This window comes from Callospermophilus lateralis, chromosome 12 (genome assembly GCF_048772815.1).
Source record: "Callospermophilus lateralis isolate mCalLat2 chromosome 12, mCalLat2.hap1, whole genome shotgun sequence".
NCBI lineage: Eukaryota > Metazoa > Chordata > Mammalia > Rodentia > Sciuridae > Callospermophilus > Callospermophilus lateralis.
The window spans coordinates 32,430,525-32,502,613 of record NC_135316.1 but is presented as its reverse complement, the minus strand read 5'-3'; the positions used below and the strand labels follow the sequence as shown (position 1 = coordinate 32,502,613).

The window sequence follows — 72,089 nt, the reverse complement described above, 5'->3', positions numbered from 1 at the left end:
ACCTCTCCACCCAAGGTATCGGTGGGATTACCCACCACACCCCGGGTTGAGGGCACTCCCCCCTCGAGGGGCAAGACCCCTTCAACCGGTGTTTCAGGGGGAGCTCCCACTGCACCCCCGGTCGCAGGAACTCCCACCTCGAGGGGCAAGGCCCCCCCAACAGGGGTGTCGTGGGGGTTTCCCAATGCACTCCGGATCAAGAGGAAATCCCCCCTCGAGGGGCAAGATCTCTCCAATCTGGGTGTGGGGGGAGCTCCCACTGCACCCTGGGTTGAGGGGACACCCCCCTCGAGGGTTGAGACCCCTCCAACTGGGTTGTCATTGGATGCTCCCAACGTACCCTGGGTTGAGGTGACTCCCCACTCAAGTGGCGAGACCCCTCCAACCGGGGTGTCAATGGATGCTCCCAAGGCACCCCCAGTCAAGTGGACTCACCCCTCAAGCATCAAGACCCCTCCAACCTGAGTGTCATGGGGAGTTCCCACCGTAACCTGGGTAGAGGTGACTCCCCCCTCTACCAGGTAGACCTTCTCCAATTGGGCTGTCAGTGGGAGCTCGTACATCACTGCACCTCGAGTAGAGGAGACTCCCCCCTCGAGTTGGGAGACCCCTGCATCCGGCGTGTCTGGGGGAGGTCCTACCACACTCCAGGTTGAGGGGATTCCTCCTTCGAGGATGGAGAGACCTCCAAACAGTGTGTCAGGGGGAGCTCCCACTGCACCTTGGGTGGAGGGGACTCCCCACTTGAGAAAGGAGACCCTGCAACCGAGGTTTTGGAGGGAGCTCCCACGGCATCAGGGGTCCAGTGGACTCCCCACTTGAGGGGGGGAGATCCCTCCAACCGGGGTGTCGGGGGAAGCACATATACCATTGCACCCCAGGTCGAGGGACCCCCCCTCGAGGGTGGAGAGACCTCCAACCAGGGTGTGGGCGAGATCCACCTGTGTGTCGGGGGAAGGTCCCATGGCACCCTGGGTAGAGGGGATTCCCCCCAGAAGGGCGAGAGCCCTCCAACTGGGGTGTCGGGGAGAGCTCCCTATGCACCATGGGTCGAGGGAAATCCACCCTCGAGAGGCCAGACTCCTCCAACCGGGGTGTCGTGGGGAGCTCCCAACGCACTCCAGGTGGAGGGTACTACTCCCTCTAGCGGCTAGACCATTCCAACCAGGGTGTCGGGGGAGTTCCCAAAGAATCCCGGGTCGAGGGGACTCATCCCCAAGGGGCGAGACCCCTTCAATCGGGGTGTTGGGGGGAGCTCCCAATGCACTCAGGGTAGAGGGAACTCCCCCCGGCGAGGGGAGAGTCCTCAAACCTGGGTGTCGGGGGAGCTCCCAGCGCACGAAGGTTCTAGGGGACTCTGTCCTCGAGGGGGGAGACCCTTGCTACGGGGGTATAGGAGGGAGCTGCCACCGCACTCCGGGTCGAGGGGAATCCCCACTCGAGGGGGGAGACCCCCCCAACCAGGATGTCGGGGGGAGATCCCACCACACCCCCGGTCGAGGAAACTCCCCCCCTCTAGAAGGGAGACAACTCCCACTTGGGTGTTGGGGGGAGCTTCCACCGCACCCCTGGGCAAGGGGACTCCCCCAAGGAAGGGCAAGACCGCTCCAACCAGGTGTCGGAGGGAGATAACCCGGCACCCCGATTCAAGGGTACTGTCAGCCCGATGGGCGAGACCCCTCCACACTCCGAGTCAAGCCGAATCCCCCCACGAGGGGCAAGACCCCTCCAACCCTGGTGTCTGGGAAAGATCCCACCGCACCACGGGTCGACGAGACTCCCAGCCTAAGCGGCGAGAGCCCTCCAATCAAGGTGTTGGGGGGAGTTTCCACTGCATCCAGGGTCGAGGGGACTCCCCGCTGGAGGCAGAGACCCCTGCAACCTGCAACCGTGATGACAGAGGGAGCTGCCACCGCACTCCAGGTCGAGGGGACTCCCGCCTAGAGGGGGGAGGCACCTCCAATCGGGGGTGTCGGGGTGAGATCCCACTACAACCCATGTGGAGGTGACTCCCCCCTCTAGGGGGGAGACCCCTGCAACCGGGGTATCCGGGAGTGCTCCCACCACACCCTGGATGAAGGGGACTCCCCTATAGATGGAGGAGACCGCTCCGACCACGATTTTTGGGGGAAGTGCGTACACCACCGCAATCCAGGTCGAGGGGACTCCCCCCTCGAGGGGTGAGACGCCTCCAACCTGGGTCTTGGGTGATGCTCCCACTCCACCCCGGATCAAGGGGACTCCCCCCTCTACCGGGTAGACCCCTCCAACCAGGATGTCGGGGGAGCATGTACACCACCTCACCCCAGGTCGAGGCGACACCCCTCTCGAGGGGCGAGACACCTCCAACTGGAGTCTCAGGGGGAGTTCCCACTGCACTACGGGTGGAGAGGATACCCCCCCTCGAGGAGCGAGACCCCTCCAAGCGGGGTACCGGGGGAGCTCCCACGGAACCCCGGGCCGAGGGGAATCCCCTTCGAGGCGAGATCCTGCCAACAGGGGTATGGGGGGACCTCCCACCACACCCTGCGTCGAGGGGACACCCCTATCAAGGAGCAATACCTCTCAAATCGGGGTGTCGGGGGAAGCTCCAACGGCACCCTGGGTGGAGGAGACTCACCTCTAGAGGGACAATTCCGCTCCAACCATGGTGTAGGGTGGAGCGCATACGCCACCACACCCTAGATCAAGGGGACACCCCACTCAAGCAGCGAGATCCCTCCGACCGGTGTGTTGGGAGAAGCTCCAACACACCCCAGGTCAAGAAGTTTCCCCTCCTTGAAGGGCGAGACCCCTTCAACCAGGATATCGGTGGATGCTCCCAATGCACCCCAGGTTGAGGGGACTAACCTCTCAAGCAGCAAGACCCCTCCAACCAGGGTGTTGCAGGGAGCTCCCTCCTTAACCAGGGTTGAGGGGACTCCCCCCTCTACCAGGTAGACCCCTCCAATTGGGCTGTCAGTGGGAGCTTGTACACCACTGCACCCCGGGTAGAGGAGACTCCCCTCGAGGTGGGAGACCCTGCAACCGGCATGTTGGGGAGAGATTCCACCGCACCCCAGGAGGAGGGGACTCCTCCCACGAGGATGGAGAAACCTCCAAACATTGTGTCGGGGGGAGCACCCACCGCACCTCGGGTCGAGGGGACTCCCTCTAGAAAGGAGACCCCTGCAATCGAGGTTTCGTGGGGAGCTCCCACAGCACCAGGGGTCCAGTGGACTCCCCCCTTGAAGGGGGAGATCCCTCCAACCGGAGTGTCGATGGGAGCTCATATACCACTGCACCCAGAGTCAAGGGGACTCCCCCATTTTGGATGGAGAGCTCCATCGATTTTGCGGGAAGCTCCCAACATACCCCCAGCCGAGGTGTCTGGGGGAGATCCAACCGGTGTGGCGCGGGAAGCTCCCACCGCACCCCGGGGTAGAGGGGACTACCCCCCCCCCAGGTGCGAGAGCCCTTCCACCAGTGTTGGGGGGGAGCTCTCTATGCACCCAGGTTCGAGGGAACTCCACCCTCGAGGCATGAGACCGGTCCAACCCGGGTGTCGAGGGGAGCTCCCAACACACTCCAAGACAAGGGAACTTTTCCCTGGAGGGGCAAGACCCCTCCAGCTGGGGTGTCGAAGCGAGCTCCCAAAGCACACCAGGTCGAGGGCACTCAACCCCTCAAAGAGCGAGACCCCTCCAATGGGCGTGTCAGGGGGAGCTCCCAACGCACCCCGGGTGGGGGACTTCCCCCTCTAGCAGCGAGACCACTCCAACCAGGGTGTCAGGGGGAGCTCCCAATGCACCACGGGGCGAGAAGACTCCCAAATCCAGGGGTGAGACCCTTCCAACCTGGGTGTCGGGGGTGCTCCCACTGCACCCCAGGTCAAGGGGACTCCTCCCTGGAGTGGCAAGACCCCTCCAACCGGGGTGTTGGGGGGAGCTCCCAATGCACCCTGGGTGGAGAAGACTCCCAACTTGAGGGACGAGACCCCTCCAACTGTGGTGTGGGTGGATGCTCCCAACGTACCGGTGTCGAGGGGACTCCCCACTCAAGTGGCGAGACCCCTCCAACCCGGGTGTCAGGAGGTGCTCCCAATGCACCCCGGGTCAAGAAGACTCCCAACTCGAGAAGCAAGACCCCTCCAACTGGGGTGTTGGGGGGAGATCCCAACACACCCCAGGTCGAGATGACTCCCTATTCGAGGAGCAAGACCTCTTCAAATTGGTTGTCGGTGGATGCTCCCAAAGTACCACGGATCGAAGGGACTCCCCCATCAAGCGGTGAGACCCCTCCAACCAGGCTGTCCGGGAGCTCCCAACACACCACGGGTTGAAAAGATCCCCCCTCTGGGGCAATACCCCTTCAACTGGGGTGTCTGAGGGGGAGCTCCCACCGCATATCCGATCAAAGGGACTCCCCCTCGAGGCGTGAGACCCCTCAAAACCAGGGTGTCGGCTGGAGCTCTCATCAAACCCTGGTTTGAGGGGACTCCCTTCCGAAGAGTGAGTCCCTCCAACTGGGGTGTTGGGGGGGGACTCCCACCACACCCAGGTCGAGGGGATTCCACCCCCAAGGGGCAAGACCCCTTCAACCAGGGTGTCGAGGGGAGCTCCCAACGCACCCAAGCTCAAGGGGACCACCCCCGAGGGCTGAGAGCCCTACAACGGGGTGTCGGAGAGAGCTCCTACTGCACTCCGGTTAGAGGGGACTCCTCCCTTGGGCAGTGAAACCCCTCCAACCAGGGTGTCTGGGGGAGCTCCCAATGCAACCGGGATGAGAAGACTCCCCCTTCAAGTGGCGAGACCCCTCCAACAGGGGTTGCGGGAAGCTCCCAACACACCCCGAGTCGAGGGCACTCCCTCCTTGAGGGGCAAGAACCCTTCAACAAGTGTGTCCGGGGGATCTCCCACGGCACCCCAAGTTGAGGAGACTCCCCCCCAGGGATGAGACCCCACAAAACCAGGGTGTCGGGAGGAGCTTTCACCAAACCCCGGTTCAAGAGGACTCCTTCCCCCAAGGGCGAGTCCCTCCAACTGGGGTGTTGGGGGGAACTCCCACCGCACCCTGGTCAAGGGGACTCCACCCCCAAGGGGCTAGACCCCTCCAACCAGAGTGTCAGGGGGAGCTCCCAATGCACCCCAGGTCGAGGGGACTCCTCTCTAGAGGGGTGAGACCCCTCCAATCGGGGTGGCGGGGGGAGCTCCCAATGCACTCCGGGTGGAGGGAATTCACCCCCCAAGGGGATAGAGACCTCCAACCCGGGTGTCGGGGGAGCGCCCACCACACCCTTTGTCGAGGGGACTCTCCCACTGAGTGGTGAGACCCCTCCAACCGGGGTGTCATGGGGAGCTCTCACGGCACCCCTGGTCATAAAGTCTCCTCCCCGGAGAGGCGAGAGCCCTCCAACCCGGGTGTTTGGGGGGATCTCACACGGCACCCCGGGTGTACAGGGGACTCCTCCCCTTACGAGTGAGACCCCTACAACTGGGGTATCGTGGGGAGCTCCCACCGTACCCTTGGTCAAGAAGACTCCCTCCCCTGAGGGGCAAGAGCCCTCCAACTGGGGTGTCGGGGGGAGCTCCCACCACACCCCGGGTTGAGGGGTCTCCCCCACCGAGGGGGGAGAGCACTCCAACCTGGGTGTCCAGAGGGAGCTCCCAACGCACACCAGGTGGAGGGGACTCCCCCGCATTGGTTCAGACCCTCCAATCCGGGTGTGGATAGAAGCTGCCAACGCACCCGGTCCAGGGGACTCCCCCCGTGGGTTCAGACCCCTCCAACCCGGGTTTCGGGGGTAGCTGCCAACGCACTCCTGGTCGAGGGGACTCCCCCCCCAGGGGCGAGAGCCGTCTAACCGGGGTGTCAGGGGGAGCTCTCACCGCATCCTGGGTTGAGGGTACTCCCACTTCCAGGGGAAAGACCCATCTAATCGGGTGTCGGGGGAGCTCAAAGCGCACTCCGGGTCGAGGGACTCCCCACCCAGGGGGGAGAGCACTTCAACCTGGGTATCGGGGGGGAGCTTCCAATACACCCCAGGTCTAGGGGACGCCCCCCGTGGGTTCAGATCCCTCCAACTGGGGTATCTGTGGGAGCTCCCGACGCACACCTGGTCGAGTGGACTCCCCCCTCGAGGGGCAAGACCCATGCAACCTGGGTGTCGGGGGAGCTCCTAACATACCCTGGGTCGAGAGAATCCTCCCCCCCGAGGGGCAAGACCCCTCCAATCGGGGTGGCGGGGGGAGCTCAAAGTGCACCCCAGTTGGAGGGACTCCCCCCCCCAAGGGGCGAGACCCCTCCAACCGGGGTGTCGGGAGGAACATCCACCGCACCCCGTGTCAAGGGGACTCCCCCTCGAGGGGAGAGAACCCTCCAACCTGGGTTTCGGTGGGAGCTCTTATACCATTGCACGCTGGATCAAGGGGATTTCTCCCAGAGGGTAGAGAGCTCTCCAACAGGGTGTTGCGGGGAGCTCCACCTCACCCAGGTCAAGGGACTCCCCCCTTGAGGGTGGAGAGCCCTCTAAACCAGGTGTCAGAGGAAGCTCCCACCGCACCAGGGGACGAGGGAACTGCCCCCTTGAGGGTGGAGAGTCCTCCAAATGGGTTGTCAGGAGGAGCTCACAAAGCACCCCAGGTGGAGGGGACTCCCACCCCAAGGTGCAAGACCCCACCAACTGGGATGTGGAGGGAGCTCCCACTGCACCCTGGGTGGAGGGTACTCCAAGCAAGTGTGGCAAAACACCTCCAACCAGGCTGTCGGTGGGAGCTCTCCCCGACACCCCGGTTGGAGCGGTCTTGCCCCTAGATGGGGGTGTCCCCTAGACCCCCAATGCACCCCAGATAGAAGGGACTACCCACTCTCGGGGGGAGAACCCTCCAGCCTGAGTATCGGGGGAACCCTGAATGCACCCCAGGTAGAGGGGCCTCCCCTCTCCCGGAGGGAGACATTCTCCAGCCGGGTGTCCGGGGGAGCCCACATACCACCTCACCACGGGTAGAGGGAACTCCCCTCTACCTTTCACCAACTGCACTGGGCTCCCCAGGTTTGTTTGTCCATTCGTTTGCAGGAAAATTTGGAATTTTCAGGTTTCACTTGGTTTTGCCCTATTGGGATGAATGGAGTTCAGCCTGGATATCAAACACGGTTTGTGCTAGCTCCAGAAACTTCACAACGACAATGAATTCTCAGTGAAACCAGAAAATTTTAAATGTTCCTGCCAGCAACTGTTTGAAATAAAAGACCCAATCTTTTGGAATCGAGTAAGTTTATGTAAAGAATAAATCCTGCACAGAACCAAAAAAAAAAAAAAAAAGCAATATCTAACCCTACACCTAACCCTAACCCTAATCCTCCATTTCCATTCACCCCTGTAGAGCAAAATTCAAATATTTCCTGCCAGTGAACAGTTGAACATAGAAGAACTAAACATGGAAAGCTAAGTAAGAGTAGCTAGAGAAAAAACCCTGCCCAGTATCAAAGAAATATGAACAAACATAACCCTTACCATACTGCTAAATTTAAACCTAACCCTAACCCTATGCCAAACACTAACCTATTTCAGAATCATTGAACCTAAAAGACCCCAAATTAGGAAGCCTAGTGCGGCTTCCTAAATATTGAATCCTGCCCAGTGTCAAAGATATCAGACCAATCCTAACCTTAGCCCTTATCCAAAAGCTAACCCTAAGCCTAAACCTAACCCTCACCTATTCTACAGCCAATAAACCTAAAAGACCCAATCTCAGAAAGCCTAGTGGGGCTGGGTAAAGATGAATCCTGCTTAGTATCAAAGAAATCTTACCAAAAACATTTTGGAACTATGTCAGTGCATGCATATTCTACTGCTTGCTCTGAAATCTCTCAGATAACTCTGCGGGTTTTTTTGAACTAAAGCTGAGGGCTACATCAACAAAGAACAAACCAGAGTGTGCACACTGACAAATAATTCAGTGAGTGTAGTTTCAGGAAGCTACCAAAAACCCTCTTGGTGTCCACTTATATTTCCTTTCATTTCTAGAGAGCAACATGAACTATTCCTGCCAGTGAACCCTTGAACATAGATGAACCAAACATGAGGAACCTTGAAAGGCTAAATAAAGGATGAATCCTGCATGGTATCAAAGAAATCCAACCAAAACTTTTAGAGCTATTTCAGAATGTATATTCTCCTGTTTGCTCCTAAAAAACTCAGAGATAAAGCTGTTTGTTTCTACTTCAGCTTAGGGCTTGTTCAACAGAGAACAAAGGATTGTGTGTACACAGAGAAGTAGTTGAGTGAGTGAAGATTCAAGCAGCTAGCACAAACCCTATTTGGTTTACACTTCCATTTCCATTCATACCTATAGAAAAATATGAAGTGAAACCAGAAAATTTAAAATGTCTCTGCCAGCGAACTGTTAAACCTATAAGACCCAAACATTTGGACTTGAGTAAGTTTATGTAAAGAATAAATCCTACACAGAATCAAAAAAATCTGACAATATCTAACCCTAAACCTAACCCTAACCATAACCCTAATCCTCAATTTCCATTCATCTCTCTTGGGCCAAATGAAGTCATACCTAAAAATTCAAAGTGTTCCTACCAGTGAACACTTGAACCTAGAAGACCCAAACTTGGGGAGCCTAATAAGGCTGAATACAGATGAATCCTACTAAGTTTCAAAGAAATCCAACCAAAACTAACACTAACCATAAAGCTAAGGCTAACCCTAATACTAACACTAAAACTAACCCTAACCTGTTAGAGAACCGTTGAACATAGAAGACCAAACCTGGGGAGCCTCATGGTGCTTGGTAAAGGAAGAATCCTGCCCAGTATGGAAGAATTTTAAACAAAAATATTTTGGAGCTATTTTAGTATATGGATATTTCTGTGCTTTCTCCTAAAATGCTGGCAGATACAGATGTTTCTTTCTACTTAAGCTTAGGGCAGATTCAACAATGAACAAACCAGAGAATGCATGCTGAGAACTAATTGAGTGAATGAAGTTTCAAGCAGCTAGCACAAACACTGATTTCCACTTCTATTTCCATTTATCCCTATTGGGAAAAATGAAGTGAAACCTGAAATTTCAAACTGTTTCTTCCAGCAACCTGTTGAACCTAAAAAATCAAATTTGTATAGTAAGGTTAGGTAAAGAATCAATCCTGCCCAGTATCAAAGAAATCTGAGCAAAAAAAATTTTGGAGCTACTTCAGTACATAGGTATTCTCCCGCTTGGTCTTAAAAGACTCACAAATGAAGATTTTTCTTTCTATATAAGCTGAGGGATATTTTAACAATGAGAAAAATTAGAGACTGCACACTGAGAACTAATGGGTGAGTGAAGTATTAAGCAGTTAGCACAAACCCTATTTCTTTCTCTTTTTTTTAAGAATTTTTAATATTTATTTTTTAGTTTTTGGCGGACATAACATCTTTGTTTGTATGTGGTGCTGAGGATCGAACCCGGGCCGCACGCATGCCAGGCGAGCGCGCTACCGCTTGAGCCACATCCCCAGCCCGACAAACCCTATTTCATTTCCACCTCCATTTCCATTCATCCCTATAGGGCAAAATGAAGTGAAACCTGAAAATTTAAACTGTTTCTTAAATTCAACCATTAAACTTAAAAGACACAAACTTGTGATTAAGAAAAGAATGAATCCTGCACAATATCAAAGAAATTTGACCAAACCTAACCCTAACGCTAACACTAACGCTAACCCTAACCCTAATCTTAATCCTAACCCTAACCCTAATGCTAACCTGTTAGACAACCATTTAACCTAGAAGACCCAAACTTGGGGAGCCTAGTAAGGCTAAGAAAAGGATAAAAACCTACCCAGTATCAAAGAAATCCAACCAAAATATTTTCAGATTTATTTCAGTACCTCGGTATTCTCCTATTGCTCCTAAAACACTCACAAATAAAGCTGTTTCTTTTAACTTCAGCTTAGGGCTACTTCAAAAAGGAACAAATCAGAGAGTGCAGAATTAATTGAGTGTGTGAACTTGTAAGCAGCTAGTAAAAACCCTGTTTGATATCCATTTCCATTTCCATTCCTCCCTATAGGGCAAAATGAAGTTACAGATGTTCCCATATCTATTAAAAAGTAAAATGGGCCGGCCTATACTAGCAAGACATTTCAAGTGGTTTGCAATTATTGGCATATACAGCACTTGACTGGAATCCCCTACAACCCCTTATACTCAAGGCATTATAGAAAGAACACAAAAGAAATTAAAGACAATGCATAAAAAAAACAGAGGGGAGAAAGTATACCAAGTCCCCTTGCAATGCTTGAATAAAAAATCTTATTTAACTTAAACTTTCTTTCAATTTCAAAATTTTCTATGGAAACAGCAGCCCATAAGTATTGGACCCCCATCACAGGGCCCTCCCATCTACTTGTGGTCTCATGAAAAGATCCCATAATAAATACATGGGATGACCAAGGGCCCTTCATATGCAAGGGCTCGGAATTTGCATCTGTTAACAGGAACATCACCCTGTTAAGTCAAGCTCTGGACTCCAAGAACCACCAACCAAGAAGATGAAGGAACTAACTCTGGAGGAGAACCCTTGCAAGCAAAGGACTCAACAATGCAAATGGACCTCAAGTAAAGTTACCTGGGGTGATATTATTTGTTGACCAAGTCACCAGATAGGCTCCTTTGCCTGATAGCAGTCTCATCCTTGGGCCTATGAGGGTGGTCCTCTGTGCAGTGCTCACTGTTAACAGTGAAGCCCCCTCAGATAATGATAGCATCCCACGCCATACCTTATTTCATTGATAAGAGGAATTTCTCTGGTGAAGAACATCTATGTACCTGGGTGAGTGCAGCTCCCTGGAATGTAGCTGATATGCCCAAAAACCATATTGGCTACTGCACCATATTGGCTACTGCAGCCATTACCAACCATTATGCAGAAAATCAATCTGGCATGATAGATATCTCACCAATATTGCTGACTGCTAGACCCATCAAAAGGGCAGCAGCCGGCTGGATGAATCAGTCAATATTGAGTCCAGACCCTCACCATGAATTTGCCTTTATGCCAAATTATACCCATACCCACTATGCACAAGAGTGTGTTACACAACCCTTTGCTCTGCTAATAATCAATGATACTGATGGAATAAATATCACTCATGCAGAGATCCTTTGTGCAGTCAATACATCCTGCTGGCTCACAAATTGTATAACCCCTCCTGTGAAACCAAAAATATATTTATCCTCAGAGTGCCCCAGCAATCTGGTTTCCAGTGAACCTGTCCAGAGTGGAGGAGCCCATGGGACATGGAGATAAAGAATCTTCTGAATGAGATCCTGAACTGGACAAGGCATGCAATTAGCCTCATCATCGCTGGGATTATTTCCTTTGTAGATGCCATCGGTGCCACAGCCACTGGCATTGCTTGTCTCATTCAGAGTATCCAGACTGCTCAGATTGTAAACAATTTTTCTACTGCCATGGCAGACGCCTTTGCTGTTAAAAATGACTTCAATAAATTCTACCAAGCTGCTAATTTAGTCATTTGGCAAGAACTATATCTCCACCAGGAACAACTAGATATTCTGTTATGTTGCAAAGGTTCACTTGTGACCCTGAATTTTGTAGTATTTGTGTCACCCAATATTTTGTATCTGAAAATGTAATCTTACACTTCTCCAGTTTTTCTCAGTATATTAAGGGCACTTGGAATACTAACTATGTTATAACTATGCATAAACTTACTAAGGCAATTGTCAAAACCAATGAGACTAATGTATCTATCTTGACAACCTCTTCTTTCTTCCAGGGATTGATTGAACATTGGAAAGACATGATAGACAAATTAACTAATCCTTAAAATGCTATTACCCTGGCCTTACTGTTTATAATAGTGATAATTTTTTTCTTGTGTTGTGAGATAATTATGTAACCTTATAAAGGCCACTGAACAAAAACCAGCAATGCGGGAAGATGTCCTTGTAGCACAGTCAGATGGGGGAGATTTGGGGACAAGTGCTTGGAGTATTGCATACGTGGCATATGTTAAGGGTGTCTGAGTGGCAAAACACTCCTCTTGTGCTAGATGTGTGACTGGCAAACCACTTACCCCATAGGGCACAGCCCTGTGTGTGAATCCATGTGTGGCAGTACCTGCACTTGCTCCAAGTTCACTCCTCATTTGGTTGCTTCAAGCACAGGCAGCAAGAAATTGTATTTGTGGCTACCTACAATCTGCATAGCTACTGCCTGAGTATATATGCAATAAAATCAGTCCTGCTTTCTTCTTGGTCTCCGGAGGTCTTGATTAGTGGCTCTGCAGTCAAACTCTCCTCTACCCTGTGGACCTCCTTGCTGGACAAGAGAGAACCCACACAACATAAATGGCAATATAATATATTGTGACTAAGTGGGGTGATCCCCGAAATAAAGAGTTAGTTTAATGTTTGAAAATCAAACAGTATAAGCCACTATGTTAACAGAATAGGATGATTACCTTAATAGATGAAGACAAAACATTTTGCAATTTTAAGGTACCATGATATTATTCTTTGCCCTCTGGTAAAAGAAGATTACTACGTGTATCTAATAAGGGGTGTTTTGGCCATGTACATTATGGCCAAGTTTTTTTACTCCAGAAAATCAATGTTCATATACATTATAGAAAAATGGGCTTTGAAAATCACATAAGGCTTCTCCATAACAGCTGAAAAAATGTTTTATAGAAAAGAATCAGGTATATTCAAAATATTCAGAGTAAATATCAGAGGGTCAAAGCCCAAAAGCTTTCTTTAAGATCTGTAAGAAAAAAGCTTCATTAGCATCACTTCTTTCAGCATTTCATTTTACTTTTTAGGAGATGCAGTATGTCACAGGAAAGAAACCAAACATGGAATTAGGAAAGAAACAACCAACTCAATATTCACAGATATTAGGATGAAATAATGAACTTTCAGGAAAGTATCAGGTAAGACACTTAGCAAATACAATTAGACTCTTAGTGAAAGAAATATCATGCAAATCAAACACTTAAGAATTTATTTAATTTATGAATATATTGAAACCAAAAACCTCATTTCCATTCTTAATTTTATTTTTAGTTTCTTGACATCCCCCAACAAAATAAAGGAAGAGACACAAAATTATATTTAAATTCATATATACACATGCACATACATATGCTCACAATCATACTTTGATTTCTATCAGGAAGTGATTATTAAAAAAGAAATTTTCTAAATCTTTTGGCTAGCTTTTTAGTTTTCATATTATATCAGATCCAATTCATCAATTTTAATTTAACACCAGTATCATTTTGTTCTTAAATGCACTAACAAAAAATGAAAAAAAATATAACCAAAAGGTGAACTTTGGTTTTTACACATTTTGAATTATAACTATTTATAAATATGGGCTAAATTTTATTTTGACATTTTCATATTGGTGAAATGTAGTACATATTTGTTCAGAATTTCACAACAAAACTGCTTAAATGAAACACAAAAATGACAGCTCCATTTTAAAAATTATGTCTATCAAAAATTAATATATAAAATGCAATATTAGAGTAAAATTATTTTACTTTCTCAGATTAACCAAAGATAAATGACACTCATGTTACTTTTAATGTGCACAGAGATGCCAAAAAGGACACTTAAAATCACTTTAGCCCATTAAATATAACATTAATCCCCAATGAAATTGAAGTTTAAATTGTATAATGCATCTCAACCTGAAATCTCCATTCTTAATTAGTAATTCATTCCTTTAACTTCCTATCCGGTTGGACTTGCAAATCTTCTTCCCTGGGTTAAAATTTTTCACTTACTGGTTTCTAGCATCAAAATTCAGACTACTAATGCACAACCATGGGATTCTGCTAAGTGTGTATACCATAAGTCTTCAGGAACAATAAAGGTTTATGTTTTATTGATTGCTTAGCATATTCAGTTCAATAATATTTATCAGGAATGTTCTATTAGGACAAAATTTTGGTATTTACTATGGGTTAGGAAGAAATACTTAATAATGAATTATTAAGTCTAAGTTTGTTTTTTCCAGAGGATCAATAACTTTTATGGTACAATCCAGTAGCAGAAATTATGTCTTTTCAACAGAAGTCTCAGCACAAGTGTTTTCTGCTTCCATTATTTTTGTGTGTGAGAATACCACATACAACTCTATCTCTAGCTGAGTGTTCTATTGAACATTATATTGAATATTTACAAACATATATGTCATTAATAAGGAAGAGAAAAATTATGAGATTTATATGAAAACCAATAGCTACAGTAAGCTAGCAAACACTTTTAAATGAGGAAAACATCTCAAGAAAATGTGATGTTGTTTCAGTTTAATCCAATATGAGTTTTAGTTTGCAGTTATTTGTGCCAAAATTGTTGAAGGTTCTTACTCCTGGACAAAAAGGCCTAACCTTAGTCAATTTGAAAGGCTTTACCTAACAGACCTTAGTGAAGAAAACTATCATTTCCAAGGCATATTTGTTACAGAGCCAATGAAATTATTACCATCCTGGGGGGAATTGCAACCTAGGACTCAGAGTCTTTCCTTGGAAACCCTATTGAGATCTCTTAATTGGGGAAAGAAGAGTACTTGAAGATTTGTCTCTATCAGGCCTCTACTTTTCCATTACTACTTTCTAACACACCAACCCCCCACCCCACACACATCCACACACTCCTAAACTGCAAGATCTAATTGCTCAGCCTCTCTGGACAGAAAAGTGATTCATAAGTCTTAGTGATCTATCTGATCCTTGACTCAAGACATTTCTTGGGGAAAAATTAGAACAGTGGTGGAATTAGCACTTAAATGATTGAAATCTTGACTGTAGGTTCAATACAATGGAACCTGCGAGCACGGCAACCAAAAGATCAGCTCAGCCCTAGAATGCACTTTTTGAGCCATTGTTGTCTACAAAAGAGAGAGAATAGCAACATCTCATATTAAGTATAGTAACTGAAAAATTTGGATTTCCTAGGTCAAAATGGGCAATAAATTATAGTAATCCCAAAACTAATTAGAACTGAAAATGACGAACCTGCAAAACAATTAACAACGGTGATTGGACATATGAATCATTTTAAACATTAGTTAAGTATGGTCTATAAAGATAGATAATAAATCTTATGACCTCAAAGTGCACATATTTTCTGTAGAAAGTCCATCAATCACCTAAGGCCTGAATATTTATATAAAAACTGTTTTGCGCACCTGGTGTGGTGGTGCATGTCTGTAATTCCAGGGGCTCAGGGAGGCTTAGGCAGGAGAATTGCAAGTTCAAAGCAAGCCTCAGCAAAAGGTGAAGTGATAAGCAACTCAGTGAGACCCGGTCTCTAAACAAAATACAAAATAGGGCTGGGGATTTGCCTTAGCAGTGGAGTGCCCCTGAGCTCAATGCCCAGTACCCAAAAACAAATAAAAAACTGTGTTGTGATTCCAACAAAAAAAAACAATTTTTCCACTTCTATCAAACAGTATGGTTATTTAGAACCAAATATTTTAAAATTATGTTTTAACTGATACACAAAAACATTTTTTTAAAGTACATATTAATGAGGTGCCACATAATGTTTCAGTACCTGTAATGGACTCATACTTATGAGTTGTAATTTTTTTAAAATTTTTCCTTCATCTATTGACAGAAGATTGCTTCATATGAACTTGGAGAAAAAAAATAGACCATCATCTACCTGTTAAATATATTCTATTAACCAGGATCTGACCCAAAATTCCCAATATTACAACAACACATGTACTTAACACCAAACAAGCAAAATATAATCAAATTGACTCTTTACAGGCCAAGTTAATAATTGGTTACATGAAATAAGCATTTTGGAGTACAACTTTAAGTTCAGGAAACTTCATTCCCCACTGGTGCCAAGAATCACTGTAAGAATACTCTGTTTCTCCTGATTAAGATTTGCCAATTTCTGCCTTCATAATAATTTCTATATAATTGAAAATGCCTTATATTCTTTAAAATTATTTCATGTCTCGAGCATGAAGGCCAACATTTGAACTTTCTCCTTTTCTTTAAATCCACAAATTAATAATTTGTCTTCTATCAGCTATTTACATAATACATTATATATGTATGTGTGTGTGTGTGTGTGTGTGTGTGTGTGTGTGTTTCCATGTATATGGAGCTGGAACCATATCAGACAGTGAGTATTTGTGTACACTTTGCCCTTCCTGTTAAACATGAATGAACTCCAAACATAAATTAACTACTTCCAACCAAGTGAGACAAATGAAGTTTTACAAGATACAGGCACTTTATGTTCCCAGTTTTAAAAATAAGCCAAGTGAAAAATACTTAATAAAAATAATTGGAACAGAGAAAGCTTTAGAAGTTCTATCGATAGTTCTAGTGACTTACACTCAAACTTAGACAGACACCATCAAACAAGCAAAACAAAAATAACTGTTGCTAATGGTCATATCTATAAAATGAAATCCAAATTACAACTGGAGAAAAACGGCCATCTGAATTCAACTTAAAGATATGCCAATAATGGGCACTGAATTTTGTGTATATCTAGGCAGGTGAGTAACATTTCAAAGCTTTGCAAGAGTGTATGGTTAGTAAGAAAAGCAAAAGGTGCTTTTATTCCACAGTATCTGATTAAACAAAACAAAGCAATTTACAAAAGAAAAGTACCAAATGATACTTTAAAATAAATAGTTCATCATTTTGATGAATATATACATGTTAAGTTTACTTCTTAGGGATTTAACTATCTAAAAGTGCATGTCACTATCCAGAGGTGCAGGAGCAAGTTCACATGAATAAAACTGTGTAGCTTCACTAGCTTCAGCTTCAGTCAATGGCTCCAGGTCAACAAGCTTACTTTGGGTTGGTTCTGGGTACAGGCTGCTATCCAAAAGCTCATCGACTTCTATGAGTTTATCTACAGAGGACATAACTTCTGATGATGATGTTGTACTCCCCTGTTCAACAGCAGAAGCAGGATTCCCATCAAGGAATGCAAGAAGTGAAAAGGCAGTGTACTGGATAAGCTGCTTATTTGGTTTAGACTTAAATTTTCTTCCTTCTTCTGAAACTGATTGAACTACATTGTTCTTGGTAGCTTCTAATCCTTTATTCTCAGATTTTCTATTATTGATGTAATCTGTGGGATTCATCTACACATAACTAGTGAAAAGATCAACCAGGAGATCTGGGTCTATGTTAAACTGTCTTCCTGACAGCATAGCTTGGAAGTCCTCTAAACTGCAATAAATACTGTCAAGATAATCCAACAGTTCAACCTTTCCCAAAAGATTAATGTTATCATTCAAAATGTAATTCATCATGGTCACAGGATCTTCTATGGTCAGACAGGATGAACCATTTAGCTGGACAGCACTAGACATGAGACTGTTGATGCCACCACTGCCTGAACCTAGGGATTTTCTGGCTGGTTCACTCAGATCTCCACTCTGAATGACAGGTGCATACTCATCATCATTGTCATCTTCAACAATGACAATATCAGGGTACTGGCTACAGTTGGAGGGATCAGATATAACATCCTCATTAGTTTCTGGAATAACTAGGATATTTTCTTCATCCACATTATCATCAGTAACATCATAAATAATGATGTCATCTGAAATCCACTCTCCTGTCTTTAAACTTTCAGTCCTACTGTGTGGAACTTTATGATAATGATTATCAACTGGTTCTTTATGTGCTGAAATAAATTCTTCTGGGCTCCATTAATGTTCAGAAGTAGAGGCCTTTTGCGCTTTAAACTCACAAGTTTGTTATTCTGAACCAATGTAACAATAAATTGGACAATCTTTGAAATAACTTGTTGCTGCTGTGCATGCTTGATTTTAATTCAGACACCTCGTTCCAAAGGGACTCATTCTCAAATTTTAATTCTAAAAGTCTGGACTCAGTTGTTTCCTGTTTTACTTGAACCTTCTGAGCACTACTTATAATTTTTGTTAAATCTTCCTGGCGAATTTTATTTTCTTCTGGGTTTGAAAATGAAAACTTCCTTTTAATGTTCTCCAACAAGTCATCCTGGCTTTGTTTAAAGAAAGGATGCTGAAATTCAAGAGGACCATCTCTTTCCTGCTGTACTATTCCAGAGTCAATATGTACTACTTTACGAAAACCATACTCTCTCCTTTGTGCCCTGTTGAAGTCGCTCTAAGGAGAGTCTTTTCTCTGGCATGGTAGAAACGACTTCATTTGGGAGCATTCAGCAGCTTGCAGAAATGTCCGTGTATACTGGAAAATCTGAAAACTTTTTTCCTCCAATTTGTCTTGACTTGGCAGGACAAAGGATCACTTTCACCAGTTGCATTTTGCCCCAAATTTTGTTCTCCTAGGTTCAAGCGTTCTCTTGAACTGGAAATCCAACAGTGTTTGCACTAGCTGCTTGAAACTTTATATATTCAATTAGTTCTCAGGGCGCACTCTCTCCTTTGTGCCCTGCTGAAGTCTTCCTAAGCAGAGGTGTTTCTCCGGAATGGCAGGAACAATTTCATTTGGGACCATTCAGCAGCTTCTCATGCTCTTCCTCCCTACCCCATTTTGAGTCACCCCTCCCCCATAGCAGAGAAGACATTCCACATTTGTTTTTTTGGGATTGGCTAACTTCACTTAGCATTATCTGCACTAATGCCATCCATTTCCCTGCAAATACCATGATCTTGTTATTTTTTAGTGCTAATATTCCATTGTGTATAAATGCCACATTTTTTTATCCATTCATCCAGTGAAGGAAATCTAGGTTGGCTCCACAGTCTAGCTATTGTGAATTGTGCTGCTGTAAAAATGGATATGGCTGTGTCCCTGTAGTATGCTGTTTTTAAGTCCTTTGGGTATAGACTGAGAAGAGGAATATCTGGGTCAAATGGTGATTCCATTCCGAGCTTCCCAAGGAATCTCCATACTGCTTTCCATATTGGCTGCATCAATTTGCAGTCCCACCAGCAATATATGAGTGTACCTTTTTTCCCCCACATCCTCGCCAGCACTTATTGTTGTTTCACTTCATAATGGCTGCCATTCTTACTGGAGTGAGATGGTCTCTTAGAGTAGTTTTAATTTGCATTTCTCTGATTGCTAGAGATGGTGAGCATTTTTTTGTATATTTGTTGATTGATGGTATATCCTCTTCTGAGAAGTGTCTATTCAGGTCCTTGGACCATTTGTTATTTGTTATCCTTGGGTTATTTGTTTGTTTGTTTGTTTTGGTGTTTAATTTTTTGGAGTTCTTTGTATACCCTAGAGATTAGAGTTCTATCTGATGTGTGAGGGGTAAAAATTTGTTCCCAGGAAGTAGGCTCCCTATTCACCTCACATACTATTTCTCTTGCTGAGAAAAAACTTTTTACCTTAAATTCGTCCCATTTGTTGATACTTGGTTTTAATTCTTGTGCTATAGGTGTCTTATTAAGGAACTTGAGGCCTAACCCCAGTGATGGAAATTAGGGCCAGCTCTTTCTTCTATTAGATGCAGAGTCTCTGGTTTGATTCCTAGATCTCTGGTCCATTTTGAGTTAATTTTTGTGCATAGTGAGAGATGGGGATTCAATTTCATTTGTTGCATATGGATTTCCAGTTTTCCAAGCACCATTTGTTGACGATGCTATCCTTTCTCCATTGCATGCTTCTAGCACCTTTGTCTAATATAAGGTAGTTGTAATTTTGTGAGTTGGTCTATCAGCCTTGGTGCCAGTACCATGCTGTTTTTGTTACTATTGCTCTGAAGTATAGTACACATCTGGTATAGTGATACCACCTGTTTCACTCTTCCTGCTTAGAATTGCATTAGCTATTCTGGGTCTCTTATTTTTCCATATGAATTTCATAGTTGTTTTTTTCTATTTCTGTGAGGAATGCCATTGGGATTTGACCAGAATTGCATTGAATCTGTAAAGTCCTTTTGGTAATATGGCCATTTTAATAATATTAATTCTGCCTATCCATGAGCAAGGTAGACTGCCAGATGGTATTTAAAAGAAAACAACAAGAACAATAACATTTTGCTCTCACCAGAAACTTATCTCGTAGGCAAAGACATGCATAGACTGAAAGCAAAAGGATACAGCAGGGGTTGGGGCGGGGGTTGGGAGGGATGACTAACATTCATATGGATCTTGTTAACAAGAAGAGGTTTCTATCCTCATATCAGATAAAGTGGACTTCAAGTTAAAGTTAATTTGAAGAGAATTACAGATTAATTACAGAATAAAGAAGGCCATTTCATGCTGGGGTTGTACTCAATGTTAGAGCGCTTGCCTTGCAGGGATGAGGCACCGTCTTTGATCCTCAAACCATATTTAAAAAATAAATAAAATGAAGGTATTGTGTTCATTTATAGCAAAAAGTATTTTTAAAAGAAGCCATTTTATGTCCCATTTACTGTTTATGTGACATAAATCAACAAGACATAACAATCTTAAGTACGCATGCCCCAAACAATGAGGCATCTACATACATCAAACAAGCCTTCACAATTTCAAGTTTCCAGTAGATTAAAATACAGTAATACTGGGTGACCCTTATATTGTTGTCTCACCACTCAATAGATCTTCCAAATAAAAAATAAAAAAGAAGCTATACAACTAAAAAATACAATTAATTATTTAGACTTAGCAGACATACATGGAATATTTCATTCATCAATAAATAAATACACTTTTTTTCTGAGGAGCACATTGATCCTCATTTAAAATAGACTATGTCTTAGGTAACAAATAAATGCTTCTAAATACTAAATATAGAGGTAAATCCTTCCATTTTACCAGAACATAGTGGGATAAAATTAGAAATAAAGATAAAGTTAAAAATATATTTATTATAACACCTGGAAACTAAATAATACACTGTTTAATTACCAATGGATAACAGAAAATAGCAGGGAAGTGATTTTAAAAAATACTTGAGATAAGTGAAAATAGTGACAAAATATAGTGGGACACTATATTTTGTTCTAAGAGGAAACTACATTGCATTGAGCTCATTCACTGAAAGAAAAGAAAGTCACCATATAAATTGCCTAGCATTATATCTCAAACATCTAAAAAATAAGAACAAAATTGCCGCAATCTGGCTGGGCACAATTCAGTAGCCACTTGTCAAAAGAAACCAACTTCACTTCCAGAACCACACACGCCAAACAAAACAGCTCCCCAGGAAAAACCCTCAGAGCCCAACTGCCACCACCGGCTTCCCACAAGCCACTCCCCCAACCCCCAGCCTCTCAACCTCCCACAATCCTCCTGCTCTTGAGGCCGATTGGCTGGGTCGCGTGGGCGAAGCCAAAAAAGTCCCCCAATGAGCAGCTCCGTGGCCTGAAAGGGCAGGGAAACAGCCCAATGAGCATCACCGCAGAGGAGCCAATCAGCTAGATGTTGCTGGGGCCACTGTGAGCCAATCATCAGCTGGTAGTCTGAAAGTTTGCTGGGGCCCCTTCGGCTGTGGCTCTCAACAAAAATAATACAAAAAACAGAAGACAGAAAAATAATTAAAATCAGAACCAAAATTAATGAAACAAAAAACATTCAAATAATCAATGAAACAAAGTTTTGTACTTTGAAAAAATAAAGTTGATAAATGTTTAGCCAAACTAACAAAGAAAAAAAGAAAGAAAATACAAATTATGAAAAATTGTGACAAAAAAGGAAAATCACCATGAATATCAGTGAAATATCGATGATAATCAGAAACTACTTTGAAAATCTATACTAAAAAGAAAACTATGACATTGATAACTTTTTAGACATATGATCTACCCAAATTGAAGTAGCAGGACATAGAAAATTTCAACAGATCAATTTCAAGCAATGAAATTGAAGATGTCATAAAAAGCCTACCAACAAAGAGAATCCCAGGACAAGACCAATACTCAGCCAAGTTCTACCAGTCTTTCCAAGAATTTACACCAATATTGCTCAAACTCTCCCATAAAATAGAAAAGGAGGGAACCTTCCAAACTCATTCTGTAAAGCTAGTATGACCTTGATACCAAAACCAACAAAGACATCTCAAGGAAAAGAAACTTCAGACTAATATTCCTGATGACCATACATGCAGAAATTCTTGATAAAGTACTGGCAAATTGTATACAAAAACATATTAAAAGGATATTGCACCATGATCAAGAAGGGTTTGTCCTAGGAATGCAGGGTTGTTTCAACATACAAAAACCAATCATAAAATTCACCCCATGAATACACTTAAAGAGAGCAACCAAATCATATTGATACAAGGTGTTATCTGTGCTATGTGCCATTAAACACATATTTGATTTATGAATCTTCTGTTCCAGGCATTTTTACCAGTCATGATATTTACTCTCACACTTATTCACTTATTAAAGTGAATTTCCCATTCAAAAGTACAAAAAAAAGAAAGAAGCAGTTGTTATAATAGTGTGTGTGATGGATATAACTGGAATTGGATATATTTTAACTGAGTTTTGAAATGTTTATAGAAATTTGAAAATTAATCCATACCTAAAATGTGACATGCAATTACCTAAAGTCTGGATACTATTTTATCTCCATTTCCTCCTGAGAAAGGATATCGACTATAGCTTTTATTAAGAAACCAAGCATAGAAATTTCATATGCACATAGAAATTTATCAGGAAATGAGATTTTAGCAAATGGAGTGCTGATGAATCTACAAGGAGATAATTATGAAAATATTAGCCAATGAAATACATGGATTTTGTTTGCTTATGGAAGTGCCAAATCCTGCTCTCTTAGATCCTACCATATTGATTCTGTTTGAAGCTGATACTCTTCTAACAATCTAGCATATTTTCTGCTGGCTCATGCTGCCATATTTTCACGTTTGTTTTGTAATACTCTATTCCTTTCAGTACACTTCATGTCCACTCTCCAGAACAACTTTCTATAAATTCAAGTTGCCTGAGATAATTAATAGAAGATACCTGGCTCTTGCTTGATGTTCATTTGTATTTCCCCATCCATAAGCATCTTCACAGAATATGCATGCTTTTCACCTGCATGTAAAATGAACTTGTTCCTGCTACTAAAATTTTTAAGTGTAGAGCAATATTTATTGCATCCATAATGCATGTTATGGATTACTGTATTTGCACAATGTGTCATTTGTAAATGGAGCAGAGAATTCTAGTTCTCTACTTTTGATCTGGGCATACTGTGTTGTATTTATCAAAATCCCTAGTACTTAGTTCTGATGAAAGATTCAGTTTTCTACACAGGAAAATGTGAAGATGTGACATGTTCCACTGCCAGGCATGGCCAAACAAATATCTGTACTACTAATTTCTTTTTGTTTTTATAGCCAGAGTTTCTCTGAAAGCGCTATATTTATGATGACAAAGTTTGTGGAGACAAGTGCATGGAGTACTGCATACATGGCATACATTAAGGCTGTCTGAGTGGGAAACCATTCCCCCATGCTAGGCATGTGAATGGCAAACCTCTTACCCTGTAAACACAGCCCCAGGTGTGAGGCCATGTGTTGTAGTCCCTGAGCTTGCTCCATTACCAACTTCTTGATTGGTAACTGCAGGGACAGTTGGCCAGCAATTGTATTGGTGGCTCTTGTAATCTGCTTAGCTACTGCCTGATTATACATACATGGTAACTGCACAATAAAATTAGACCTACTTCCTGCTTGGTCTCTGGAGGTCTTGATTAGCAACTCTGCAGCCACACTCTCCTCTATCCTATTCCAAGGACCTCCTCACTGAACAAGAGAAAGCCTATGAAAAATTTATCTTCCAACTCAGTCCATGAATCATGAATTATATAACATGGAGGACAATTATAATATCCACCTGTGCTTCTACTCTGAATTTTTACTTAAGAAAGATTCCTCTTGATCATTTTTATTTCCTGGGCTGCTCTAATAAAACCATAGTGCAATGTTTTGTTTTGTCTTGTCTTTGAGAGGCAAATAATCTGAACTGATACATAATCAGATGATTATGATAGATTTAAATGTGTCTCTTCCTACACTATTTTTCTGTTTGATGTGTGTGTTTCATTTGTAAACACATGGATATGGATAGGTGTATGTGTTTTGCATTTCTCAGATTATGATCTATAACATCTTGAACATGTATTGATTTTATTGAAGTTGAATAAAGATAATCTCACTCTCCAAGCCTTTCTATGGGACCATCAGGAAATGCCAATGCCCCAGAGTTTGTTGGAAATTACAGATTAAATACTCAAACTTTTACTTAATGTATAAGATTGTCCTCCATAATTTGCAAAATTTCCTTTTGAAATGATGCTGTTGGCCCTGATCTATCCACCAGCATCACTGAACAATGCTTCAGTCTCAGAGGAGTGGTTTGTCTACTGTTAAACTCAGTATTGACCAATACTATTTCATTTCCCATAAAAAGCCAAATATTATCTCCTCACATTAGCCACCACAGTTAAACAATGTTTGTGAGTGCCTGTGTATGTGTCATTTTTTCTTTACATTTTACTAAGAACCTCACATTTTCCATCTAACAAAACAATTGGTATCTGCTCCTAAATATATAATCTTTATATGATTTTACATTCATCGCTACATAACCTATATAAAGAGTATATTTTTCCAATGTTCCTTCATGTCTAGGATCCACTTTCATCTTCATTAAAAGGAATAAGAATATTAGAAATTGTATGCCATCATTTATTTTCTAAATTCCTGTAGAAGAATTATAATAAAAAGAAAATGTAATTGTTAAAGAAAATTAGCCTAGACCCACCACTATGTCTTTGACATAAATATGGTGTGTAGGTGGTCTAAGCCCAAAGTCAGAGAAGAGACATGGATCATCTAAATCTCTTTTCTCTCTGTTTGAGCCCTCAGGAACTGTATATCAAAATATCCCTTTCTCCCTTCTTCCCTTCTTCAGTAGTTTCTCTTGCTCTTTTTCTCCATATCTTCTATCCTCCTCTGCAACTAACTTAAAATTTTCTCTTCTCCCTTTTCCAAAGGCAGTTTCTGGTTATCATAGAAGTTTCTGGTCACCCATAAAAGCTGCCAACACATACCCATTGACTTTTTTTTTACACACTTGGAGGTGAAAGTTTTTTGAGATATTTTTTCTTTTTCTTTTGTTTTGTTATGGGCCCCTGAGACTCTGTGTCATGTAAGAAATGTTTCTCCTATGGGAACATCCTGTCTCTGTACCCATCAAGAGTCACTTAGCATAGAATGTTTAGGAACACAAAATGACAATTCTTATACAATGGAATTGTTCTCTTTCTGGTTCTCATTGTTTTGGACAATGTACCCTGTCAGAGAATGATTGTCTAAACATCAGTAACTACTCTTTAACTTGTACTTAACTAAGGTCATTTTGACCCATTTTCTCCTTCTGCTTATGGTTTTAGATCTCATGATGTTTGTTTAAGGTTTTGAATCATAGTAACAGCCACTTATAATTAATGTGATTTTGGACTATAAATGTGTACCCTAACTCTTGGAGGGGCTAAAAGGGTGTAGACTTGCAGCCTGCCCCTTGGCTTGCCAGATGATTGGCTGGTGAAGAAAAATGGTTCTGTCTTTTGCTTTAAGAGCTACTCGGTGATTGATTGCAATCTCACCATAGCATTTTGGAGGTCCCAGCAAGATGATGGGGCTTTGACTCCATGGGAATCTTAGATCCTCTGAAGGAGAGAAAGACACCACCCTCCCTTTCTAGTTGTGGGAGCTTTCTGCTTTGCAAAGGTTGGGATCTGCAGTGACCAATGATGAGCCCACCCATGAAAGAATTTATGATGTGGCTCACGCCTGTAATTCCAAAGTCTTATGTGGCTCATACCTGTAAATCCAGAAGCTTTGAAGGAAGACAAAACTACATGTGTTGGAAGGTAGCTTTGTTCCTTCCATTTGACTTGATTGTAATTCCTTAGTCATTCTGAGCACCTGATTGTAAATCTTTCAAGATGTATCAGGGGCTCTCCTCTGGGGGTGTATCAAGTGCTTGATTGTAAATCTTTCAAAGAATATCAAGTGCTTTATTGTAATGCCTAAGGTATATCAAGTGACCAGAAACCTCACAAGGCTCAGGTTAAGAACCAGTGAACTGCAATAAATAGACCATGACAGCAGTCTGGAGACTGGGATCCAGTAGAGGAAAGAGAGAGTGTTTGTCTTGATTTTTTCTTATCTTGTTTGTTATTTGTCCCTTATTTGTTTGTTTGTGTTAATCTCTACCTTGGTTTGTTTCTAATGGTTTTTTTTTTTCAAATTTTTGCTCTAGGAAGAAACTTTCCTTTTATTTTGACAGATTTGACCCGTCAGCCACTTGGTGACCCACCACCCTCAAACTCAAGTCACACTCAGTGCCCTGTTGAATTCTTTTTTTTTTTTTTAAAGAGAGAGTGAGAGAGGGAGAGAGAGAGAGAATTTTAATATTTATTTTTTAGTTATCGGCGGACACAACATCCTTGTTTGTATGTGGTGCTGAGAATCGAACCCAGGCCGCACGCATGCCAGGCGAGCGCGCTACCGCTTGAGCCACATCCCCAGCCCTGAATTCTTTTTTTTTAACCTTACTTTTATTTCTGCCTGTTGTTTTAATTGTTAGCCTTGTCATGGAAAGGGGGGAATGTAAATTTTTAAGATTTCCAAAGTCATCAGAAATGTCAACACAATATTTAGTTAAGTTACTTAATGTCATTTGATTTTTGTAAAATATCTTTTTATTGGCATGATCTCTTTATATTAGCTTACATTGATTAAGCCTACCTGTATAGAAAGTTAGGAAGATCTGTAGGCCTTAAACTGACTAAAAACTCTGACTCTGGCAGTTTCTCTTGATAGGTATCAGGCATTTCTTTATAAGAATATCTCTTGTCATGTCCTAAGAATCTCTCTTGTCACCTCCAGTCTTATTTATTCTAGGAGGACTAATGCAAGTGTACATCTTAACTTACATCAAAATAACTATTGTTTTTTTACATGCCCAGTAATGGCTATGTTTTGACTTTTAACTATTTTTGCTAGGTGTTTAAAATCAAGCTGGTCAAATTGACCTTGCTTCTACCCATTGTTAACAATCACCTGAGTTCTCTTGGGGGGCTCACTCTTGGGGAACTTGCGAGCAGCACTTTAGCTTCACTAGTGCCATCTGTGTTAGGATGGGTCAAGGTTTCACTGACATGTGGCTTCCTTGGAAGCATCAGAGATGTCTCCCCTTTCCAGTGACCCTCCTCATGATCCTCCTCTTTTGCAGTATGTTCACTGATTGGCTGTCTTTTTAGGGTCCAGTACTAAAAAATTGCTAAAGCTCAACATCTAAGTTGATGTGTTTTATATATTAAAATTTCTGTCACTAATATGAACTTTCAAATTTCACATCTGATACCAAAATTAGAGAGAGGTGATATGTATTTAACAAAAGAAAATTTTCTGTGTCTAGTGATACAGAATTATTCAATCTCACCAACGGTGAGAATGGCAGTACCAGAGAACATGGAGCTCAGAAACATTAGCTTGACCATAAAATTCAGAATTGATTTTAATAGTCTCTTATATGAATATGGTAAAATTTTGTTATAAGTACTGACTTTATGTGTACATAAAAACAGACAAAGAAGTATAGAAATTATAATTAGAAAAAAGAATGTAAATTTTCAAGAATTTTAAAAGTAGAAATACCATGAGAGTGGACAGAGTAAAGCATAACATGTTAATTTTTAAATTTCTAATGTCAGGATTTAATTTATAGTTAGAATGAAACTTAACACTATACCTATTTCAGTATTTTAAATCTGTATTCTAAACTACTGGGGAGATTTTAAGTATATTTTTAAGAGAGAGAGAGAAAATTTTTTAATATTTATTTTTTAGTTTTCGGTGGACACAAGATCTTTATTTTACTTTTATGTGGTGCTGAGGATTGAACCAAGCACCTTGCACATGACAGGTGGGCGCGCTACCGCTTGAGCCACATCCCTAGCCCCAGATTTTAAGTATTAATAAACTAGTGTCCATGAAACATTTGAAGTCCAACAAAACTAATCTCAGATTCCTTTTTTTTAAATTGTTGATGGGCTTTTATTAAAATTTCTTCATATGTGGTGCTAAGGATCAAACCCAGTGCCTCACACATGCTAAGCAAGTGCTCTACCACTAAGCCACAATCCCAGCCCCTCAGATTCATTTTTCTGATATGTTTAATAATTATTAAATTTTATGATTTAGATATAGTATGATTCAATTTTTGAACAAATATAAAAAGAATATAGAAAGATTTTAAATTGGAAAAAACAATAGAACATAAAAAAGAACAACTTTCAGATTTTAGAAATGTTGGTTGTGAAGAAGAAACAAGTAAAAATTTAATAAGGAGGCTTTTTCAAGATGGCAGAATAAAGAATGTTGCTTTTCTGGCTTTCTATGAAATGAAACCAAGAAAGCAGACAGGGAGCTTCTTAGCAAGGTGAGTGAAAAGCAACAACAAAAAAGTAGAGGAGTTCACAGGAATTCAAAACTGGACATTCAAAGCAGATCAGGAGCTCAGGATATTGAATATAGTGAAAAAGAAGGAGGAAGAGGAGGAGGAGGAGGAGGAGAAGGAAGAAGAGAAATTCTCAGCCACACAGCCACTGCCACAGTGGTTCCTCTGAGAGCATAGTAAAGAGATAAGAGAATTAAAGGAAAAAGCATTTTGGAGAGGCCCAAGGCATGTCTGGGTACAGAGCATTTAGAGATCAAGGACATTGCCTGGGAAACCTGAAAGATAAACTGCAGAGTATCCATGTGAGGAAAAAGAAGTTGCCATGTCTCCAATGAAGCAGGTGGAGAAAAAGGAAAGAAAAAAATTTTCAGCAGTCATATGGGGACTGGCAGCAGAGGGGGCCAGTTCCTGGAAAAAACAACTGAGTGTGCCCAAAATATAGACACAGTAAACACGCATTGCACAACATAGTGTGCTTTAATGACCAGGAAAAAAATCAAACTTGGAGGGAGGCTTACACAGGGAACAACTGAATATGGAAACCCAGTGGGTTCTACCCCATATCCTCTTCCAATCTGACACTGCTTGAAGGGCAGGGGTGGGAGAGATTGTTTGGAGACTAAACCTGAGGCCAGAAAATGTGGGTCTGAAGTTGGTGTAGGAGACTGAGAACTGTGTCCCACACCACATGAGTGAAACCCAAAGGAGATTGCTGAGGTACATTCTTCCAGCATGAACCATCAAGTACTGAGATGCAATGATTTAAAATCTCAAGATTTTAAAAATTTTTATTTCATATATATATTTTTTAAAGAGAGTGTGTGTGTGTGTGTGTGTGTGTGAGAGAGAGAGAGAGAGAGAGGGAGAGAGAGAGAATTTTTTAATATTTATTTATTTTTTTAGTTTTCGGTGGACACAACATCTTTGTTTGTATGTGGTGCTGAGGATCGAACCCGGGCCACATGCATGCCAGGCGAGCACGCTACTGCTTGAGTCACATCCCCAGCCCTCATATATATTTTTTATCCTGTTTTCCTTGATTGTTTTATTCTGCTAACAGCCAAACTCTCTTGTTCTCCCTTTCACTCTTCCTTTAATTTTTTACTCCTCCTTCTCTCCTCCTCCCTCATAATCATCACATCCTATATCACTTCTGTTCTCACCCTGCCCACCATTTGAAATTATAAACTCTTTTTGTAAAATTGCTATTTTTATGTAGACAATAACATATCATTTCTGTTTATTATGATAATTAACATTGTAGGTGTGATAATAAAAATTATTTGGCTTGCTGAATATTATTTGCATTGGTTGTTATTATTTGTCTCCCCCTAAATAGTGGGGTCCCTAGAAACCTTCAGGGACACTATAAGATCACAAGATAAAGACTCCACTGCCTCATATCTATACTGTTAGATGGATAGACACACAAAAAACATGAAAAAATGGAATAAATTTCCCCAAACAAACCAAGATACTCCAATAATAGAATTCATTGACACCACAGTGGAAGAAATACCAAAGAAAGAGTTTAGAATGTACATAGTTAAACTGTCTGCAAAGTAATTAAAGGTATAAGAAATGAAATCAGAGAGAAAACACAGGAAGTGAAAGATCACTTCAATAATGAGGAAGAGATTCTGAAAAAAATAAGCAGAAATCCTCAAAATGAAGAAAAAATAAACAAAATTAAATATTCAATAGAAAGTATCACCAACAGACTAGACCACTTGGAAGACAGAACCTTAGGCAATGAAGACAAAATATATAATCTTGAAAATAGAGTTGACCACGGAGAGATGTTAAGAAACCATGAACAGAACTTCTAAGAACTATGGGATAACATGAAAAGATCAAATTTAAGATTTATTGGGACAGATGAAAGCATGGAGATATAAACCAAAGGAATGCACAATCTTTTCTATGAAATAATATCAGGAAAATTCTAAAACCTAAAGAATGAAATGGAAAATCAAATACAAGAGGCATAAAGAATCCCAAATGTACAAAACTACAACAGACCCACACCAAGGCACATTATAATGAAAATGCCAAACATTCAGAATAAGGATAGAATTTTGAAGGCCATAAGAGAAAAATATCAGATATAGGGGAAAAAATTACAGATCTCAGTTGATTTCTCAATTCACACTCTGGAATAACATATATATCAAGCTCTGAAAGAAAATGGATACCAACCAAGAATCCAGTATCCTGCAAAATTGAGCTTCATATTTGAAGATGAAATAAAAGCCTTCCATGATAAATAAAAAATAAAAGAATTTGCAACTAGAAATACTGAATTACAGAACATTCTCAACAAATTATTAGAAGCTAAAGTGAAAAAAATAGTGAAAAGCAGCAAAGGGAGCAAGTACACTAAAGGAATAATCAATCAAATGAGAAACTAATTCAAATTAAAAACTAAAAATAAACCAAAATGACCGGGAATACACATCATATCTCAATAATAACCTTGAGAATTAATGGTCTAAACTCATCCATCAAAAGGCATAGACTGACATATTGGATTAAAAAACAAGACCCAAAAATATGCTGTCTCCAAAAGACTCACATCATGGGCAAACACATCCATAGACTGAAGGTAGAAGGGTGGAAAAAAACATATCACTCACAGACGAATCACATAAGCAAGCAGGACTTTTTATCCTCATATCTGATAAAGTGCACTTTAAGCTAATTAGAAGGGACAAAAAATTCATTTCATACTGTTTAGGGGAATCATACACCAACAAGGCATAACAATAATAAATATTTATGCTCTAAACAATGGAGCATCTATGTACATCAAACAAACCCTTCTCAATTTCAAGAATCAAATAGACCACAACACAATAATATTGGGTATCTTCAACATGCCTCTGTCAGAACTAGATAGATCCCCCAAACAAAACTAAATAAAAAAGATATAGAATTAAAAATTATAATTTATAATTTAGACTTAACAGACATTTATAGAATATTCCACCCATTAATGACTGAATACATTTTCTTCCCAGCAACTCACAGATCCTTCTCTTATATAAATCATGTTATGTAAGTTATCTCATATGTTGGCATACAATTGTGATGTTACATTAGTATATTTTTAGCATCAGTAGGGTTGTTTTCATAGCTCCCTTTCCACTGATATTAATTTTTGTGTGCTTGCTTTTTTCCTTGATTAGACCTTTTTTATAAAATTTTAAATGTATTATTTCTTCTCTATTTCATACATTTCTGCTTCTACTCTTATTTTTTCCTTCCTATTACATAATATGAAAATAACTTGATTGTTATTCTAGCTACTTTTTGATACAAGTACTTTAAGTTATAAATGTTTGTCTGAATCCTGTTTCATCACAGAAATCCTAATATTTTAAGCTTTTATTATCACTTAATTTAAAGCACTTTTATTTACTTTTCTTGTGCTTTCTTCCTTGACCTCTGAGATATTTATAAGTGTTCTATTTAATTTTGAAATAGTTGACATGTGGGGGGTGGGGTTCTATATATATTAAGGTTATTGATTTCTGTATAATAAATCATGAAGGAAACACAGTCTGAATTATTTCAATTTTTAAAAAAGTAATGGAAATGCTTTTTATATTGATTTTACGGAATATGTACATGTCAAAACTGATCAAATTTCCTACTTCATATATATGCATTTTATTGTACTTCAATTTTACCCCAATAAAATTATGGTGGGAAAAATGCACAAAGCTGGGTAATGAACAAAAAAGAAAAGAAAGGTTATGAGTGGCCAAAATAAAAGTTAATAAGATAATGCAACTGCATTTATCTACATACATTTACTCAGGTTCATATTGATGAATATTTAGTGTCATTGAAATAAACACAGAGAATGGTGAATGTTGTGGTCCTTATTTGTGTGTCCCCAAATTCCCAAATTCATATGTTGAAACCTGATCACCAAGTAGGATGGTATTGGGAGTTGGAGACTTTTGGAGCTGGTGAGCAATGAGCACTGTCCTCAGAGATGAGATTAGTGTTCTTTTGATAGATGTAAATGCATGATTATTATGCCTTCTACCATGTAAAGACATGGCTGGACTGTGTCACTTATGAAACAAAAAGTTCACCCTTACCAGAACTAACCTCTCAGCATCTTGAATTTGAACTTTTTAGCCTCCAGAATGCTAATAAATGTTCGTAATTTGTAAGACAGCTGGTTTTATATTTATAATAGCAGCTATGACATGCTAAAATAATTAGAGAGATGATATTAAATATACTTCATCCTCCTGCATAAAACAAAATACCATCTTCTAAGAAATAAAAGAGTATGGGATACTGTGATTGTGGCCATCTTGGTATATGACCCCATTGAAAATCAAATGGAGACAAATACAACACTTACTTAACATCAGAAGAGGTATGGTCATGAGTAGACAGATTCCTTTCTGACTTTCTCTATAGTGTGGAACAGTTGAAAATTACTCAAAATAAAATTCAAAATGAGTAGAGATAAAGGTATCAAAAAGAGCTGGTGAACAGCTTGGGCACTACAGAGGAAGGTTTGTTTGACTTACTTGAGACACTTTTAATTGCTTCTTTAGTGAAAGGCAAATTATAGCATTAATTTATTCTGGAAAATAATCAGAGTATATTATAATCTTTGGTTTTTAAAAAATGTCTTATTTAATAAAGAACACTGAGCAATTTTACTAATTATGGTAAAAATTACAATTTTTAATGAAGGATAAGAAGACCTTTGGTAAAAATATATAATGAAACTACAAAAATGTGTTTAAGGCTTGTAAAGAATAATAATAAAGAGTAGACAGAGAGACAAGGTGCAGAGGCAGGGAAAGTAGCAGAGTGACTCTTTGTCCATGTGGCTACATTTATTTATAACAATAGTTTACATTAGGTCATTAGTACCACACAATTGTTTAGAGTATCAGTAAGTTTGCTTATTCTACAATTACACTTAATAGTTACAATATGCAAAATTAGGAGCTTTGTGCAGTTCTCAAGAAGGTCCATTGTCTGAAGTTACTGTTAGGTGGGCAGCTCCAGGAGTTACGTGCCTAAGATTAAGGTCAAAGCTGAAAAGATTCTAGCATGGAGGGCATTACCATAGCAACTGGGCATCCTATGCCTTTGCACAGAAACTCCAGGCACCAAGCATGCCACAGCCATGAAGTCATCAGGGACCCCAGTCCCAAACACAGAACCCCTACAAAGGTTGGCATTATAAAATTCCTTTCATGAGCATTTACCCTCAAGTGCATTGATGGTGGCAGGAATGCACCATTTAATGTAAATTATAGTCTTTTGCAATATTTATAAATTGGATCTCATAAATTACTGTATTGTTTTTGCATGTTTTGAAAGCAACCAAAGTTTTGTTTCCATTGTGTTACCCCCAAAATTGTAACCTGACATTTTGTGTATTCCCATCAAAAGGGACTCTCTCAATTAGCTACTAACTTATCCAGTGTGTCACCTTTCATTTCCCTGTTGTCCTATTAGGGCCACAGGCCACATCATATCAAACATTATTTTTTTCATATGATAACTCATCTTCAGTTGAGAAATTCCAAACATTGTCTATCTGTCTTCATGACAGATAGACAATCTGTAAAATACCATATAATCAGTCAATATTTTTAATAAAATTAAACATATATATATAAATATTAAAACACAATATCTTTCATATAAGGAGGAAAATTCCAAGCTTAAAAAAAAAGGGTAAAGGGATTAAAGGGACAGAATGACAGTAATAGGATTCAGCAGTTACATATAAATCATAGATTTTATGTTATCATTTAAGTAGCTGGGATCATATATTACTTATCACAAAGTTAAATGTGAGAAGTATTTTGTATCATCTTCATCCTAATTAGGAATAAAGACCTGTGGCTGTTGGAACACAAAAATAATTCTGTATAGACAAATCCAGTCTCAATTCTTTTCTGGAAATATCATTTCAAAAGAGAATGGGATAAAAAATATTTCTGTTTCTCAATGACTACTATACAGGCACTGTATCTACATGTGTTCAAGAAATGTTACCTGCATGATGTGTGAGAAACATACCTTCAGTTATGAGTGATATGGAGTTTATCCAAAGAACAGAAGTATGGTGAAATTCATCATTTCAGGGACAGATATTATGTAAGGCTGCTAGAAACATGAAGCCCACATGGCAAAATATTTGCTTTTACATAGTGGGAAATATTTGTTGGCTTCTGCAATATAAATATGTGTGATCACAAAAGATCTTATGACATCAATTTTATAATTCAAGTAATGAAATTTAGATATTAGAAACCATTCTAGATCCTTGTTTCATTTTTCATTATTATAGAGCTAAGTTTAAAATGAGAAAAAATATAGGCAGTCTATAATATAAGAATAGATAGTTTTCGATGAGTACAGCATTTCTAGAATAACAAAAATATAATTAGAGTAAGGAGGATGTGACCCAACTATTGATATGCTTCTGTCTTTAATATTTGTTGTGGGAAGTCACCAGAGAAAGAAGGAAGAAAACACAGATAATGCCTTATTTTTTTCAAACATTTAATAAATTGGTTTTTGGAAAGCAACAAATTGTATTCTAAACCTAAAAATTTAGAAAGACTACATTAGCAATCAATATACATATAAAATTACTCCATTCACAGGGCTGAATATTGAGTAAATAGTATTCAATGTATACATGTATGTATACATGTATGACTCTCCTCAGAAAGATGGATTAGTCTTAGTTTTTCCTTAGTCAAAGTCTTACAAATTCCAAATTAATAAAGGTTTATTGTGTTTCAGAACTGCCAAAACTAAAGTGTTGATTTATTTAGGCATTTGTTTGCTATTTATATATGTATAGGTAAGTAAGTCATGGAGGTACTGATGTTTTTGTTTTTGAAGATTAAACCAACAATGTACTGTTAGTAGTGGGGTGTGCAAAATTATCCTTTGGTTCTAGTCTAAATTTAAAATCCAGTTCTCCTTTGAGAATATGGAATAAAGATACTAAGACTTTAAATCAAGGTGGTTGTTTTTGCTGAAGATTATTTAATGATAATCGAGAAGTTCATTTACATAGTCTGAGAGATAATTTTAAAATTCCATGTTCTGACCCTTTCTTTCTTGAAGAAAATTGATGTATAATTTCTGGATAATTCAAAGAGAAGTTATAACCTTTCCAGATAGTTTTGGAACAAACAGTTCTGCTTATCAAACTTCTAAATTAATCTTTCTAAATTCACTTGTTTCTAAAATAGGACTTAAGCCAAAATCTGTAACCCAGGGGATTATCAAGAACCACACAACCTAGTCCAAGAAGGTGTTTCAAAGTGTCTTAGAATTGTTTTTCAGCTTATAGGAAACAACACAATTATCTCAGGACAAGTCCACACTTTACAAGGTAAATTTAAAGTTTGTCTTGAAGGTAGATAATGGCTATTCTCAGCTGACATCATTATCACCTACTCCTTACTATATATAACAGAAACTGGAGAATAAGAAGTTCATATCCATAAAAATAACTATCAACCTATTGATATAAAAACAGAGATTGGAGAGTTTTTTAAAAGTTTCTAAGAAAAAGTTTTTTGGTAACTGGGATTGAACCTAGGGATACTGAGCCACATCCCAATCCCTTTTTATTTTTTATTTTGAAACAGGATCTCCCTAAGTTGATGAGGTTGGCCTTGAATTTACAATACTTCTGACTCATATCTATGAACTACTTGCTTGGCTATACTGCTATGTGGTGCAGTCACCCCTCCAACCTTCCAGAAACTTTCTGAGCCTACTTCTTCCTCCCAGTGGTTATCTCTCTTTTCTCTATCCCTCTTTCCTGTGGGCTTCCCTTCTCTGCCACCTCCTTTGACTTTTGTCATTCTCTCATCACTTTTTACTTTTCACCTTCTCTCCCCTTCTCTCCCCTTCTTTCCCCCTTCCTTCTTCTGCCCTTCTTTCCAGCCCCTTCCATTTCGCTCTCTCTCTCTGCTGCAAAGGTTGTACCAGCCGCTCACCTTCATGCTTCAGGCTGGGCATCTTGTCCCCAGGTCGGCCTTCCTAGGAAGGCCTCGTGCTGAAGTCCACCCAAGATGGGCTGGATGGATTCCAGGAGTTCCAGGGCAGGTGAGGAGGCTGGGCCACATCCAAGAGTCTCAGTACCTCTGCATTCTCAGGACTAACATTGTGGCTGGAGCAAGCAGAGGACTTGAAGTTACAAGGGACCCTGGCCCTGGACAAGTATGGGATTGGATGGGCAGAGAAGCCAAAATCACCCAGGTCACTGTTGCTGCCCTGCCCATCTAACTCCCCACTGGGGAAACCTGGGTCTGCTGAATGGATGCATCCAGGGCTTGCCAGTACCTGGGCAGGTATGAATAATTAATAAAGCGCTACTTACAGAAGGTATTTAAGGGCCAACTGGGCTCTCATCCTGCTGACCCACAGTGCAGTCTCTGCAATCAGGTCTGCTTCTCAGCACTCTGTGTGAACTCCAGCTTTGGTTCCCCACCATGGATGAGAGAAACACTTGCAGAGGTTCCCTCCCAAGGGAAGCCCCATGTAAGAGTTCTGTTTGGGATGGAGGTCTCTGATGACTTCATGACTGTGGCATGCTTAGCTGTTGGGAAAGTTTTTGTGCAAAGGTACAGAATGCCTACCTGCTAGAAAAACTTCTAGGTAAAGACACAGGATGCCTAGCTGCTGTAGCAATGCCCTGCATGAGGAGGCTGTATGCTACATCTTATCAGCCTAGACCTTAATCTCAGGCACACAGCTCCTGGAATAAAGAAACTCTTATTAGACAACCACAATATTTTACCAAGCTCTGCTGCACCTGAACCTACCAACAAAACAATAACTTTAAACAATGGACTTTCTTGAGAGTTCACAAAACTCCTAACATGGCATATTGTAACTGAGGAATGTATATAACTGAATATATAACTGAGGAATAAGCTGCATAATGTTGCTAACTCTGTAACCTGCCTAATGACACAATAATGTACTACTGATGCCAGTGACCTAATTAACCTATTGATATAAATAAAGTTGGCAGGTTGGACAACAGTCCACTCTAACTTTTCTGTCATTCTGCCATCCTGCAATCCTGCCACTTTGCCTCTGCACCTTGTTTCTGTCTCCTTTTCCTTTCTTCACACCCCATGCAATAGGATCACCTGACTGTAGCCCAGTCAGAAGGATGCTTTTCTATGCACAGAACCCCTACTCTGGGATTATGACCAGAGAAACCTAGCCAAGGAATTGGGCGTTTCCAAGTCCAGGATCCAGGTGTGGTTTCAGAACCAGAGGACTCGATAGGTAAGGCAGAGTGAAGGGAGTTCTGCCAAGGACTTGGGACAAGATCAGGGCCATGCAAGGCCTCCAGCTGGCACAAGCCCCCAATTAGGCACCCCAAGAAAGAAAAGAAGGAAGCACACAGCTGTCTCAGACACTCAAACCAGGACCATGTTGCAAGCCTTTGAAGGCACCCAATTTCCTGGGATTGAGGTCAGGGAGAAGCTAGCAGAAGAGATGGGCCTCCTAGAGTGCTGAGTCTTGGTATGGTTCCAGAAACACAGGGCTCAGCACCCAGGCCCCAGCATAGCTGGAACCATGAGGTATACCCCACAGGGGGAAAGGGGAAGCCCACCTGTGGCCCTGGGGAACTGGGGGCGCTGGTAGTTCCTGCATGGAAGCTAGCAGCCACCTTCACTGTTCCCCTGGACCTACTCTCAGCTTCTTGGCCACCATTGATCTGACTCCTCACCAACCCCTGGTGCCCTCTGGACTCCAGGATCTCGCTTGGGGCTACATGGACCAGGCAACTATGGGACTGGATATCCAGCCCTCTGGGCCTGAGCCAGCAGGACACATTCCTGGCCTCCATCTGCTACCTTCCAGGCTACTCTCCCCAGGTCCCAGTCCAACAAAGGAGCTGCACCATCAACAGACTCCCTGCTGGCCAAAAGGCCAGGAGGACATGCTGGCCAGGCTCTGGAACTGAGGCTCATGGGGCCTGGGGCTGGGTGCCCCAAGGAAGGAATGAAACATCTGCATCCACTAAAGTGGTCCTTCAGGACCCCTGGACACCCAGAAAACCCTGGGCTTTCTGATGCTTGTGATGCTGACTTTGCTGCTCCAGCCATCTGTACAACTTCAGGTAACACCTCCAATCCCTGCTAAAATCTCAGGCTTCTTGAATCAGCTCCTCTCAAGCCCAGACTTTCAGGAACATTTAGGAGCCCTTCTAGATCAGAATGAACACAAGGAGCACCCATCAACACCCTAACTACCCCTCAGAGAAGACAATCCCAGGCTCTCCTCAACCTATTACAAAACTCACCTGGGCCTCAGGAGTAGCATGTGCTGCAGGTACCTGCACCACACCCTCTACTAACACCCTTCAGGCCTCTCCTTGTCTTGTGTGCCCCTTCAGATGGATGCACAGGCCAGGAATGGACGAAAGCATCTGTTTTAGTCAGCTTTTTCACTGCTGTGACTAAAATGACCTGGCGGGCACAATTGTATAGGAGGAAAGTTTTATTTGGAGCTCACAGTTTCACAGGTCTTAGTCCATAGAAGACTGGCTCCATTCCACTGGGCTTCAGGTGAAGCAAAACTTCATGGCAGAAGAGTATGCAAAGAAAGCAGGTCACATGGTGATCAGGAAGCAGACAGAGGTCTACACTTGCCAGATACAAATATGTACCTGAAAGCCACATGCCCAATGCCACACCTTCTCCAGTGACACTCTACCACTAGTTATCACTCAGTTAATCCCTATCAGGGTACTAATTCACTGATTAGGTTAAGACTTTCACAATCAAATCATTTCTCTTCTGAATTTCTTGCATTGCCTCGCAGGTGAGCTTTTGGGACATCCACATCCAAACCATAACCCCATCCATCCTAAGGAGCAAGGCCATGGAGAAAGGCAGCTGCAACAATCCCAAAACCAATGTATGCAACCTTCTCTGGGACCTTTCTGTGGGACCTCTTGCCCTCTAAGGAACACACATAGAAGACACCAACCTCTGCTCATTGGCTCTGCAAATACGGGTTCCTTGATAAAAACCCTCTGGATTCGAAACAGAGGCCCGGGAGAAGGATGCTGGGCATGAGAGAGATGGTTCTATGGTTCCCGAAGTTCCAGTGGATCTGCTCCCTTACCCCTCACTATTTTGGCTGTATAGTCCAGCAACGCTAGCCAGGGTACTGATCTCCTCTTTCTCAGTCAGGCATCAAACATATGCCCCACAGGTTCACAGCTCCATCCTACAAGGACACTTCCCAACTTCCAGGGCTCTGATACCTTCCTGCACCTCTAGCCTGCCACCCCCAGCTTCGTGGGAAGAAAAGAGACCTAGGGGTAAAGCCAGTAGCCTTTGGTTGCATAGAAATTACTTTAGTTTGCATTTAGAAGCATTTCCTTCTTTTCCACCACAAGAAACACAAAACACACACTGTTTGCTCGCCAGTGCACCCACCAACTGCAATGGCCTCTCCTTGAACTCCTCCTCTTTCTGTGGCAATCAACCTCAAGGAGATTCCCACCTGATTGTGGCTGCTTCACCTATTGGGAGCGCCCAGGAGACCATTGGTTGGGACAAAAGCCCTATAGGTACCAATCACTCTGGTTTTCTGCACAGACCAAAAGAATTCTGGAGTGACATTTCCACCTCCCTGTGCTCTCACAGTTCACTCCTTGCCCCATCACCTCATATCCATGAGCTACATGCTTGGCTATGTACCTATGTGGCCCAGACTACCCTCTCCCTTGGAGGAGCTTTCTTAACCTACTTCCTCCTCCCAGTGGTTTTCTCTCTTTTCTCTTTCTCTCCTTCTTTTATGCTTCCCTTCTCTGCTGTCTCCTTTGGGTTTTTTCATTCTCTGTTTTCTGTTCTTCCTTTCACCTTCCCTCCCCTTCACCCTCCTTGTCTTCTTCTGTCCTTCCTTCCAGCTTCCCCACACTTCTCCTGCTGTCTTTTGTGCTTGGAAATCCCTAACATTTTCTGTAGGAGATCCACACCTGTTGATAACAAGGAACTTGATAACAAGTCTCTTCTTTGAGTACTCCCACTCCCCTCACCCCATCTGGATGAGTCTCTCTCTTTTTCCCAACATACTTATACCATCATTTTTCCTGTCCTTTGCATGAACTCTGAGAAAATTTCAGTTCTATTTCAACAGCCAAAGGGTGACATGCCCTTTGGGACTTGGTCTCTTTTTCCATGGTCTGATCTCATCCCCTCTGGGGCTGTTATGTTAATGGGGTTGCCCTGTGCCCCTATGGTGGTGCCCACTGCTGGCTTTCATGCTTTGGGTGTGGCATCCAGTTCCCATAGACATTTTCCAGGAGGTACTTGCCCTGACATTTACCTAAGTTTGGGTCCATGGACTCTAGGAGTTCCAGGACAGGTTAAGAGACTGTACAATGTCCATGAGTCTCAGCAAAAATCCTCTCCATCCCTGCTATCTCGGCTACCCTTGGTGCTCAAGCAACCAGAGGACTTGATGTCACCAGGTACCAAGTTGCACAACAAGTTTGGGTTTTAAAGAATTGAGATGCCAATCTTTTCTATATTGCCTGTGCTGCTCTTCCAATCTCCCTCTCCTAAGGTCTTATGGGGAAACCCTCTTACTGTAATTTATTAAGGGCTTTCTCTCTGCTGCCATTCTTCTGCTGGTTTAGAGGGTCTTTCTCTTTCTAACACATTTCCTCCCTCTAATATGTCTGAACCTTTTGGGAGTTTTCCAGCCTGAATTTTTCAACATTTGTCTCTCTCTGCTCATATGCAATATTTTCCAACTGGAACTTTCTTTAAAATACATTTTTATACTTGTTTCTTTTTTACTTTTTTGTGGATGGAGATATCTCTGTTAGAAGCCTCTCTTTCATCACTCAAAAATTCTTCTGAACATTATACTTCATTTAATTTCTTCTACATATTTTCATAAAAATGATCATCCAAAAAAACAAATGTTATTATCTATCTTTTCACATTGTTTTGGGGCTGATTTAGTGCTGAATCTTCTCACACTGGATGAACGTGTATTTAATCTTATAAACCTTCTAAGAGTCTCTGCCTTTTAAGAAATATAATAAATTTCATTACTGAAGTTACTCCTATCCCTACCCCATCTTCCCAGCTGAACTGCCTGCTATCTTATCTGGATTGCAGTATCTCATGAGCATGTCTACAATTCTTCTTTGTTTTGGGAGAACATGGAAACTTCTTGCTTATCCTTTGTCACTTTCATCAGGGATTATGATTCCTGCTTAAAATTTATGTGAGATTCACACAGTAATATTCTGGTTCTCAAAACAATTCTATACTTAAGTAAATATGCTTTTATTATAAATTTTACTGATATAAATAATGTATGCCATATAATCTACAAATAATTAAAAAACACACAATACAGTTAATTGTAAATTCCTTATAGACAATTGACCCTTAACATAGGCCTTTGCTAATTTTTCACAAACTTTTTTCTCTTGATATCCCACAGTTCCAACTGATACATTTTGTTCCAATAGGGCTGATGGTGTTTTTGTTTTGTTTTTGTTTTTGTTTTTACATTAAAGAGACAAAAGAAAAATTGGTGAAGAATCATATGTTATAATTTTACTCATGACATGAGTAACTTCTTTGTTGAATTTAATGATGGTCTTAAATTCTTAAAGTGTGTATAAAATAGCAGATTCTGAATGCATCCCAGTCCAGAAATCTGTTCTTTTTGTGTAATTTTTAGCACTTAGAATACAAAGTCCTATCCTATGTAATCCATTGCAAAGTCTCTATTATTCTCCAGCCTTCATATGAGAACCACTCATATGAAGAGTCTTTCAGTTGTCCATAATGAGGGCAATGGTTCACTCTATGGATTTCATCTTTGGCAGGCCTGAGAAAATATCAGGAAGTGCTGAGTTGTGAAATTCTACCATTTCTGCTGACCTTATTCTGGCTCTTCAGAAATAAATTTGTGAATAGGTTTATCTTTCACTTGTTAAGAGTTAGTAGGCATGGAATGGAAGAAAGTTTTGAATAGGTATATTCATTTCCAATTTAAGTTATCTTCAGAAATTTTACAAAACTACATTCTTTTTTGTTTTTTGTTTGTTTGTTTGTTTGAGCAAAGTCTTTTCTGTAGGAAGAGGGATTTCAGGCTCTCTGTGACCCAGCAACAACTTCCCTGGAGTAATATATATTCCTGAGCATGAAGCTGGAACCAGTAGAGAAGGGACATAGTCTGTGATGCATAGGTAAGGTAACAGGGCACAGTGCTGCCATGTTTAGTTTACAGGATTTCATATCTGGAGTTTTAACACGAAAACAAGATGATTCAGATATATTCCCCATGGTGAGAATCCTGTCACTATAATTAAGATGACACAAATTTAAATCATATCTCGCCTCTCAATGAAAGGGACTTAAGTAAATTATTTAATCTGTTAGAGCCCCAATTTCCCCATCCATAAAATGGTATTAATTGTAGCATATACTTCATAGAATTATTGATGGGGAAGATAACATAATGCTTATACAATGGAGCAGATGAAATAATGTTTGTATAATGTCTGGAAATCAAGGCCTGAGAAGTTGTTTTCTTCTTCCTCCTCCTCCTCCTCCTCCTCCTCCTCCTCCTCCTCCTCCTTCTTCTTCTTCTTCTTCTTCTTCATCACCTCATAATTAGCATCAACTTGTTCTCACCATCTTTACATTACATCTTTACTGTGATGGTTAATCTGGATTGACAACTTTACGGATTAAGATAAATGTGTGTGTCCATGAGGGTGTTTCAGGAATGATTGGCATGCAGAACAGAAAAGTGAGTAGTAGACCTACCCTAAATGTGGGACAGTACAGACCAATAGTTTAGGGGTGTGCATGGAATAAAAAAGTGGAAGAAGATTGAAGCTGATGCAGATGCAAGCTCAATTCTTCTTGAGTGTACTTCAACTGCTATGATTGCCCGAGGACATCAGACCCAGCTCCTTCACTCTTCCTAAGAAGATTCTGACCAGTGACTCTTCAGGAGTTTCTAGGCCTTCAGTCCAGGCACTTCCATCATTGGTCCTTCTTCTGAAGGTCTAGTTTCTTGGACAGAGCAGCTACTGGTTCCTCTAGTACTCAAACTGCATATGGTCATTGTGGGACTAACCAGCTTTGAATCCTGTAAGCCAATCTAATATATAATTTAGATAGATAGATAGATAGATAGATATCTCCATCCATAATATTGGTTTGGTTTATCTGGAGAATCCTGACTAATACAATCAACAGCAGCATCATTACTATCATGTCATCACTATCACTATCAACATCCACCATCCCCATGAGCCTATGTTTTAAAATAATCAAGATCCTTATCTAATCCTCATTTTCTCCCTCAGAAATCAAAATCTTCACATCCAGAGTTCAAGGAGAAATCATTTCTGCTCCCAAGCCCACTGGTTTAAGAGCAGTTGATTCAATAGAAGAGTGACTTTATTGAAAATCCATCTATCCCTGAGGCATCTGCTACAGCTCACCAACTTTCTCCTTATATGTGGAGTAAAAGCCAAATTTCATTACTTGTAGATATTAAGAGGTAAGTTAGAATGCAGTCAGCTGAAATCTGACCTCTGTTTGAGAACCCAGAGATAGAAATATATTTAGGCAGCTGGTCCATAGGTGGCCCCAGACAAACAGGTAGACCAGCATGGACAGTATTCATCTGGTATTATGATAATGTAGTCAGGTAAATAAGCTGTCCTCCGGTCCTGCCTTGGGCACCTCATCTCAACTCTCTGCCTTTATTTACTCATGAGGAGGTTGGACCAGATCAATGGGTGTTAAGTTGTGCTCTTTGAGCCCTTGGGTACTATACAAGGAAACTTGGGTGCTGCTTGCAGGGCATCATGGGATTATAGGAACCCCTAAGCCCTATTTCCCTCAAGCCAAAAAGAGCTACTTCACTCTGACCCAAATTTCATTACTTGAAATTTTGATTACTGGATGATTATAAGATCCTAAAAAAAATGAATTTATGCAGCTCCCAGAAAAGCAGGGCTAGAGACTCTCACTGCTTCACTCTTTCACAAGGACATTATGGGTTCCCACTACATGTCAGGTATTATGCCAGGTAATGATGCTACAGAGGAGGGTAGACCAACCAGATCATTCTCCCATGTGCTTAGAGTGCTATAGAAAGAGATGAACAATATATAAACACAGATGGCTCTGGATTCGTGTCTAGAATAAAGCAGGACAGTGTAGGAGAGCACTGAGCAGTAGAAAGATACCATTGAGGAAAACACTGAAGTGGTCCTAAAATAAATGAAAACAAAAGAAAATATGTGGTGACCACAAGTAGACTAAGTGTAACTAAGTAAGGAAGGATGGAGCTCAGGGCATGGCACTGATGTCCTTTGAGCCTTCCTGCTCTGAAGTTCATGACTTTTACATCAGCATTTTCATCAACAGCACACCCACCAGGATCACTATTGAGGAGGAAAATTCCTCAACAGTCCTTTAGATCTTTGTACCAGAGTTTTCCCCTATGAGCTTAGCCCCAACTGCCAGCCACTGGCCTTGAATGAGTCATGTATGGATAAATGAATAGGCTTCTGCATTTGTGATTGATACACAGATTCACTGTGAAAAGTGTATTAAGCCACATGGGCATAAGGCACCTCTCAAAGACACAGTCCTCACTGCACCCACAAAGTAACAATGCTGAACATGGTTCCAGGAAAAAGCACATTAAACCCTATATAGGAAAGATGAAGCCCCAGGCCTAGCCCATAGGGGAGTTATACAAATGATGGTTGGCTTGTGATATGGGTAGTCTGGGGGCTGGTCTGGAGCCTTTAAGTTCAGCCCTTAGGAACATAAGTTTGGATTTTTACCTCTCTGCCTCCACAAGGTCCCTTTATCTTGAAGGAAAAACATGGTGCTTATTTGATGCTTAAGGTACTGAAATGTGAATGAGGAATTATACAAAGCCCAGGCCCTGCTGGAGACTTCCCTAAGATCTCCTGCAGGCTATTGGGTGAACTCTCTCTTCAATTTCCTTGACAGATAGAAACTGAGACAGAAAAGAGGATCCCATAGCCAGCTTGGCCAACCTGATAGGCTGTACCCCCAGCATGTTGTCATAGAAGGACCGAGGTAGGAAAACTAGACACAGAGCAGGTCGCCACCCCTCTTGCTCTGATGCTCTCAGAGAGGTCACATTTCCTGGGTGCCCTGGGGAACATCCTGGGTCAGGTTACCCAACTTGAATCATAGGCTCCTGTCTAAACAAACCAAGGTTCCTGTGCATTCTCTGGCCCAGCCTTTTCTACTGCTGTAGAATGCCACAGCCTAAACTCTTGATGGCCCTGGCCCCTCTGCTGGCTGCCATCAATGCAGGTGAGTTAAAAACCAGGAAGGTAAAATCCAAGCCTCCATGCCTGAGCACACACTGTATGTAGGACACAAACCTCCACCTGCTTCTATCAGCCTCTGGTCAGCTTCGTGCATTCTTCAGACTGATGCTTTCAGATGAGCACTCATGGATCAGAGAGGTAAGTCTTGAGGCCATGGGTAGGTCAGCAACAAGACTCAGGACTAGGTAAGAAGCAGCTATGGCCTTCAGTGCTGCTGGGGAAATTCCCTGCGGAAGCAGCAGGAGTGGGCACTGCTGGTGATATATGAATTTGTCTAATCTGCACTGGGTCTGAAGGCATTACTCTCTCCCCTGACCCAAGTGCAGAGCTGCCTGCATACAGCATGCTTCCTTTTCGAGTCCTCAAGGACCACTCATTCCCTCTCTGGTCCCTTCTCCTTCTACTCTGTACTTTCCCTGGGGGCATGCAGCCTTGAAGGGTTTTTTCCCTGCCCTGATGGAGACTAAAGTTTCCCTAAAATTCTATGTTTGCACTGGATAGCAAGAAACCACACTATGCTTCATATTAAAGGGTTATCTGTAGCTTATTTTATCAAACCAATGTGGATGGGTGTGGGAGGATGTGTGTGTGTGTGTGTGTGTGTGTGTGTGTGTGTGTACGTTTGTGTACCCTTGTTCATTTATTTCCCACAATTCTCAGAGGTAGATATATTGATCCATTTTACACATGACAAAACAACCTGAGAGAAACTGCTAACCTGCCCCAAGTCACACTGAAAGTGCTGGAAGAGCTGATTTAAGTCGGGTCTCTCTGCCCCCAGTGATTGTAGCCTGCCTGCTGAGGTCCAAAGCATCCAGGGCTCTGTGAGGAATTTCTGGTAGTTTTGAAGTAAAGCTCAGCTGACATTCCTTGGTCAGTCTCTGACTTCAGAGGAGGCTGTGAGCTGCCTTAGTAGAACAGATGTGGTTTGGGGGGCTGAAGAAGGAGGAGAAGCCAATCTCAGGCCATCTAAACTCTGGGGAGTCCAGACAGTATCCCAGCCCACCATACCAGCTCTCCCACTGGGGCCCATGTTGGCTTATCAGTTACTTGACCCCTCTACCCTGAGCATCCCTACATGTAAAATGAGAGGACTGACAAGCCATGAGGTAAGATGTCAGCTTTGTTCTTCCATGCTGTTGACTGCAGGGCATTGAGCTCCTGGAAATTCTAGCACAGGATGGCAACAAGGCCATTGTGGCTTCTTCACTGTGTCAGGTTTCCAGGGTCCTAGGGTTCTCCTCCGATACTGGCCCTTGTTACATGATCTCTCTGCTTTTCCTTTCCTGTACTTTATGGTGCTGTCACCCACACAGCCATACTCAGTATGGCTACTGTACCCTACATGCTTACCAAAGGCTCTTATGACTTCGATTTGTCAGAAATTGAAGTTCTACACTGAAGTCACAACTCCAGTCCAGATGCCAGCTCAGAGGGACTCTCTGCAGAAGAATAGGGAGCAGGGTATTTATACCAACTCTGTTCTCCCCAGGGCTGGCCACCTTCTTCCCCTGTAGTGGGATCAACTGCCTCCTCCTATGCCTCCTCACTTGCTCTACAGGCCAGAACTCCACAGCAAGGGACTGCGTGAACTGCCCTGCAGGCTTCTCGTAAGGATCAGACACCTGTTCCCAGGAGGATGGAAGGGAGGGCATGGGGAGCCTGGCAGGTCCTCTTCATAACAGCCCCAAGTGTGAAGGGCTATCAGGGAGATGATCATTGCTGTCCCAGCACTGAGTGTCCCAAGTATGGTGGAATGATTCCCCAGGGTCCACCCAGGACATAGACCTCAATAGAATGTAGGATGATAAGAAGGGTGTGCTGATCTTGCTCTGCTCCTCATCTGCTCTGTGACCTGGGTAAGTCTTCAACCAGAAAGCCTGGAAAGTAGGACTGGTATTCAGAGACATGTTCCCAAGTGATTCCTTCTCCTGCTTCTGGGGCCCTTCCTCACCCTAGAGGATCCTTATCCCAGGATCCCACAATTCCAGCCCCTTCTCTCTGGGCCCCCAGGATGAACCCTAAATGACCATTGTGAAGTTGGGAACACCCTCCTGTCTCCTTCTACTCATCCTAGTGGGATTGTCCAGTTAGGGACACTCTCCTGTCTCTTTATACTCATCCCAGTGGGGACAACAGAAAGTGAGCCAGGTGATAGTATACCCAGGCAATGGGAAGAGCCTTGCAGCCATATATGCTCACATCATGGCCAAGTTGATCTGGGTTTAATAGCCTCCCTGGAATAGGAGGTAAGGCTCTCTTCAGTCTCTTGGCTTCCTTTGGCCTTTGCAGTTGTCTGGATGACAGGACACCTCCATGGATGTGCTCCACAAGAACCTGTAGGTGGCATCTGAGACTCACAGACATCAAGAATAGCCAGGTGATTCAGAGTGTGGGGTGGGGGTTGAAGCTCTGTCATTATTCCTCGGGGGAGGAGGGTAATGGAGATTATTGGAAAGAACTCAGAAAAGGCTAAATCTTCAGGTATCAAAACTAAACCTCATCATCCCTAATTTGTATAAGCCTAAAGCAGTAACCCTGTCCTTGGGGAGCAGCCCACACCTCCACATACCCATCCAGGGACATGTATAATAGGTGTAACATGGAAACCACTTCAACACACCTGGAATGCTGTTATGGCATCAATGAGATGATGAACATGCAAGTATTGGGAGGTTCAGAGCCACTGTTTCCATGTGTCATGCAATGAAGGGAAATGCCATGAAGACTGGAGCAACAGAGATGTGAACATCCATGGGGACCACCCCATGACTTGGCCATGGCCCTCACATACCATATGTCACCATTGTGTATGGGTGGGATACAGAGGAGGGTCAGGAAGTCCTCTGAACCCTAATGCTAGCTGACCCTCAGAGCCAGGTCCTGGCAACAGCTATAGAGGATGGAACTGAAGGTCCCTCATAGAGTCCTAGGAGGAGGTGAGGACCTCCCTTATCCACAAACTGAACGGACCACAGAAATAAATTCCTCCTCACGATAACACGAGGAGGCGATATTCTGTTAACAGATGAAACTGGAGGACAAAGAAGTTAAGGGTCTACGAAGACATTCAGCAAAGCAGACACCTAAACTGAGGCAACAACTTGTAGCAGTATCCAGGTATATGTGTGGTGCAGAATCCAGCTGCCCTCTCACCCTGGGGTTCCTTCTTGTTCCTCAGAAGTGCCCATTTAGACAGAAGCCAAGTCCACAGCAGGCCAGCTGTGCCATCTTCCCTCTGGGTTACTTCCTGACAGGCAGCGGTGTTGGATACCAGCCCTGCCACAAAGGTAAGTAACACTGGGGTGGAGGACCTGGTGTCATCTGGGAAGGAACAGAGAACGGGGTGAACTGGGAGAGTCCTCAGGTTATGTATTAATCAGTTTTTTTATGACAAAATATAAGTAAACTTTTAAAATGTTTATTTAGCTCAAGTTTTAGAAGCTGAAAATCCAACATTGGGCAGCTCCATTTGTTCAATGGCATTATGGTGGAAAGCACATGCAAGAGGGATCAAATGGCAAATAGGAAAGCAGAGAGGGATTAAGTGGTCAGGTTCACCCTTTTTTTTCTTTTTCTTTTTCTTCTTGAAATGGGATCTTTCTGTTGCCAGAATGGCCTTCAACTCTTGATCTCAAGGAATCCTCCTGTCTCAGTCTCCCAAGGGATAGGAAGGTTCACATCTTTTTTTAAGAGAGAGAGAGAATTTTAATATTTATTTTTTAGTTTTCGGCGGACACAACATCTTTGCTTGTATGTGGTGCTGAGGATCAAACCCAGGCCGCACACATGCCAGGCGAGCACGCTACCGCTTGAGCCACATCCCCAGCCCCAGGTTCACATCTTTATAACAATTCTCTCTCCTTAAAACTGATTGAAGTCCCACAAGAACTATATTATTTCCTCCCAAGGGCAGATCCCTTGATAACCTAAGTACTTTGCACTCAGGGATACCTCCTAAATACTAAACCAATACTCTTCTAAATACTCTGAGGACCAAGATGCTAACACATGAACCCATGGGAGACACAACCATATCCAAACCATATCATGTCACAGGGCTTGAACTGGACTGTATACTTCCAGAGCTCAGGTGGTCTCTGAGGGGCAGAGTTCAGCTACCCCTGGCATCTACACATGGGTCTTAAAGCATGGAAACAGTCTCCCTTCCCACCTCCAGGACTTTAGTGAATGCAGAAATGACAATGATAATGCAGAAAGAAGGGAAGAGTGGGACATTCAGCATGGTTGAGTCCTGCTTCTGCTTCTTCCTATTTGCATGACTTTGGCAGAGTGTTTACAGATCTTAGTATGCAGGTCTTACTTTTGCTTTGTAAAACTTATCCCCAAGGAGATCGTGCTTCTGTATGTTACTATCAAAGGAGTTGCATATTCCATCTCAGGTTTCAGTTGTTTGTCTAACAGTGATTTATGAATGCTGCCTTCTTTATTGATTTGTAATAATAGCTTTTGTGTAAATTTCTTAGGATTTTCTTTATACCCTGCCATGTTATCTGTGAATAAAGATGGTTTAACTTCTATCTTTTCAATTGACATACATTTTTTTTCCTTACTACACTGTCTTTAACCTCTAGTACTATTTTAAATATAAGTGGATAACCTTGCTTTATCTTTGGGGGAAAATATTCAGCCTGTCACCATAATATATGTTGTTAGTTGTAGTTTATTATCAAAAACTTTAGTCAGATTAAGGAAATTCCCTTCTATTTTTAACTTGCTGAGAATTCCTTCCATAAATGGGTATTTAACTGATTTGTGTGTGTGTGTGTGTGTGTGTGTGTGTGTGTGTGTGTGTTTCTGACTCTATTGAGGTGAGCATATTGAATTTAATCCCTTTTGTTCAGATGATGTTGAATCTTATGTTTTTATTGTTACATTAACTGTGCAACTCCACATGGTCATGATCCTTTATCCTTTTTGTACCTGGAATTTGATTTGCTAATATATTTATTTGCTACTATTTTTTTATTAGCTACACATGACATTACAATGATCTTGGCAATTCATACATTTGAATCAGTTGGGGTATAACTTCTCATTTTTCTGATTGTACAGATTGCAGAATCACATTGGTCATACAGTTACCTATATACATACAGCAATCATAATGTCTGTTCTATTCTGCTGCCCTTCCTATCCCCCCTTCCCCTCCCCTCCCCTCCCCTCCCATCACTTCTTTCTATCCAATCTAATGTGACACACTTTTTTTTCTTTTTCTCCTCACAACATCAAACATGTATTCTGTGTAATGATGAGGGTCTCCTTCCATCTTGCATGCAATTCCCCTTCTCCTTCCTTTTCCCTCCCACCTCTCTTCCCTATTTAGTGGTAATCTTTTTCTCATGCTCTTCCTTCCTATCCCATTTTGAGACACCCCCCCCCATATCAAAGAAGACATTCGGCATTTGTTTTTTAGGGATTGGCTAACTTCACTTAGCATAATCCTGCTCTAATGCCATCCATTTCCCTGAAAATGCCATTATCTTGTTATTTTTTTAGTGCTGAGTAATATTCCATTGTGTATAAATGCCACATTTTTTTAATCCATTCATCTATTGAAGGGCATCTAGGTTGGTTCCACAGTCTAGCTATTGTGAATTGTGCTGCTGTAAAAATGGATATGGCTGTGTCCCTGTAGTATGCTGTTTTTAAGTCCTTTGGGTATAGACTGAGAAGAGGAATATCTGGGTCAAATGGTGGTTCCATTCCCAGCTTTCCAAGGAATCTCCATACTGCTTTCCAAATTGGCTGCACCAATTTGCAGTCTCACCATCAATGTATGAGTGTAACTCCCCCCCCCCCCGCCCCGGCCCCGCATCCTCGCCAGCACTTATTGTTGTTTGACTTCATAATGGCTGCCATTCTTATTGGTATCTTAGAGTAAATTTAATTTGCATTTCTCTGATTGCTAGAGATGGTGAGCATTTTTTCATGTATTTGTTAATTGATTGTATAACCTCTTCTGAGAAGTGTCTGTACAGGTCCTTGGCCCATTTGTTGATTGGGTTATTTGGGCTTTTTTGTTGTTTAAATTTTTGAGTTCTTTACATACTCTAGAGATTAGAGCTCTATCTGATGTGTGAGGAGTAAAAATTTGTTCCCAGGATGTAGGCTCCCTATTCACCTCACATATTATTTCTCTTGCTGAGAAAAGAATTTTTAGTTTGAATTCATCCCATTTGTTGATTCTTGGTTTTAACTCTTGTGCTATAGGTGTGTTATTAAGGAATTTGGGGCCTGTCACCACGTGATGAAGATTAGGGCCAACTTTATCTTCTATTAGACGCAGAGTCTCTGGTTTGGTTCCTAGCTCCTTGATCCATTTTGAGTTGACTTTTGTGCATGGTGAGAGAAAGGGATTCAATTTCATTTTGTTGCATATGGATTTCCAGTTCTCCCAGCACTATTTGTTGAAGATGCTATCCTTTCTCCATTGCATGTTTTTAGCACTTTTGATTAATATAAGGTAGTTGTAATTTTGTGGATTTGTCTCTGTGTCCTCTATTCTGTACCATTGGTCTACCCACCTGTTTTGGTACCAGTACCATGCTGTTTTGTTACTATTGCTCTATAGTATAGCTTAAAATCTGGAATCGTGATACCACCAGTTTCATTCTTCTTGCTTAGAATTACTTTAGCTATTCTGGGTCTCTTATTTTTCCAGATGAATTTCATGATTGCTTTTTCTATTTCTGCAAAGAATGCCATTGGAATTTTGATGGGAATTGCATTGAATCTGTAAAGTGCTTTTGGTAATATGGCCATTTTAATAATATTAATTCTGCCTATCCATGAGCAAAGTATACCCTTCTATCTTCTAAGGTCTTATTTCTTTCTTTAGGGTTCTGTAGTTTTCACTGTATAGATCTTTCACCTCTTTTGTTTTGATTCCCAGGTATTTTATTTTTTTGAGGATATTGTCACAGAAGCTCCTGGACTGTGTAGTGAGGGAGGTAGTGGGAGCTCCCCAAAGTACACAGCACCAAGCTCAGAGCAGGGACACCAGACAGTATGTATGGCTAATAGTCACTGAGTCAAAAGAATAGGCCTTACTCTGAAGCTCACTCCCCTTCTGATAAAGAGGGGGGAAAGGCAGCTCTCTGCAGGCCTAGATCCAGAGGAGATCAGGTAGGGCTAGAGCCTAGTAATATTTGCTGAATTTCTCTATTCTGGTTTCCTTCAGAGAGATAACTGCTCTCTTCACAGTGCTCAGCTTGTGTCTACAGTGCCCTGCAGGACACCTCTGTCCCCACAGAGCCACCCACCCCATTTCATGCCAGCCTGGCATATTTGGTCCCTGTCCATGCCAAGATAAAACCACAGACTGCATCCTGTGCCCAGCAGGCAGGGCCTGCACCCAGGCTGAGCTGACTCAACCAGATGCACAATGCACACCAGGGTGAGTATTGCCATTTGTCAACGGCAGCTCCCCCATGGGAACCAGAGACAACCCCAACTATTCTTGGAGGTTCATTTCAGGGAAATACCAGGTTTTTCCAAGCCTCTTGCCCTCTTTGGGCCAGACAAAGGTCATGCTTCCAGATAAGGGCTCAGCTTCAGCCAGGCTGGGACTCCAGGACCTGCCCCTCAAACACTCAGCTTAGCCACATTTCAGGTCCCCACACCAAGGAAGTGGCACAAGAACCCACACCCTAACTTTGTCCATGGGCAAAGAGAGCTCATAGAGTCCAGGTTACTGTGAAAAGTCACATAGAAGTCCAAGAGCTCATTAGGATCTCATAATGAAACTCTGAAGGCTGGGCTCTGCCTTGTGGGCACCATGTTCCCATTCCCCAACGTCATAGGTATGTGTGCCCTGAGGGCTCCTCCAATCCCCATGCTTCCTCCCATGCCTGCCTACCTAGGACCTTCAGCAACCATACAGACCTCTCTGACCCATTGCAATGCAAGACTTGCCCCATGGAACAGGCCTGTACTGGAGGTGAGTGAGTGGAAATGTAGGGATGGAGACCCAACACCATCTAGGGCAGGGGGTTAGGAAAACAGACCTTTCCCCAGGGTCTTTGTTCCCAAAAAGGAACAAGATCCACTTAACTGTGGGAATAAGCCCCCAATATGGGCCCATAACTTGCACTCTGAGCTCCAACCAACTGCACCTGTTGTAGTAGCCTAAGGAGCTACTGATCCAGATGCCCCTACCCCAATTCCATGCCTCAGCCCCCTGACCCTGTCACCTGCCAGAGGATATGGCTGGAGTTCATGCCTAGTCCAGAACTGTTTTTAGGAACTAGAGGCCCAGACTATCCCCCTATCCGCTGTCCAGCTGGCCATTATTGTCCCATGGGCACCAAGGAGCCTACCCAATTCCAGTGCCCCCCAGGCACCTGGAGTAACCAGACTGGACTGACCATGAGTAAGGAGTGTATGCCCTGTCCTCATGGCTGGTTCTGCATCAGTGGAGCCCAGAAGCCCTCAGGGACAAGCATGACTGGATATTACTGCCCACAAGGTAGGGGGACAACCTCTGCCCTGGCATAGTTTCAGTTGAATGCTGGGAAATGATGCTTGGAGGGGATGCCATCGGCCAGCCTGTCACCTTCTCTGGAGAAGATATGGCAGGAAAGGCCTCTGTATAACTGGAGGGATTAAGACCAGATTTTAGGAAGACCTTCCTGAGAGGAGAACTGGAAGGCAGGATCTCTGAATGCTATTTCAGACTGAGGGGAGGTCATCAGCAGACTGAGGCTAAAGGAAACTGGTCAACCACTGTGAATCCTGGTGGAGCATTTGGGTACATCTCAGCCCAAACAAAAGGCAGCCTCCTAAAGGATGGGGTCTGAGCTATGGTACCCTGTTCCCAATGGCATCCCCTAGGGAACTATCCTTAGAAAGCAGCTGAGGAGCTGCTGTGAAGGATGACATAGTCTAACCCTCTTTCCTCCTTCAACTCCCTCTTCTCTCTGAACCAGGCAAAAAGTGGGGTACCCAGTTCCCCTGCCCAGCGGGCACCTACAACTCTCAAGCTGGCAATGGCTGGCTACAGCACTGTGCATCCTGCCCCCCAGGGGCTTTCTGCCCCCGTGGGACTCCCAAGCCTCTGCCCTGCCCACGGTAAGGAAAGCTGAGCCAAATGTAATGGCTGTGTTTGAAACCAAGTCACCATGATGTACTGTGTCCCTGCTGAACCTGGCATTTTCCTGGGCACTGAGGGGTTCACAGAGAAAGAAGATCCAAGCTGAACTCAGGACCCAGATGCCTTGAGGAGCCAGAACACAGGGAAAAAGTAATTCCAGGGCTTCAGTTGCTCAGGTGATGGGCACCATCACCATGGCCTAGATGTTGAACCAGAAAGAACTCTAAACTGGATAAACCAAGGAGGGCATCAATGTGAGGTATATTTATCCAGCCTTAAAAGAGGCACCAAATTCAGGATTTAAAAGTATTTCTTGATTCCGTCATTTGAGAGCATTATCAACAAAGGCATAAAGTCAAGAGCAAAGTTGGGGGCCTTTGCAACAGGAAAGGCCAAGCATCAATATACTCCATGTAAAAAGCCCTTACAAGTCAGTGAAAATAAGACAGGCAGAGGGGGTGGACTATGGAGGGAGAATCAACAGAAAAACATAAATTAAATAGATGAAGAGATAACTTTGATAAACAGCCTAGTTGGCCTTATTTTAATCTTCAGGTCCTACTACAGGGCTGAAGCAGGCTGGGACTTTCCCTGACCTGTTGCAAGGAGTCTGGGGCAGAGAAACTTCCTGCCATGTATTGAGGCTCCTTCGGGAATGCTATGGGTCTTTGGTACTCTCTCCTCTAGAGGAACCTTCCGCCAAGCTCCAGGTGGAACACAGGCTGCAGCCTGTGCCCTGTGCCCTGCTGGCTACCACTGTCCCGAGCCAGGCACCATCAAGCCTCAGCCATGTGAAGCTGGAAGCTTCTCTGTAAGTGACCTTGGGACAAATGCCATCTTCAGAGGGCCCTGAAGTCAGGAGGTGGGAGGCTCAGCCCTGATAAGCCTGAGCTGAGTTCCACTCAAGGAGGGAGCACACAATTTGTGGAGGGCATGGAGGGAAGTGTAGTGAATATCCCCTCCAGGATGGGTTTAAAACTGGGGAGGCCCCAGATGCTTCCTTTAAGGAAGAGGTATGAAAATAAGCATAGAGCCTCCTCCCTGGGCCAGAAAGGGAATCCATTTCCTTTCAAGTGGAAGAATCCTGCACACAGGCTGTGTGTAAATAAAACATTTATAGTAAAGGGAAGGGACTGGAGGAAGGACTTCAGTGTTCACAGGCATCTGAAGATAAAGTTGCCCATGATCAAGCCCACCCTACAGCAGGAAACGGGGCAGAGGCATTTTATATGTATGCCCAGGAGCAGGGCTGGTCCAGACCTACCCTGGACTCACCTATAGCCCAGCCCTGCTAAGTGGAGTCCAGGGGCTGGGGAGGACTTAGAAGTTTCTTGTGTGCCTTGCACACAACTTCTGTACTCACGGCTGCCTTCTGCACAGTCATTGCCATGAGCCTGGCTAGGGGAAGCATCCCCATTTAGTGCTCATTGCAGGAAGCTACTGATGGTGAGGGCATCTGACTTCATTTAGCTAGTTGGTTAGCAATGAGCAGGAGTCTAGGAGATTCCTTTTCTAATCCAGAGAAACATTCATGCTCTCCTTCCTCTACCCACATCTGCATTCATTTGTCTCATAATTCCAGTAACAACAGTGCAATTCAATGTGAAGGGGAAAGTGGTACTTCATTAACTTTTACTGGCTCTGCCATTGCCATCTCTACAGGTTTTTCTCATTAGGGAGAATTTGAGGATTATTCAAGAAAGTAAACTGAGCTCAGGGCGGTGATACTGACACTGGAGGGCTGTGCAGAGCAAATCATAAACTGCATTTTAATGAGTATGACTAGGTTTTCACTCAGCAGAACTGAGGATAATTGTGTTGCTTCCCACAGAGCCCAGAGTGTGTTTTTAGAGACAGGATCTTTCCTTTCTTCTCATTAAGCAGTTTCCTTGCCCGCTTCCATTTATTTGGAGCTTTGATCTGTGAAGATCCCAACATGTGCCATCCCAGGGATCCACAGAACACAGTTCCCCCTTTTCTAAATGAGGGGAGTCTACAGATGGCAGAGCAATAGTACAAATCCAGTGGGGCTCTAGCACCATTTATTTATCCATCTCTCTGCCCAGTTTCCTCCTGAAGTGCCTAGGACTCTAATTCAGACACCAGGAGTCCTGGAAGCCAGGAGGAGGTAGGAAGAGTGGGGAGCAGGGAACAGAACCTTCTATGTGCCCACTTCAGCTCTCCTGACTCACACAGGGTACTACTCCACTAGGAATTGAGGCACCTTCAGACCAGGCCTCTTCCTCCAGGCACTGTTAACACTTGGTCATGTCAGACATTTAGATCTCAACCTAAGTAATATTCAGAGAGAGACTCCAAAGAATACTATAATTAGTTTTGAAACAACAGAGCACTATAATGAGAATACACACATCATAGTAAAATATGGGCATCTTCAAGGAAGCTAAGGCAGGGAGATATTTTTAAAGGCAAAAAGGGAGAGATTTATGTGAGCTGTTTGAATATAAAAGTCATTGGTCTTGGAGAGCAGAGGAAGATTGGACTCATTGACTGGGGTGCTATGAAAGCCATCTTGTCTGAATTGTTAGTCTTAACAAGTGTTAAAAACAAAATTTGTTAAAGAAATTTTGCAATTGTGGGATCATCCTTGGACGCTTACAAAACATGAGGAGAATGTTTATACATAATGACAGAATTTCTTTAAAACCTATAAAAAGTTCTTCTTAGACAGAAAAGAGCTGTACCCCTCATGCATTCCCAATTATAATGTTCTGGTCTAACTATAACAATTTGTATTGTGGGGGCATTAAGTTTCACAGAGAGTCCCCTAGTTCTGCCACATTTCTGCTCTGAGGGAAAGGAGATGCACATTGAGCCTGGGGGTCCTGTCAGAAGCAGCCATGCTCAGTTTCACTCATGTCCTGATCACTGGCCTTGCACCAAGTCCCACCTAATGGCAGAGACCTGGAGATACCTGGCCTTGTTTCCCACACCTTTTAGGGTCCAGCAGGTCTCCAGTGCCAGAAATGCCCAGGAGGAAAGCTCTGCAACCAGACAAACCTGGCTGACCCCATAGCATGTCCACCTGGCCACTACTGCCCAGCCCCAGGCCTGCTGTCCATCCCCTGCCCAATGGTAAGACCCTCCCCTGGATCACCACTACTAGACCTCTGGGTTTATTGCATGATAAAGCCCTAGAGCCCTTAGCCTTGCACTGGTGTTGGAAGGACAACATCCCTTCACATGACACAGGACAGAGTTATCCCATTGTGTGGGAAGAAAAGAAGGTAGGAGAAGAAGGAAGGGGCTCTGGATGCTGGGACAGCAAGTGCAGGAGGAGCTCCTATGAGGAGTCAGCCTCACCTCTATGACTCCCAGCCATGGCTGCCCTTCCAAGATACACACCCCTCTACAAGTGATGAGGGCTGCCCTGTTTTTTTTTGTCCTAGTGCTATCACAATTTGCTATGAATCAATGGTAGCTACAAACTTTCTTGTGAGGTAAGCCTTTCACAAACACTTTTACTCTAAGGAAGTAAGTCCCTCAGCTAGTGCTTGTCTTGGGGATGCATTCTTGGGTAGGATGACTTGTCTTCTCCCCTTGTCATGTCTGGCCAATGGGGAGGGTGGGGTCCGTGGGACAGTACTCCCTCCTCAGCAGAAGTCCACCTTGTTCAACCTGCAGCCCCAACTCTGGCCTCCTTGACCTTGGCAGTTCCCTCTTACTATAGGGCACTTTTCGAGGGGCCCCTGGCGCTGCCCACATGGAGGACTGCCAGCTGTGCCACCCAGGGGCCTTCTGTGGCAGAGCCGGCCTGGCCAAGCCCCAAGGACTGTGCCGCCCAGGCCATCACTGTGGACCAGGATCCAGCACTGCAACTCCGGTGAGTGCAGGCCCCTCAGAGCCTCCCACAACAGGGCAAAGCTCAGTGCCTGCCCACTAGTGCTTATTGCCTTATGGGAAACAGAGAAGGGCGAGTAGAACAATGGACACTCACTTTACCCAATGAACATGCAGTGACAATAAAGGACACATCTAATGTCCAGGTTCTACTGTGCAAAGCCCAAATACAAATATGTCATCAACTGAAAGAAAGCATTGCCCTAACATCAAGGGCACATGAAGCAATATCATTTTTGTGCCAGACACATCTACTAACCCTGGAAATCATACAAGTACTACAGTCCTTGATGGCATTTGCCAGTAAATGGATGAAACTGGAGACTATCATACTAAATGAAATAAGCCAATCCCTAAAAAGCAAAGGCTGAATATTCTCTCTGATGTGTGGATGCTGACTCACAATGGAGGGGAAGAGGGGGAGGAGTGGAGGTTCAAGGAATTGGAAGGGGGGATGGAAGGAAGGGAGGAGATGAGAATGGAAAAGACCATAGAATGAATCAGACATAACTTTCCTATGTTCATACACGAATACACAACAATTATAACTCCACATCATGTACAATCACAAGAATGGGAAATTATACTCCATGTATGTATGATATGTCAAAATACATTCTACTGGCTTGGCTAACTAAAAAGAACAAATTTTAAAAAGCACAGCTGGATGGGGCTGGGGATGTGGCTCAAGCGGTAGCGCGCTCGCCTGGCATGCGAGGTGCAGCTGACAATTTGCCTGACACCTGGTGTAGCAAGGCCTCCCCACTGCACATTAAGTGCCCTTATCAGTCAGGGCCCTACTTTGATTTTCTTCCCTAACTGATAGATAAACTGATTAACTAATATAAAAGATAGGTGATAGATTAACTGATAAAAATATAGATATATGAAAAGTGGACATATTGATTAATTAATAGAGGATAGATGGAAGAAAGGCAGAGAGGTACACTCACCATAATTAAAGCTGTGTATCAGAACTATGAGCTAAGAAACATGGAGTTGGGATTGTTTAGGTTATTAAACAACTTAAAAACTAAAACCGGTTACATTTTTCTGGAAGTTAAGATCCCAGAGTGGTTTCTGGAGAGATACTGGAGTGCAGGAAAACAGATGTGCCTGGACTGAGCCACGCTAAGCTAAGCTAAGCTGAGCCAGCCATGGGAGGGAAGCCAGCTCTCAGCTTTTAAACCTCAATGGCCCCTCTTTCTTCAGGAGGGACTCCCCTTTGGTGACCTCTGCCCACCTGGCCACTTCTGCCCTGCTGGCACCAAGGATCCCAGGCAGTGGCCCTGCCCTGCAGGGACCTGGAATGCAAAGAGAGGGGCTTGGGACCAGAGCTGGTGTCTGCCCTGCCCACCTGGGCTATTCTGCACTGAGGCTGGTGAGGCAGCCCCTAGGGGTCCATGTGCACCAGGTGAGAGCACAAGTGGGAAGAACACCCAATAACCCTGGGAACCACAACACCTAAAAGAACCTCCAGAGGACAGGCATGCTAAAGTGTGCCTTGGTCAGCATGGCCAGGTTTGGGCTAGGAAGAGGGAGGCAGGCTGGAGAATGACCAGGGTAGGGATGGGGCCTCACACAGTAACCCTGTCATAAGTCATTTGCATCAACCCAGCCCCAATGCCCAAGTAGAGTGGGAGAAGAAGGGGAGAAGGATAGAGGTATCCTCAAAGCTGAATCAGAGGTTCCTGCCTGCTCACTCAGGGAAGAATTTGTATCCTCATAAGACACTTTGGCCAGGCTCTGCGGAAAGCCTAATCATCCTCCAAGAGCCTCTAGGATGGGGGTCCTGTGCACCACAACTTCCTGTGGGCTTGGTAGTTCCTCCACCATTTTGCTACTCAAACCCACAGCCTTCCCTGATCACACAGGGGACAAATTAAAGATGTGGGTTGAAATGGGCCCTAAATCATGAGTTCATAAACATGCTATACAACCAGCACTGGGCAGCAGAAACCTGAGCTGGGTGAGGTGCCAGGCTCCAGTCCACACAGCTCCAGTCCACACAGCTCCAGTCCACAAAGCTCCAGTGTGTTGCTTCTTCTGCCTGCAGGATTTTATTGTCCAGGAGGGGCAAGGACCCCAAGACCTCTGGGAGGACTTTGTGAACATCTTGGAGGCCCCCTAGTGGCCATATCCAAGCTGGACAAGGAGCACAGCAATGGAACAGGTACTTGGTAGCTCAGAAGGTGGCAGAGTTGCTTTGAAAACTTGCTACAGACCAAGGGGGATAGACTCTCAGATGAGCAGAGCCACTTCTTTTCCAGGGCAAGAGGGCTTCCCCAAGAAGACCTGTCCTCCTGGTCACTACTGCCTCTTGGGCTTGTCCAGTCCCTGGCAGGGTCAAGGCCAGATGCAGAGCTGTCTGCCATGTCTTGCAGGTAAGGAGAACGGGCAGCTGGGGTCTATCCTGGGGAAAGAAGCCAAGATTGTGTCCTGGGATCAGAGAACATTGGCTTGCTAAAAACTGCTTCTTCTGCAGCCTCTGTTTGAAAGTTAAGGTGGGGGGGGGGGGCTGGGGTTGTGGCTTAGTGGTAGAGCGCTCACCTAGTGCTTGTGAGGCCCTGGGTTTGATCCTCAGCACCACATGAAAATAGATGAATGAAGCAAAGGTATTGTGTCCAATTAAAAGTAAATAAATAAATAAACATCTTTAAAAAAAAAAAAAAGAAAGTTAAGGTGGGACCTTTGGATAGAACAGAACTGGTTTCCCCTTTGGGGAAATCAGTTCACTCCGGAGCTCTAAGCATCCATTCTCCTTGTAGATCTGAGGTGAACATTAAATAACATAGTGCCAGGAAGTAATAACAGACATTTACCTCTCTCCTGTAACCTCAGAGTGATGGGCATAACTTTGTGCAAATTATAGGATCCTAGTGTTTAAGAATTGTCACACTGCCATCTCTCTGCACCTGTCTCCCAAGCAGGAATATGACCTTCAGTCTCCACACATTTCCCAGTACATACCCACACTGATGCACTGATGACACATCCTTAAACACACACACACACACACACACACACACACACACACACCTTGAAGACAAAGAACAGGACCATGTAACTGGGTCTTTTATCTTCCCATAATAACACTGGCCCCTTCTCCTTGAGTATATTCAAATAATTATGTGTGTCCACTCTCAGTCTACAAACATCTGAGCAAACCATCAGGAAATGACCTAAAGGTGTAAGGAAAAGTGACAATCTTGACCAAGATGGGAGCAGATTTCAAAACAAATATCCAGAGACCCATGCTCAGTTGCCTGTGCTATCTTTTGGCTGGGTCTGGCACCTCCCAGCTCCCCTGTAGGATCCCCTCCACCCTGAGGAGGACCAAAAGCACTGGATGAACAACAAATCCTGACACCTCTTTCTCATGCTTTCTTTGGATTTCTATGCAGGGTCCTACCAAAATAGCCAATAATTCTTTTAAAGGGGCACCTCTGAGGATCCACCCACTAGTCCCAGGAGAGTCAGGGTTGCCCAGGAACCTGGGCTTGGAAGCTTCCTTTGCCATAGAAGTTTCAGTTACTCCAGTCTTTATGTTCCACTCCATTCTTCTGGAATGTCCTACTGTAAAACTCTGAAAGGAGGGGGTGGTTGGGACCAGGGAAGGGCTGCACTTTGGTTAAACCTTCTTCTAACTATCTGGGCAGGAGCTGATGTGGCACACCCCAACGGAGATGGTATCCTTGTGATGGCAGGGGGGCCCTGCCCTCTAGGCCACTTCTGTCCTATGGGCACTGGGCTGCCCCTGCCCTGCCCTGTGGGTACTTTCTCAGATCGGTGAGTGCTACTTAGGGCCAAACACAGTACCAGCTTCCTCCCAGACCTCCTTCCCAACGACCTGGTGCCCTAATGACAGGGAACATGGGTATCAGAAAGTAGAACCCTCCCTGCCCTGGAAGGGTGAAAATCCCCTGGGAAGTCATTGTGGGTTGGAGAGAGAACAGTGAGACAATTGTGGCCAACATGGGTTCCTGGGGGCTTATAATACTCAAGAGAGCAAAGTGATGAGGAATCCATGTGCTTTCCTGACTCCCATTTGAGACCAGATCCCATATCCCTCTTTAGGAAGCTTCAGCCCCCAAAAGGGGACAACCTAGAGCAAAGAAATAGCCAAGGAGCCCATGGATATTAGAAGGTTATTAGATGTTCCAATTAGAGCTTCCGGGGGGTGGTTAGCAGCCCCAGAGAGCTTGAGTTTGAATTGAGGACAGGCAGCCCCATAAAGGCAGCACCTACCAGGATGTATCCACCCACAACCTACAGAGCCTCCAGGTTCCACTGATCACCTTCTTATCTCCCAGATTTCTTTTTGTCTACCCAGGATATTTCTCTCCATGGCCTCTGAGTGTCTGTCCTGCCCTCCAGGCCATTTCTGTGCTGCTTCTGGCCTTGCTGCCCCTTCAGGACTCTGTGCCCCTGGCTACTTCTGTCTGGCAGGAGTCTCCTCCCCAACCCCAACAGGTAGGGACTCTCAGAGCATGGCCCCTGCCCCAGTCAGACACCCTACAATAGGGCACCCTGAGGTAGGGACCCAGATGAGTAGGGGCAACTGCATTTGGGGTACATGGAGGAAAGATGGAACATGTTTGAGTTGGTACTGGACATGACCTTGGCCAAGGTGTCCTGTGGTCTGATTATTACTCCTTCAGTCACCTCCAGCAACAATGTGGCTCGTGTCCTCATACGCCATATTCATATCTGCAGCCGCTGAGCTCACTACAGTTCCACTCAAACCCACTGAATTAGTCATATATTTGTTGGGAGGTAGGCAGAGAAGACAAGGAGGTTGGGGAACTTCCAGTCAATGGGTACAACACCGGTACTCCACAGGTTACCCAGGGACTAAGCTGAACATAGGCTTCATCCTCCATAGGGTCCCTAGGTGGCACCTTGTGGGTAGGTGAGGTCCAAGGGCAAGGTTCCCCAGACACTCTGCAACCCCCACAAGGTACAGGGGAGGCAGATGGTTCAGGTCTTGGAGGCTACAAGCTAGTGTCAGGCTCCCTCTAGACATGGCTGACCTCCTGAAGGAGGTTTCTGTATGGTGTCTCCACTGGGCAGGTGGCAGGTAGACAAGACTGAACCTCAGCTTTTTGGACAAATCTTTCCTTCTCTGCCATGTCCATTATTCCGAAAACATCAGAGACACAGGTCTAGCTCCCAGATGGAGGGTAAAGTTTTGGGGAATTGTGGGTGGGGATCTGGAGGGCAGGAGCCAGTTCCCTCCTCCCCTCATTGAGTTGCTAAGTCAGGACAATGGCCAGAAACAGAATCAGCCTTCAGTGGAGAACATGAAAGTAATGCCTCTCAGTCTATTTATGGAAAAGTGAACACCCAAAGGGCCATCCTAGAGAGAATACCTGAAGGGATAGCAAAAAGGGTCTCTAAGCCTGTGAAGTGCCCAGGGCATTGCTGGCATCTCTACTGACATCTCAGGACTTCATCCTCAAAGACTCATCAGTTTCTCTGCCCACCTGCTGAGCAGAGATGTTCTGAGTCTACAATGACATCACATGTGTAAAACACGTGTCTTTGATCTATAAGGTTCTATATAAATGATAACTAGAAGTGTTATTTCTCTCCCAGCCCTTAAAAATCTGATCCAGGTCCACAATGGACCCCACTGGCAGCACACAACTGCCCCAGGTTCTGGCATGTTCTGCTGTGACTGTGACTATACCTCTCATGCAGCTTCCTTCCCCCTCAGGTCTCTCAGAGCATGGAGGCCCCTGTCCTCAAGGCCACTTCTGCCCCCAGGGAACCAGCGTTCCACAGCCCTGCCCTGCTGGCTCCTATAGCTCCCTACCTGGCCAGGCCTCCTGCTTCCCTTGCCCCGCTGGCTACTACTGTCCTGAAAATGTCACCAACTTCAGCAGTCACCCCTGTCCACCTGGTTTCTATTGCCCCCAAGGTAAGTACCTAGGCAGCATGGTGAGGCTGGATAGTGGGGTGAGAGTTCAGAAGCTCTTAGCTCATCTCTGAAGCACTGTGCCTCCTGCCCAAGCCCCTGGAGGGGAGAACACCCTCAGGAACCATTATGTAGGGCCTGCTCCTCTCAATTTTGCTTCTCAGGCACCAAATATGCCACCCAGTTCCCCTGTCCTCGAGGCTACTACAACCCAGACCCGCTGACCCACAGCCTGGATAGTTGCCTGCCCTGCCCCCCGGGCCATTACTGTGGACAGGAGAATCTGACCCAGGCTTCAGGACCCTGTGATGCAGGTAAGTTTCCAGCATTACCCTAAGAAGGCTCCTACTCATCTCTCTGCATCTTATTTTTGCCCCAGGCCTGGTGTCGCCTGGAGCAGATACCAAAAGGGTTGTGCCTATGATTTGGTGAGATCAGCCTTAATTCCCCTGGACTATCATCCTCCCCACCCTGCTGGTTCCCACTCCAGGCTGGTTCTGCATTTCAGCAGCATGGACCGCCCGCCCCTTTGACCTGGACAACTACACCAGTACCAACTGCTTGTGCCCAGCAACAGCCACAGGAGGGAATTGCCCAGCTGGTTCCTACTGCCCTGAAGGCAGTCCATGGCCCACACTGTGTCCACCAGGGTCCTTCTGTGCCACCTCCGGTAAGGACTCATTGTGACCTGTCCCCAGCTGATGCAGTAAAAGTATCAAGTTGAGTGCAGCACATAACTTCCTCTTCCTATAAAAGGACCATCAGACTTTTCTCTAACCTTATGGGGTTGTACTACAAGCTTCTTGTTGGAACTATGGAATGCAAATCCTCATTAACCCTCACTGTGGGGTGAGCACAGGCCATTCACCACAGAATAGCATGGGGGTGGGGGAGGGTAGTAGCTAGCTCAGCAGGTTCTGCAGAGGGAGGGATCTGGTGATACCTCCCTCTTCCACAACCATGCCTGAAGATCTGAATGCCGCTACTTCCTAACCACTTGCTGTGGAGGGATACTGCTAGTTACTAGGACCCAGGTGTGCAGTAGTTCATCCTGCCCTAGAAGTGCCCAACTCCTTCTCATAGGCTGTGAGGTCTAGGTCCCATCCTGAGTCTACTTATATTCTAATTTCAGTTCTGCAAGTAACTGAACATGACCTCACTCTTTGACTAAGAGAGTAACCGTGTCCCAAGCTTCAGTAGGAAGAGAAAAATATACGGAATACTTTTCACAGGGCTCAATACAGGCTCAGCACAGGATTCATCTCAGATTCTTCAAAGGCTTAGGACAGGTTCATCACGAGTTCAGCATAAGATTAAATACAGGCTCTACATAGAACCAACACAAAGTTCAGCATAGGTCTCAGAACAGACTCAGCACAGAACTTAGCACACAACTTAATGCAGACTCTGCAGTCTTAGGATAGATTCAACACAGTCTTCATCCAGGTTCATCATAGGCTCAGCACAGACACAACATAGTGCTCATCACAGGCTTTGCACAGGCCAAAAATAGAGCTCAGCAGAGTTAGTAGGACAGGACCAACACAGTGTTCTTTATGTGGCTCAGCATAGTCTCTGCACATCCTCAGTACAGATTACCGCACATGGCTTAAAACACATTTGGCAAAGACTTAGCACAAAGGCCACCAAAAGAAAATGCTCAACAGAGGCTCAGCACAGCCCTCAGCGATCACTCAGAACAGGATCAAAATTGACACAGCACATGCTAAAGAAAGGATCAACACAGAATCATGGGACATGATCTGCACAAGCTTAGCACAAGCTCAACACAGTGCAAACTCAACACAGGCTCAGCATAGACTTGGCACTGAATCATCTCAGACTTGGCAGAGACTTTGAATAAGGTTCAGACAGTTTTATCTTGATGTGACTCTAAGTTCCGGCTATGAACTCCAACACATCCTAAGCATCTTCAGGAACTGACACCCACAAGGACCACAGTCTGCGTGGTCCTTTAATGAGTAAAATCAGCACCCTGCCTGCCTCCCTCACACCCCCAGGCCTTTCCACACCCAGTGGGCCCTGCCAGGCTGGCTACTTTTGTACAGGAGGCTCTGTATTCCCAACTCCAGAGGATGGTGTGACAGGGGCACCTTGCCCCCCAGGATCTTTCTGCCGTGAGTATCTCTTTGTACCCCCATTTCAGTCTTAGCCACCCCTCTCTACCTTGTCTGCAAAAAGACCTGATTATTTGGTTCTCCTCAATCTCTTGGGTGGTGGGGAGGAAGCCAGAGGAAGGAAAGGTGCTCAATAGCAGTTGGGCCACAGGGAAGAATCTTTATAGAGGATCTGGTTAAAGGGCACTCTGGGCCTGTGTTATGGTTTGAGTGGGTTGTTGTGAACAGATAAGAGCCAATGATGGTGTCATGATTACACCTAAGTCTAATCAACTCTCAGTGCCCTGAGCTCTAGTGAGTCTTCTGCAGCTTCAGGGAAAGGGACTGGGATCTCTCCATGTGCTGCAAAGGGGCCAGGGAGCCAGACCAGCAGGAGGTGGGCAGCAGTGGTTCCTGCAGGTCTATGGATCACGGTCATCCAATGCTCTGAGGTTGCATCAATTCCTGCTGTTCACAAGGAATCTTTGCTTCTGGAACTGTGCCCTTCCCATGCTTTCAGCTGCAGGGTCACACAGGCCCACACCTTGTCCCATCGGCACCTTCTCCAGCCTCCCCAAACGAACATTGCCTTCCATGTGCCAGAACTGCCCGCTGGGATTCTACTGCAAGGAAGCTGGTCTCCAGGCCCCCAGTGGGCAGTGTCCAGCAGGTGAGAGTAGGAAAGGCATGGGTAACAGGAAGGGATGAGGCCAGTAAGGACCTAGGGACAGCTTTCTGGGCACTGGGCTTCAGGGTCAGGGGTCAGGGCCCTAGAGGGTCCTGGTGGCAGAAGACACTGACCAAACACAAAACAGGACCAAAGACCTCAGCAAGGGTCAGTATTTCCTCCTCAGTGTACCTCACTCCTACCAGATTATTATTGTGACTCTAGTACTGGGCCTGTCTAGGACTTCAGCCTATCCCCATGTCCTCAAAGGTATTACTGTCCCCTGGGCACACAAAGCTACCCAATTTGTACTTATGGCTCATGGAAGGGGCTGAAGAGTATCACAGAGTGCCAACTGTGCCCATCTGGGAAATTCTGGCACTGATTGGACTCATAACTCCCCCAGGTACAGACACATCCTTGAGGCAGAGAAGGCTATGGGCAACAGTGGATTTGAATGGGGGATAGGTATTAAGGATATGATTCAGGGAGAAGCTCCCTAGTCTGCACTGCTGACCTGCAAATGTCAGAGCAGACAGGGCACATACAGCAGAAGGTGTCTGAATGTTCATTGTTTCCAAAGACTTTTCTCTCACCCACACTCAAGTGATTGATGCCAGCATGATTCTCCAGTCCCCATCCAGGGGGTCTGGCCTCAGTGCCTGGTTCTGGAAAGATCTCAAGGTGTTTCTGATGTCACCCAACATTGGGAACCCATGTAACTGTACCCCTACCTTGAGGCAGAACCATACCCCAGCTACTCTCTTCTACTCCCTTCCAGAGTCTTAGAGTCTCTGTCTTCCTGGTTATCTGATTTGGGGGTTGGGGGAAGCTAGAGCACTTTCTTGGGATGTTTTGGTGGCTCCTGGGTGAAATAGCTGGGAATGTTTTGATCCCTAAGGAAAATGCAGGCCTTTGGGCTGACCCCAAATGGAACTGATTCTTGGTTCTGTGGACACAGAGGGTAATTGAGGGTCTCTGAGGTCTTTAAGATCACCTGAAAATTGGGCTTGACCCCCAAAAACTTTCTATGAGTTCAGTATGAATTGATACAGGAGGTGGGACCCTTCAGGACCAGCTGCCTCAGGGCTGCATGCTTGACTGGCCTTGGTTCAGGCAGACCAGAGCCCCAACAATGGTCTCCAGTGAGGAGAATGTGGACCACACTGACCAGACATTCCCTCCTTCAGGAGGCAGTACTACAGGGCACTTGTGAAAGTCAGGAGTCACCAGCAAGGATCCAACTAATGGGGCACAGGGCCTCCTCTGCCCATCTAGGCACTACTGTCTTAAGGTTACCTCTCATCCCAAGAGTCAATGCAAGTATGTCAGGGTGAACTGGTCCCATCCCTTCCAACACTCTGCTGTTCCCTGGCTCTGAGCCCTGTTCCCCACACTGGCCATAGCAGCCCTATCTTGCAGTCAGGCCAGGGTTGAACGGTGCAACTGAGCATGGAACCCCCCTACAAGGTTGTCCTACCCTGTTGTCCCCAAACCTCCTGAATGTGGACCTGGAAAACCCTCCTAATAGCTGACTTTATCCCTCTGCCTCTCCTCTGCCCCTTGTGCCTTGGCTACTTCATACCTAGTCAGCCTCTCCAAGCCTCATTACTCCTTCCCTCTTAGATCCTTGGTAGCTGGGCAGCAAGTGACACACAGTCTTGTGTGCACCAACCCCACAAAAAAAGGGCTCTGTGTTCTCTCTACTCACTCCCCACCTTTCATTTAGTTATTAAAGATGGCCAAAGACTCCAGAGCTGAAAGGTCCTTCCTGTGGACACTGAGAGAACATTTCTATCCCTGTCTATGAGGAGGGAGGGTCCAGGGCACAGAAGTAGCAGGATGGCCTGGTTCTCTGAGTCTTGCTGATTCTGCAGGAGCCCTGGTCCCAGCCCTCTTCCCACCTGGCAGTTAGTCTGTGGAAGGTACCAGAGCCCCAGAAGGATGTCAATAATACTCTAGAGGATAACTCTGCTCTGGGAATCAATCACCAACGCTGCCAGCACCCTGCTACTCAGGGTGGGCACACAGTTTGTCTCTTCCCTGCTCCCAGGTCTGGACAGGAGGCTGTGTCCACAGAAACAAGAATGAGTTCCATTTGGGGTCAGCCCAACTAGACAGCAAGGGAAGGACAACCTTGCAGGTTAGCCAGGAAATGCCACATGAGACTTACAGAGCTCAGGCCATGCCAGGAACCCAAATACCTTGCAGACAAAGTCACAGAGAAGACTCCAGTGTCCAGTCTGTGACAGATTACACCTCCGACACCTCTTTACTCCCAATAGGGCTAGGCTGGAGGGCAGAAGAGGACAAGAGTAGGAGGAGCACATCTGTAATCCCAGTGGCTAAGGAGGCTGAGGCAGGAGGATCTTGAGTTCAAAGCCAGCCTCGGCAAAAGTGAGGCACTAAGCAACTCAGTGAGACCCTGTCTCTAAATAAAAAACAAAATAGGGCTAGGGATATGGCTCAGGGGTCTAGTGTCCCAAACAATCCCTGGTACCAAGTAAAAAAGAAGGGGATGGGGAGTAGGAGGACTGAGGAGAAAGCATGTGTTCCCACTCCTGCTCAAAGTCAGTCTGTCCTCAGGCCACATGATCTCCAGGGACTGTTCTCAACTAAGCCTTTTTTACTTGGTCCACATTTTGCAGCATCTGCTGTACTTGGAGAACCATCCCTGCCACCCCCATGGAGGGTATCTCTGGGGGATCCTGCCCACCTGAGCACCTCTGTCCATAGGAAAAGGTAGACCCCACACCATGTCTTCCAGGCTCCTATACCTCCAGTATATACACAACAGAATGTTGCATCTGTCCAGTGGCCACTACTGTGTCTAAGGGCTGAGACCACAGTTGTGTCCCAGAGGTTAATGAGCTGCCAGAAGCCCAGCTGTCTGATCTAAGGCCAAAGGGGTGGGGCTGTAGGCTCTGGGCAGTTACTTGCCCATGAACCCACTTCCTTCAGGTTTTGCTTGAGTCTCCAGGTGCTTAAAGGCTTAGGCCCAGAGGCAATCATCCCTGCATTCACAGAGCACTCACATGCCTTGGGGAAGAGAACCCAGCAGAGAGGCCAGGCTATGGGGACACCTAAGCTCCCCAGCCTACCCCACCAGGGAATTCTTTGTCATCCTCCCCTTTCTTACCTCCTCAGGCCCCCACCTGGGTCCTGCTCCTTCCACAGGTTTCTACTGCCCTAAAGGCACAGGCCTGGACTGGTAGCCCTGCCCCATCCCCCAGATATGATGGCCCCCAGCCTGGGCTAATCAGCCTTCCCGGGCATCAAGCCTGTGATGGGGGCAGGGTCTGCCCCAAGACCAATTCAACGGAGACTGGTGAACAGTGCTTGGAGAGCTTCTTCTGTATCAGGGGCTCAACTCAGCCCAACTCAGGGCCCAGCACTAAAGGTATTCCTGAGGTTCCTGGCTGAGTCAGAGTCTTCTACCCAATTACTGGGCAACCCAGAGAGACAGATTCATTACTTCTGTGTCCTAGGTCATGCTCCCGGCTCTCATTGCTTGGTGTAGGACACCATAGCCCAGGGATGAACAAAGCTTGTGTCCCCTCCATCCACTGCTCATGTTAGGTAGGAAACTAAGGATCCCCTGTGTTTCACAGGGTCCAGGGCTGACCCCAGAAAGCTCACTAGGAGTCATGGGTCAGAGATTCTCAGCCACCTTCAGGTTACTATAAGCTCTGCAATGTGCAATAGAGTAGGTAGGCATCAAATCAGAGCATCAGAGATGGTCAATTTGTTAGGCTTCCAGGTGATTCTCATGGGAAACCAAGGGATCATGGCTGTCATTTGAATCACCTGGGATCAAATCCCCTTTGAAATTCATTGACACAATTCTAGAAAACACATCCAGGCACACAGAGCTTCACATGTTTTCCATGGAGATCCTGGAACCCTGTGTCCCAGAGACCGAAGGACAAACTCCTGCACTCCCAGCCAATCCCTATCTCTGGTAGGTGAGGAAACTGAGGCTCAGGAGAAGGGGTGGCCCTGTCTGACAGCACACAGACAGTCACCAAATTAGCCACCCAGGTTTCTGCCACTCTGCAACCTCCATAGGACCAAGGGTCACACTAGCCTCTGGCAGGAGGCAATCTCTCTCAATACACAGTTCATTCTCCAGCTCCAAAGGTGAGGTCCTGTTGAGCAACAGCAAAGAAACCAAGCTGTTCCTGACCTCATTCACTTATTGGCTTATTGGAGCATGGCCTATGCAGGGCGAGGGAAGGCAGAAGAGGAGTCACAGCCAGGCAGCTCAGAAACTGTCCTGGTTCATGAGTGTCACTAGAGGATGTAAAACATGAGCCCACACAAGATGTCTGCATGGACCTCATAGTAAGAGCAAGCATGGAAGCTTACTTATGAGCCCCCAACTTTTGAGCCCCCAACCTTATGAGTCAGACACTGCCAGTCCTCTATAGCCTCCCAGACTGAACATTCCAGGAAGGAAATCACACTCCCAGGCTCTCCTTCCAGTGCACACTTCCATCATCAGAAAAGCTTCCCTGACCTCTTCCTGTAGGTGCCAGCAGTATGGGTGTATATAAAGA

At 44.1% G+C, this 72,089-nt stretch overlaps 1 pseudogene; it reads right to left on the bottom strand.

Annotated features, from left to right (window-relative positions):
• Positions 1 to 16,735: 16,735 nt before the first annotated feature.
• Positions 16,736 to 47,505, bottom strand: LOC143642383 (heat shock factor protein 2 pseudogene; annotated as a pseudogene).
• Positions 47,506 to 72,089: the final 24,584 nt, after the last annotated feature.